This window comes from Sciurus vulgaris (genome assembly GCF_902686455.1).
Source record: "Sciurus vulgaris genome assembly, contig: HiC_scaffold_611_arrow_ctg1, whole genome shotgun sequence".
Lineage (NCBI taxonomy): Eukaryota > Metazoa > Chordata > Mammalia > Rodentia > Sciuridae > Sciurus > Sciurus vulgaris.
The window spans coordinates 76095-148183 of record NW_027632409.1 but is presented as its reverse complement, the minus strand read 5'-3'; positions in this window follow the sequence as shown (position 1 = coordinate 148183).

The window sequence follows — 72089 nt, the reverse complement described above, 5'->3', positions numbered from 1 at the left end:
AGCCATGCAGGGGACTGGGGAAGCAATGATCCCTTTGAGTGCAGCTGGGGATTGAAAGATGTCAATGGAAATTGCTTGAAGGTGAAACTAGTAGATCTTGAACAGTGTCAATTTCACTGAATAATAGAGGAGAACATGTAGTTTGAGATGATGAAAGTCCGGAACCCTCAGAAATGTTCTTTCTTATTTTTTTTAATCTCCCGAATTCCATGGTGCTGGGGATTTGAACCCCAGACTTACCACTTGCAAAGTCAGTGCCCTACAGGATGGGCTATATAGTCAGGACAGGAAGAGCTCCATTAAAGTACATGACTTGATCCCCTGAGGTTCTGTATCTGTGAAGTCCTATGCAGAGAATCAACCCTAGGCAAAGCCAATCAATGACTAAGAAATTCTTAATTCTCCTTTTCACAACAATCTTGCAAATAACCTTTATTGCATCTCAAGACCCACAATCTAGGGGTTTGTCCTGAGGGAAAGAAATATCCCATTTTTACTTAAGGAGAAAACTGGTTATAGATGATCCATGAGCAGAAATTTATATCAGTGATCCATGGAGGACAGAGCATGAGGAGAGGCAAATCTATGTGGGTGTTGGAATATGCTCAGGTTGTTAATATGAAAGGAGATTTTGGGGATCATTCACCGTTGAATCACCAGCCATTATATTCACAATCTACTGACACCATTTTTGATCTTATTTTTTTCTTTTCATTTTCCTTTTGGCATTTTACTTTGGAAAATTCTAAGCAGCATAGTGCTGTGAAAAGTGCACAAGTCACAGATGATCGTGGATCTTGCCTATCGTCTGAGGTAGGGGTGAGGTAGAAGAAGGCCTTTCTCCTGGGAAAGGAGTGTCCTTCAATGAGGGAATGTCTCATCAACTTTGTCAGAAGATGTCAGGAAATATAAACAGGCAAAGTCATTTGGTGATGGCTCTCGGGTTCTGGGTCCCCAGGACACATATTTGCTGGCAGAAAGGAAACATTCCTAATGCAATTTCAATCTTCTTCTCGGTATGTTTGTGGATTTTCTCTCAAGATTTGTTAGAGAAGGATAAGTGCTGAAATTCATATTCCTGATCTCTCAGGATTCAGTGGCATTCAGTTGCACTGAGGACAATTCCTAACTTGGTTACCAGTGCTCCTGTGACATGAAAACAAAAAAGGGAGAGCTCCTGTAATCCAGGTGGAAGGGGAAGGCATCGGGCAGGTTGGATAGGAATGGCTTGGGGATTCCAGACTCCAGTTGGATAACAGTTGGTTTCTCCCCCCAGAGGGTTTTTCTGGGCCTTGTGCAACATGGAGTTTGAGGAGTGGCTCCTGTGACCTGGCGCCCACACTATGGAATCTGCCTGATGTCACAGAGGAAAGGCCTGACAGCATGATGGCATCACGGTTCCCATGGCAACCAGAGAAGTTCCGCTCCTGGCCGCTTCATGTCAAGATTGAAAACAAGCACCAGCTCAGTTGTGATGGTCAGAGGCAAGAAGAAGGTAGTGAGTGCCAGGGAACTGAGATTTTCCAAAATGTGATTCTAACCTCTTCGGCCAGGAGAGAACAGCCCTGTGGTCCATGGATCCCTGCAGGACCAGGCAGGACAAGGTACTCCTCTGAAGCCTGAGAGATCACACTAAGCTGCAAGACCGCTAGATGACACAGCACTTGTTTGGCTGCACCAGGCCTCCTGACAGCAGGCAATTATCCCCACCAGTTCCAGTTTGCCTGGTTGGGTGGAGGTGTGCTAGGGGACACGTGGATCACCAAGCTGAGCACCGGATCCAGCGCTATTTCCTTCTGAACTCGCTCTTTCAGCACTGGGCACACCCAGAATATCCTAGTGGGGAAACTTGCCTATGGCACAAGCAACCACAAGGAATCATGGCTGGTGAGAACTTAGGGAAGTGGAGCATGCAGTGAGAATGGCGGCTTAGATAATCTTTGAACTGGGACACTTCACACCCAATCCTGATGGTGATTCCACTGTTTCATGGTGACGAGTTCTGCTCCTTCTCATGTTGAAGTTTGAATACTAGAGAGGCATGCCAAGGCAAGCATATTCAGCAGGTTTTATTTAAAGGTAATAATACAGACTCCTCCCGGCAGGAAAAAAGGGGCCATGGCTGATGTTCTAAAGTCCCAAGAAATGAGCTCACCCTACATCTTTCATAGGTTAAAGTCTCTTTTGTTCTCCAATTCTCTCCCCCTTATCTCTCCTTCCTGCCTAAGTGACAAGGCCTGGTTTTGCATTAAGTGAGAAGCCATGGGCAGGGGGAAGGCCAAGATGATTCAGAAAGCTAAGGGCCCAGAGGGCATTAGTTAGCAGCTCCATGCTTGCAGACCTTGATAAAGACAGGTAAATTTGGTGATCAATGGGCTCCAGAGATCCTTGACATTCCATTCTATCAGGGTCTGTCTCCAACTTCCAGAGGAATATGACTTCATGGCTTCATTTCCTGGATTTCACTGGATCCCCTATTTCTACACTATCTGTCCTTAATTCTGGCTTCAATGATTTCTTCTTCTTTTCCTAGAGAGTTCAGCCAGGTGACAATTGGAACCTGGGAAGTGAGTCTTCTAGGTGAAGGTGGGTGCCTCTTCTGAAGGCTAATATTCAGTCATGGGAGTCATTCACTCAGTATGTTGGATGGAGGATAGGATGGTGCTTATATACCAGGAGAGATATTCTGTGCTCACTACAGCTGCAAGGCCATACTTCTTTGGTTCTGGCCTTACAACTAGGCTGCACTCAGAAGTTTACCTGCTTGGAAATTCCAGGGCCACGTAAACTCACCTTGAGATGCAGAAATATCTGGCCTATCTGTGAATCACACATATGTTCATTCTCCCGAACAGCTAGAGCCTGCCTGGAACAAGGCCCTGTGGAATATTTCCAACAGTCCTCTTAGCAGACCCAGGAGGATGCCACCTACAAGCCAGTGTATCATATGAGAGCCTGCTGATGGCATGAAGAACTCAGCATCACATGACATAACTCCAGATAGGAACATGCACCATGCTGAAAGGGCTATGATAAAAAGCTTCCAGGATGAATACTTATAGAGGTAGTAAAAAGATATTTTATTGTCACTGAAAGCAGCAGGCTCTTGGTGCTGAAAGCCTTTTTCATTGAAGAGACATTCTAATATTAGTCAGCCAACATGGTCTACACTCAAATTCTATGACACATCTTCAGATTCAACATACTCTAAAAATAGAAGAAGTAGTACTTGTCGGTTCTTCCTGAGAGCAACCGTCATTACAGAACCAAACTCTGCTTGAAAGAACCTCAAAGCCCTTGCAAATTTGTGGCTCTTTCTTCTTGCTCTCAAGGGGCAACTGATTATACATATGCTGATTCATAGTTTATCTGGCACAAGAACCATTTGAAAAGCTTTTTATAAAATACAGCACTTACACCCATGAATTACAATTTAAATGAGTTGAATTTGGAATATGCAGCACTGAACCCAGCTCTCAAAATAAAGACTGCACCATAATAACACAAGTGTAAACAGAAAGAGCTCTGCTAAAAGACAAAACTGAAGACCCAACATGGGCAAAACCCATATCAAATATCAAATATTATACCATATCAAATATCATACCGTATCAAAAATCATACCATATCAAATATCAAAACAGGAGTAGTTCAAGATGATCCAAATGTGGGATCTGACTTACAGAGCAGGAATCTGGTACCACAGGTATTGGCAAAATGTCAAGTGCATTTTATTTCTGGAATAGCTTCTACCCACCACGAACCTGCAACATGCCTAATGTCACTGGTTTCTTCCTTCAGTGTGAGTTCTTGCAATGAATTTTATTTTTAAGCTTACCAAGTGCAATCCAATAATTCCCAGATCTGTAGTAAACATGAGAACAACATATGCTTTTCCCACTTCTACAGTGCATCTACTGAGGACATCCATCAAAATTAACAAGATTCTCCACATGTGCTCTGTTCTTTTTAACACTGGAGCTCCAGTGGTAGTGGTAGAGTAGGTGGTAAATTCCCCCATTTCTCCTGAATGCTATCAGCACTAACTAACATGGATTCAGCCCCAAATCTTACCATTGTGTTATCAAGTGATAATCAAGCCAACACACAGTAAAGCTGAGTAGAAAAATCAGGGCCATGACAGGCTGTCTTTTGCCTTCAAATGTTGGTTTTCCAGTTGACCTTGTGTTTCACATGGAAAATGCTCAGGTGTGAAAGTCACCTTCATTGGCAGTCTGGGATTGTGTCCAAAAACCTGGAAATTGGCAAAGGCCAGTGAGGTGTCATTTTGAATTTTCTGCCACTGCCATAAGCTTGGCAGGTCTCTGCGTGGGGATCAAATGTTAGCTCAGGAAGGCACAGTTAGTGGCCAAGTAAAATGGGACAGAAAGTGGCCAAAGCAAGCTTTATTGGAATTTGGCTCTCAGGTGAAATTCCAAGACCCCCAGGGGTATAGGGACCCGGAGAAAACCACACGTGGCTCTGGCTGTCCAGGGTTTTTATAGAATGGGATGTGAGAGGGTCCTGTTGAGTGACAGAAGGGTGTGAAGGTCAGTAGAACTTTCATCCACCTTGCTGCAAGCTTTCTTGTCTCCTTTGGTGTCCCAGTCTTTGTTCTGGTTGCTCAAATTTGCCCCCTACAGTCACCTAATTTCCGACCTAACATCCTGACCTTTTTGGTAATATAGGGTGTCAAGTCTGTCTGGCTACTTCCTGCATATTAGGGGACATCATGGGGAGAAAAAGGTTCCTGTTTTAGGTCAGTGGGAAGGTGCCTATAAAAGTGTAGGAGTATCTGGTTGTATGTCACCCTGGCAATCTCACTCATGCTGTTCCAGGCAAACCTGAGAGACAGGGAGCAATCATTAGCAGAAATCTTATCACAAATAGGGGGTTAAGGGTAGGGGTGAGCCAGGTGACAAGAGTGGAGTTCTGCAATCCTGGTCAGGGGTCATTTGATTCTTCTTCCTTCAGCCTTTTATTTAGACATCTGAGAGTATCGACATTGCTTTCATTGGACCAGTTTCATTGATGCAGTAACAACATTATTTTAGAAAGAGACTTGTTCCCCCTTTGTCTGCTGTCAGATCTAGTACTCAAAGGTTCTGCAAGGAAACTTAGCAATAAATGTTATTCATCTTTGCAGGGATGTCAGGGGCTGGAAGCAGATTCCTCTAGTGCCTTCTGGAATTGTTCTTCTAGCTTTTGGTTTTCAGTGACTGCATAATTAAGTCCTCTTGTTGGTATAACTTGTGTTTAGTAGAGATCCCTATATTCCTGTGACTTAGGGTTAGATAATCATACTAGCAAGCATAGATTAAGTCTACCTATGTAGTTTAGGAGGATCTGTAGGCCTTAAACTGATTAAAAGCTCCTGATTCTGGCAGTTTCTCTTGATAGTTATCAGGTACATCTGCCTAAAAATTTATCTCTTGTATCTTTCAGTCTTTATTCTATGGAGGTTAACACAAGTCTACATCTTAGGTTGCATTTAACTCTTTTTTCTCTTAAATGCCAAAGAATGGCTATGTTTCGGTTTTAACTGTTTTGTTAGGTGTCTAAGATCAAGCTGGTCAAATTGACCTGTTATTGACATTTTTATCCTCTGTATTTAATCTCAATTTTTAAATTCAATCTTAACAATTCAGCAAGTTAGTCTCACCAGTCATAAAGTAAGAGTGCTGGGATTTAACTTCAATGTCTATGACTTTACAGTTATTCACCCCCTTTATTTAATTGGGGTTTATGTTATCTGTCCTATCAGTCATGCCTTACTATTTTAAGTTAATTTACAGTGTTTGTTCTTGAAGCAATACTTCTGTAAATATTAATTAGGCAACAGAGTTCACAAATAAAATACAAAATGGAATCACCAACAGTAATATATTCCATTTGTGCAATAGGTATCTTGAATTCTGGCTGAGTAATTTATTATATCCCCTGTTTGAGAGCACAGTAATCTTTACAGCAAACATCAAACTTTTGAACACAAGTTTAAATGAATTAAAGTCTTGCTTATTTTGAAGCCTTTCTAACATGGAGCCAGGTGAGGCAGAACCTTATTTCAGATAAGGAGAGGCTTTTCACAAAACAGCTTTTGAAGATTAAGCAGAGATCAGATGGAACTCTATTCTCTGATGGAAATGCAGTTCTAAAGAGTTATGTCAGCAATCTTTATATATGTCTTATTATCAGGTTATAGAGTATGTAAGCATTTTTCTTGTTTTCAGAAAAGTTACAGAGACTAGGACATCTATGTAACTTTTTACAGCTGCAAAGTGTAATGTTGGCAGCTCTGTGTTGCTTTTATGGAAGTCCACTGTCCAAAGTTACTGCAAGGCAGGCAGGAAACAGAGAAGGGAACTGAGGAAACACTGGTTATCTGGCAAAGAAATTCCTTCCTGCCTGAGAGCTGTGTGCCTGAGATCAATGTCAGAGCTGATAGGATTCTTGCACAGGAATTAGACCATAGCCTGTCTCATGTACATACAACCAACTTAGTTATATGCAAACTTATTTAAATTTGCCCTTTACTGACACAGACTTTCTTAGCACTTACTTTGACCCTCATATATTGCATCACACAAGAACTTTTTTACCTAGAAACATTCTTTTACTTTCTACTGAATACATTCCCATACTTAGAACCTTCTCTTTTTCTTTCCTATCTGGTGAGCACTTTGTGGTGAAAAATTCACACTCCTTCCATATAGCTTAATTTGAGTGAGTAAGCAGAAAGGCATATTTGGAATTTGTGTAGATGTTGACCTGTTCACCTATGGATAAAATTAGAGCCCTGATCAGAGCAAAGAGTTCAGTCTTTTGAGAAATGGTCCCTTCTGGAAGGCAATTGGATTCCAGAACTGAGGTGGTGGTGACAACTGTGTAGGCAGCTTTACAGCATCCGTCGGGACCCAGCACAGAACTGACATCTACAAAAATGATTAGGTTAGGTGAGGGGAGGGTGTAATTGAGGAGGTCTTCATGAGGTGAATGTAGCATCTTTAGCACCTGTGGGTGTGGAAGGGGTTTATGGTTTAAGAAGTCCTGCAGTTGATGGGTGGAAAACACAGTTACTAGTTGAAGTAGGGTGAGTTTTGGAGCTTCCTTACTTAGTTCAGCTGCTGTTGCCAGTGATTGGAGACATGGTAGCCATCTGCAAGTCATGGAATCAAGCTGCCTGAAGAGATATGCCACTGGTCTGTAAGAAGGTCCTGTTGGCTGTGTGAGGAAGCCAGTAGCAACACCCTGTTTTTCATTTGTGAAGAGGTGGAAGAGATGGTTAGGGTTGGGGAGATTGAGCAGAGGAGGACGTAAGAGCATCCTTGAGCTTGTAAAAAGAGTTAGCTATTATCTTGGGGGTGGTAAGGGGCCCATGTAGAGTCTTCTTTGCTCCCTGATATAGGGGTTTGGCAAGAAGTGCAAAATTAGGGACCCAGTGACAAAAAAAAACAAAAAAAACAAAAAAAACAAAACAGCTAAACCCAGAAAGGAGACAATGGAATCTGCCGTTTCTGGCAGGTATAAGTTATGCAGGGCTTGGATTCTGTCTGTGAGACTCTTAGAGGTAGGAGTGAGGAATATGCCCAAATACGTGACTGAAGAGATTGTGAGTAGGGTTTTGGCTGGAGAGACTTGATAGCCTTGAGACCCTAGGGAGTTAAGGAGCTGGGCAGTGTGAGTTTGGGAGGCCTTGAAGGATGGACCTCATAGGAGAAGGTCATCCACATATTTAAGATTGTGCTACTTCCCAAGTCACAAATAGCCAAATTCTGAGCTAAGCCTCACCCAAAAAGGTGAGGACTGTCCCAGAAGATTTGGGGTAAAACTGTCCATGTCAGCTGTTGAGGCCTAAAGGATGTAGGATCCTCCCATGTGAAGACAAAGAGGTAATAGGAGTCAGGGTGAAGGGGAACTGCAAAGAACACATCTTTGACAAAAGATTCATCTCATAGAACAGACATCCAGAGACTAAAGGTGAAAGAATGGGAAAAAAAAACCACAAACATGGACTCAGTATAAAAGTGGGGGTTTCCATCCTTATATCAGACAAAGTGGACTTCAAGCCAAAGATAGTCAGAAGGGATAAAGAAGGATATTTCATACTGCTTAAGGGAACCATAAATCAGCAAGTCAAAATGATAGTAAATATTTACCAAACAATGGTGCATCCCTGTACATCAAAAAAATCCTTCTCAAATTCAGGAATCACATAGAACACAACACAATAATTCTGGGTGACTTTAATGCACTGCTGTCACCACTAGATAGATCTTCCAAACAAAAACCAACTGAAGAAACCATAGAACTCAATAACACAATCAATAACCTTGACTTAATAGACATATATAGAATATTCCATCCATCAACAAGTGGATTCACTTTCTTCTCAGCAGCGTATGGAACCTTCTAGAAAATAGACCATATGTTATGCCCCAAAACAGCCCTCAGGAAATGCAAAAAAAACAGAGGTACTGCCTTGTTTTCTAGCAGATCAAAATGGACTGAGAGTAGAAATCAATGACAAAATAAAAAACATAAATTTCTCCAACACCTGGAGACTAAATAAGATGCTATTGAATGAAACATGGATAACGGAAAACATCAAGGAGGAGATAAGAAAATTCTTAGAGGTCAATGAGAATGATGATACAACATATAAAAATCTCTGGGACACTATGAAAGCAGTACTAAGAGAAAAATTCATTGCATGGGGTTCATTACAGAAAAGAATGAAATGTCAACAACTACAACAACTAAATTACCTAATATTACAGCTTAAGCCCTAGGAAAAGAATAACAGAATAACAGCAAAAGTAGTAGAAGACAGGAAAAAATTAAAATCAGAACTGAAATCAATGAAATTGAAACAAAAGAAACAATTCAAAAAATTGATGAAACAAAAAGCTGGTTCTTTGAAAAAGTAAACAAAATAGATAAACCCTTAGCCACACTAACAAAGAGAAGGAGAAAGAAAACTCAAATTACTAAAATTTGTGATGACAAAGGAAATATCACAACAGACACCACTGAGATACAGAACATAATGAGAACCTACTTTGAAAATCTGTACTCCAAAAAAAAAGAAACTACAAAGAAAGACACTGACAAATTTCTAGAGACATATGCTCCTTCCAAACTGAACAAGGAAGACATAAACAATTTATACAGATTAATTTCAAGCAATGAAATAGAAGAAGCCATTAAAAACCTCCTATCCAAGGAAACCTCAGGACCAGATGGATTCTCAGCCGAGTTCTACAACACCTTCAAAGATCACATTTCAATACTTCACAAAGTTTTCCAGGAAATAAAAAAGGAGGGTACCCAACCAAACTCATTTTATGAAGCTAATATCACCCTCATACCCAAACCAGGCAGAGACATATGAAAGAAAAAAGATTTTAGACCAATATCCCTGATGAATATAGATGCAAATATCCTTAACAAAATATTGGCAAACTGTATCAAAAAACATATTAAGAAAACCATGCACCAGGATCAAGTGGGGTTCATCCCTGGAATGCAAGGATCTTTTAACATCCCTAAATCAATAAACATAATCCATCATGTCAATAGACTTAAAGATAAAAATCATATGGTTATTTCAATTGACGCAGAAAAAGCGTTCGACAAAATACAACACTCCTTTATGCTTAGAACAATAGAAAAAATAGGGATAGTAGATACATACCTGAACATTGTAAAGGCTATTTATGCTAATCCCATGGCCAACATCATTCTTAATGGAGAAAAACTGAAACCATTCTCTTTAAAAATGGGAACAAGACAGGGATGTCCTCTTTCACCACGTCTATTCAACATTGGCCTCAAAACTCTAGCCAGAGCAATTAGGCAGACTAAAGAAATTAAAGGGTTATGGACAGGAAAAGAGGAATTTAAGCTGTCACTATTTGCTGATGACATGATTCTATATTTAGAAGATCCAAAAAACTTCTCCAGAAAATTTCTAGACCTCATCAATAAATTCAGCAAAATAGCAGGCTATAAAATCAACAGGAATGAATCTAAAGCATTTGTATACAAAAGTGATGAAATATCTGAAAGGGAAATGAGGAAAACAACTCCATTTTCAATAGCCTCAAAAAAAAAAATACTTGGGTATCAATCTATCTAAAAGGTTAAAGATCTCTACAATGAAAATGACAAAACATTGAAGAAAGAAATTGAGGAAGACCACAGAAGATGGAACGATCTCTCATGTTCTTCGATAGGCAAAATTAATATTGTCAAAATGGCCATACTACCAAAAGTGCTATGCAGATTCAATGCAATTATAATTAAAATCTCAGTGATATACCTTACAGAAATAGAGCAAGCAATCATGAAATTCATCTGGAAGAATAAGAAACCAAGAATATGTAAAGCAATCCTTAGCAGGACAAATTAAACAGGGGGTATAACAATACCAGAACTTCAACTCTACTACAAAGCAATAGTAACAAAAACGGCATGGTATCGACACCAAAATAGACAGGTAGGTCAATGGTACAGAATAGAGGACACGGACACAAACCCAAATAATACAATTTTCTCATACTAGACTAAGGTGTCAAAAATATGCAATGGAGAAAAGATAGCCTCTTCAACAAAAGGTGCTGGGAAAACTGGAAATCCATATGCAGCAGAATGAAACTAAATCCCTATCTCTCACGCTGCACAAAAATCAACTCACAATAGATCAAGGACCTTGAAATCAGACCAGATACCCTGCATCTTATAGAAGAAAATGTAGGTACAAATCTTCAACTTGTTGGTTTAGAATCAGACTTCCTTAACAGGACTCCCATATCACAAGAAATAAAAGCAAGACTCAATAACTGGGATAGATTCAAACTAAATAGCTTTCTCTTAGCAAAAGAAACTATCTGCAATGTGAAGAGAGAGCCTACAGAGTGGGAGAATAACTTTGCCACTCATACTTCAGATAGGTCACTAATTTCCAGAATATATAAAGAACTCAAAAAACTCTACACGAAAAATACAAATAACCCAATCAAACAAATGAGCTAAGGATATGAACAGAGGCTTCACAGAAGAAGCTCTACAAGCAATCAAAAAACATATGAGAAAATGTTCAACATCTTTAGTAATAAGGGAAATGCAAATCAAAACTACCCTCAGATTCCATCTCACCCCACTTAGAATGATGATTATCAAGAATACAAGCAACAATAAGTGTTGGAGAGGATGTGGGGAAAAAGGTACACTTATACATTGCTGGTGGGGCTGCAAATTAGTGCAACCACTCTGGAAAGCAGTATGGAGATTCCTTACAAAACATGGAATGGACCCACCATTTGACCCAGCTATCCCACTCCTTGGCCTATACCCAAAGGACTTAAAATCAGTACACTACAGAGATACAGCCACATCAATGTTCATAGCTGCTCAATTCACAATAGACAGATTGTGCAACCAACCTAGATGTCCTTCAATTGATGAATGGGATAAAAAAACTGTGGTATATATATACAATGGAATATTACTCATCCATAAAGATAAAAAAAAAAAAAACTATGGGAATTGCAGGCAAATGGATAAAATTGGAACACATCATGCTAATTTTGATAAGCCAATCTCAAAAAACCAAAGGACGAATCATCTGGCTGATAAGGGGATGATGACATATAATAGGGAGTGGGAGGGGAGTAAGAATGGAGAAAGGAGGGAATGTATAGAGGGAAAAGAGGGGTTGGAAGGGTGGGGGGTAGGAAAAGATAACAGAATGAATCAAACATCAACCCTATGTAAATGTATGACTATGCAAATCGTATGCTGCTACACCATGTACACACAGAAACAACATATATCTCATTTGTTTCAATAAAAAAATCAAAATAAAAAAAGAATGCATCTTTGAGATCTGGGACTGTGAAGTGGGTGGTAGAAAGGGGGATGTGGTGAAGAAGGGTGTGAGGGTTAGGAACTACTGGGTGGATGCGGATAACTGCCTCGTTAATTAGATGGAGATCCTGGAGCAAGTGATAGGTTTCTGAGTGTTTATGTACTGGCATATAGGGGTGTTACAAGTGGAGTCAGTAGGGATAAGAAGTCCCTGAGTAAGCAACCGATCTATAATGGGTTTAAGTCGTTTCCTGTGAATACAGGAAATTGGAAATGGGACATGAAGGAAACATAGCTTGAGGTTTCAATTGGATAAGGACTGGCTTGTGGTGGGAGGCTATGACTGGCTTGGAGGTGTCCAAGACTTGGGGGCCAATGGTAGGGTAGGTGGTGTGGGGGCACTAGAGAATGTATGAAACAGAGGTAGAAGAAGGTGAGCATTAGCAGTGTGCCTGGGAAGGAGCTGTAGGGTGGTTTCCAAGGGTTGGAGAACATCTCTTCCTAGGAGGGGCCTGGACAGGAGTGAATAACTAGGAATGGTTATGTAAAAGGATGTCCCTGTAGTGCACAGGCTAATTTAGCTATTCTGCTTGGGAAGGAGGGTTTTTCATCAATTCCCATAACTGAAACCTGGGAAGGAAATAAAGGCTTAGAGTGGACAGAAAAGACAAAATAGGTGGCCCCCGTGTCCACAAGAAAATTTGTGGACTTACCATTTACCTGGAGCTTTCACTTTGGGCCTGGCTAGTGTTATAGAAGTCCTCAAATTTGGGCTCCTTCAGTCTTCTGTGAATCCCAAAATCTCATGGGAAGGAATTGCCTGGTTGGCCACACCTCTGCGTAGAGACTCTGGGGAGAGACTGGCCATAGGGCAGTCACTCTTCCAGTGTCCTGCTTGTTTGCATGTGGGACATGGCCTGGTGGGGGGCCATGGGTTTGGACACTGATGAACCCAGTGACCTTCACGTTTGCACTTGAAGCAGGCCCCTCGCGGAGAGGATTGCTGGCTCCCCTTTGGAGCTCTGACTGGAGTCACAGGCCGCAGGGCAGCTACCAAGGCTTGGGATTGGAGTGTCATCTTTTTCTGTAAATGAGATTGCCTGGCTAATTCGGCTAATTTTTTGGGTATTACAGACTTTAAAGGCCGTTTTCATTAGAACTCGGATAGGGGTTTCAGGGCCCTCCTCAGCTCACTTGAGCCTTTTTCTTATATTAGGGGCTGATTGAAAAATGAAGTAGGTTGCTAGCACTGTAGCCCCAAAGGGAGATTCAGGGTCCAGTTTAGTATATCCAGTAAGGGCCTCTGTAAGTCAGTGAAGAAACAGAGCTGGATTCTCATCTGGATTCTGGGTAATTTCCCTCAATTTATCAAAGTGTACCACCTTATTGGAGACTGCTTGCTATGAGGTATTGGACCATGTGAGCATAGTAACGGTGGCCTTGCTGGCCTTTCTGATAATTCCAGTTTGGTTCAGTTATTGGAACCTGCCCCTGTGGGTGAAGTTATGTCCATTAAATGGGCTTGGTTAGCATGGTCCTGTGCTGCCTGTTGGATACTGGGAGTGGAAGAAAGGATATGAAGACTATAAGTTTGGGAAAGATACTTAAATTTCTTAATATAAATAGAGGAATCAGCAGAGAAAGAACCTAAACGAGAATGGAACTTAGATTCACATAACCCTTTTGCACTAGCTATTTTCTGGAGAGAATAAAGAAGCTCTGGGTTAGGCAGTGGGAGAATCTGATAATGTTGCATGTTAGTGCTGACAGGGGAGGAGGGAACAGACTAGGCAGAGAGGTGTTCTGAAGGAGGAGGTGGAAGGGGTAGTGGGAGGGCTCCGAGAAGGAAGGGGGGCAGGTTTTTGGCTGGAGGAGGACAGGAAGAGGAGGTGGAGTTCTGGTTAGACCATGGAGGTGGTAGGGGTTTGGAACCGCTTGGGGAGGAGAATGTGGGTGGTGTAGCAGGCAGAAGAAGGGGTGGGGCAAGTGCCAAATTCAAAACGAAAGCTACTGAATTGTTGCAGGTGCCCTTTGGTGGCCATCTTGAGTTCTAAAACATACTGAGGCTTGAATGAAAATCTAGCCACTTACAGTTTAAGTCTTTGGAAAGTCCAGTAAAATTACAGTGGATACACCCCAAAGGGATTTTGGGGTCTAATGAGCTTCTGGTATTTCCCATTAGCCATCCAATTTTACCCAGAGAGATGTACAGAAGCAGAAGAGGCATCCCAGTTCTGGCTTTCATACACCAGGAAGATGGCGGGTGGGCCAAAATTTGAGATGTCTCTCAACTCTTGGGGACCTGAGACAGACACGGAGCCTAACTGGAAGCATCTCTATGGCGACCAGGGCTGAATGGACAGAGAGGGTCTATGGCATGCCAATGGAACGGAAACCTCCACAGAATGGAAGGGAAATTGGAGCGGCAAATGGGAAAAAAAGAAAACTAAGGGAACTTACCGTGCTTTGAAACAGGTTGGAGCAGAACAAAGTAGAGCTGAATGGGACAGGATGGAACCACCTGGTTCTTCTGAGGAGGGGGTGGATCTCAACTGCAAGACATGGGGAAGCCTGAAAGCACCCTCCTGGGATTTGGCATCAAATGTAAGCTTGGCGGGTCTAGGTGGCGGGACCAAATGTAAGCTCAGGCAGACACAGTTAGCGGCCAAATAAAATGAGACAGAAAGTGGCCAAAGCAAGCTTTATTGGAATTTGGCTCTCAGGCAAAATTCCCAGACCCCCAGGGGTATAGGGTTCTGGAGAAAATTGCACATGGCCCTGGCTGTCCAGGGTTTTTATAGACTGGGATGGGAAGGGGTCCTGTTGAGTGACAGATGGGTGTGAGGGTCAGTTGAACTTTCCATCCGCCTTGCTGTGAACTTTTTGGTCATATTTGGTGGACTGGTCTTTGTTCTGGCTGCTCAGGTTTACCTGTACAATTGCCTAATTTCCAACCTAACAACTGCAACCTGGTGCACAATGCCTATCTGGAGAAGTTGCTGGAAAAAGATGAGCATGTCATAGTCATGTGTGAGATGTAATCTCTGAACTAATGAGAGTTGAAAGATGATAAGGAACACATAATCTTAAGCTATGAAGGTGACTGGGGAAGCAGTGTTCCCCTTGACTGCAGCTGAGGGCTGAAATGTGTCAATGGAAATTGCTTGCAGGTGAAACTAGTAGATCTTGAACAGTGTCTATTTCACTGAATGACAGAGGAGAACAAACAAATAGTTTGAGAACATAGTGAAAGAATGGACTTTTTTTTAAGCTGTCTGTTTTATCTCAACTCCCTAAGGTCTCCCTCCCAGTGATGGGAACAAAGTCCTTAAAGCTGTTCCAGGATATAAGACTACCAGAAAATGTTGACCAGAATCTACACCCTATTTTAAAACATTGTGAAACATGTTGTATGTTATCAGCAAACTCAGACCCCCTTTGGAATTTCCCGGCAGCTTTGTTTCTCTTTTCCCCTTCCGTGTGTGACCCCTCCTGATGTATGGTTTCTGCTTTATTAAGTTGTAAGATTTTCTGCTAGGGACTCAACTCCTCAACTCCTGCATGAGTCACGAGTTGGGTCCCAGTGCGCTGGAATAAAAGCCTCTTGTGTTTTACATCAAGTGACGCCTCCTGTGGTTGATTGGGGTTGCTGTTGATCCATGGGACAGTGTTAGGGTCTCCTTTTTGTGGGTCTTATATTTGGGGGCTCGTCCGGGATCTTACAGCCCCCCTCATCCACGGAGTCGACCTTGAAGGTAAGAAGGGGTACCCCAAGGTTGTCTGTCTTTTTCTTGTGTTTTGTTAGTTGTTCTGGTTCTGTGAGCGCGCTTTCAGTTTCGTAGCCATTCAGTGACTCGTGAGAGTGGCCGAACAGCGGTCGGTAGATGTGCCTGGAGGGCCACAGGTTGCAGACCTGGGGGATGCCCCAAGGGTGGAGGAGAGCCAGGGATGCCTGGTAGTCTCCTATGGTAAGGGCGCTGATTGGGTTCAATTGTTGGATCAGAGATTTTCAAGATAGTGCCCATCTGATTCTGTTGCGTGTTTGTGGTGGAAATGGTGGGGTAAGTGGGTCCTCATGTCCGTAGCATTTTTGTTGTTTGTGTTTCTAATGATGTACGAACTGATGATGGAACAGACTGTGACAACCCCTCTTAGTCTGATATTAGACCATTGGGCTGAAGTTAAGGGAAGAGGTCATGACCTATCAGTTGAGATCAAGAAAGGCCCATGGCAGACCTTCTGCTCCTCAGAATGGCCTGCTTTTAATGTAGGATGGTCAGCAGAAGAGACCTTTAATCTATCTCATTCTTGCTGTTAAAGAGATTGTTTTTCAGAAGGAACCTGGAGCTCATCAGAATCAGCATTCCTACATCGTGGTCAGGCAGGATCTGGTGAAAATCCACCCCCCTGGATTCGACCTTGGGTTGCAAAATCCAAGCCCTGGCCAGCCGCACAAATCCTAGCCACCCAATCTCCCAGTTCTGGGGGGAAATCCAGTCACTCAGACCCCCCCAAGAAGAATTATCCCAAAACCCAGGCTGAACACCTTCTCTTTGACTCACCTCCCCCATACTCTTCCACCTCGGTCCCCATAGGGGGTCAGGAAGAGACAGAAGAACCACTGGCCCCTGCAGTTGCCCCCTCCGCTCCCACTAACGGGTCTCTGCTGGGACCCATGCAGGGCACCACGGGGCCTGCTTGGGGTACAAGGAGCTGCCGTGGAATAATTCCCGACACCACTGTTGTCCTTCCCCTAAGGGCTTATGGGCCCCCGCTGGTGGCAACGGTGATGGACTGGCTCCTCTTCAGCCCCTCCAGTACTGGCCTTTTTCCTCTGTAGACTTGTATAACTGGAAAACTAATCATCCTCCCTTTTCAGAGGATCCCCAGTGCTTAACCGGGCTGGTGGAGTCTTTAATGTTCTCTCATCAGCCCACATGGGATGATTGCCAGCAACTACTGCAGACCCTTCTCACTACTGCGGAGAGGGAGAGGATTTTATTGGAGGCAAGGAAGAATGTACCAGGAGCAGATGGACGACCCACCCAGCTCCCCAACATCATTGAGACTGCCTTCCCCCTCTCCAGGCCTGACTGGGATTTCAACATGGCAGAAGGTAGGGAGTGACTGACAGTCTATCGCCAGACTCTAGTGGCCGGCCTCCATGGGGCAGCGAGATGCCCCACTAATTTGGCTAAGGTAAGAGAGGTTATCCAAGGGGCCACAAAATCCCTGTCAGTATTTCTCGAGCACTTAATGGAAGCTTTCAGGCGCTACACCCCGTTTGACCCTACCTCTCAGTGGCAAAGGGCTTCCATAGCCATGGCTTTTATAGGGCAGTCAGAAATAGATATTAAGAGAAAGTTGCAGAGAATAGAAGGGTCACAAGTTTATACCCTACAGGATTTAGTTAAGGAGGCACAGAAAATATATCATAAGAGGGAAACTGAGGAAGAGAAGGAGCAAAGGAGAGAGAGGAAAGTGAAAACAAAAGGGATCATAAGCAGGAGAAGAACCTAACACAGATTTTGGCCACAATAGTAGGTGAGAAAGGCCAGGAACAAACACAAGGCAGCGCTAAAAAAAAGGATCAGGTAACCTGGGCAACTGCACTCCATTAGACAAGGATCAGTGTGCCTACTGCAAAGAGAGAGGTCACTGGGCTAGAGAGTGTCCTAAGAAGAAGACCGGGCCCTCCAAGAAAGTATTAGCCCTAGAAGAAGAAGAACGGGGCTCTGAACCCCTCCCCGAGCCTAGGGTAACACTAGAGGTGGAGGGGAAGCCAGTTGAGTTCTTAGTAGATACTGGGGCTCAACACTCAGTCCTACTTGAACCACCTGGGCCCGTCTCACACAAGAAATCGTGGGTCCTAGGAGCTATAGGGCACTAGGAGTACTCATAGAGTACCCAAAGAACAGTAAACTTAGGAATGGGACGGGTAACCCACTCGTTTCTATTCATTCCCGAGTGCCCTGCACCTCTACTTGGGAGAGATCTCCTAACCAAAATGGGAGCTCAGATTACCTTCACCCCTGATGGCCCAGAGGTGACCTGAAGCAAGAGAATAACTACTGCCCTGACTATGCACCTGGATGATGAATATAGACTTTTTGAGAGACAGGGAGCAAAAATATGTTACATAAATAACTAGTTGAACAGGTATCCAGGGGCATGGGCCGAAATGGCTGGAACAGGACTAGCCACAGAAAGGCCACCCAGAGTTATAGAGCTTAAGGCCACATCTACTCCTGTGGCTGTATATCAATACCCTATGACTAAAGAGGCCCGGGAAGGAATTAGGCCCCATATCCAGTGCCTCCTTCAGCAAGATATCCTAGTGAAGTGTCAGTCACCATGGAACACTCCCCTGTTCAAAAGCCTGGCACAGGAGACTATTGCCCGGTACAGGACTTAAGAGAAGTAAACAAGCAAGTACAGGACATCCACCCCACTGTACCTAACCCTTACAACTTGCTGAGCTCTCTTCCCCTGGATCATATTTGGTATACTGTCTTGGACTTAAAGGACACTTTCTTCTGCCTGCGACTATACCCTTCCAGCCAAAACATCTTTGCATTCGAGTGGAGGAACCCTGACTCTGGGACAACAGGACAATTGACTTGGACCTGATTACCCCACAGGTTCAAGAATTCCCCGACTCTCTTTGATGAAGCTCTCCACCAAAATTTAGCCCACTTCCGTGCCAGCCATCCCCAGGTAACACTTATGCAGTATGTAGATGACTTACTACTGGCCAGGGCCACAGAGGAGGAATGCCAACGGGGCACGGGACTACTGCTAGAAGACCTTGCCTGCTTAGGATATTGAGCCTCTGCCAAGAAGGCCCAGATCTGCCAAAAGGAGGTAACGTACCTGGGGTACACCCTCAAAGGGGGGCAGAGATGGCTGAAGGAGGCCAGAAAACAAACTGTGACTCAGATACCCATTTCTCGCTCATCCCGCCAGGTGCGAGAATTTTTAGGGACTGCGGGGTTTTGCCGCCTATGGATCCCTGGGTTTTCTACCCTGGCAGCTCCCCTCTATCCTCTGACTAGAGAGGGTGCCTCATTTGAGTGGGGTAGCGACCAGCAGCAGGCCTTTGATGACATCAAGAAGGCATTACTGTCTGCCCCAGCCCTGGCATTGCCTGACGTAGCAAAGCCCTTAGTCCTATTTGTGGATGAGAGGAAGGGAGTAACCCGAGGGGTGCTGATCCAGCCTCTAGGGCCATGGAAGAGGCCAGTAGCCTACCTCTCCAAGAAGCTAGACCCTGTTGCTAGTGGCTGGCCTGCCTGCCTGAGGTCCGTGGCAGCAATGGCAGTATTGGTGAAAGATGCTGACAAATGAACTATGGGACAAAAGCTAATGGTCATTGCCCCTCACTCCTTGGAGAGCTGCATCAGACAGCCCCCTGACCAGTGGCTGTCCAATGCCCGCATGACGCATTACCAGAGTCTCCTACTGAATGGAGACAGGATTCAGTTCGGGCCGCCTGCCATCCTCAACCCAGCTACCCTACTACCTGACACGTCCACCCAGGACAGTGTGCTGCATACCTGTCAAGAGATACTAGCAGAAGAAACGGGGACCCAAAGGGACCTCCAAGACCAGCCCTTACCAGATGCTCAGCTAACCTGGTTCACTGATGGAAGCAGCTACATAATAGAAGGTAAAATTGTAGCCGGGGCGGCGGTAGTGGATGATGAACAAACTATCTAGGCAAGCAGCCTACCTGAGGGGACATCAGCTCAGAAGGCTGAGTTACTAGCTCTGACTCAGGCCCTGCCATTGGCAGAAGAAAAAAAATTAACATCTACACTGACAGCAGGTATGCCTTCGCTACTGCCCATGTCCATGGAGCCATCTACCGGCAGCAGGGGCTGCTGACATCGGCAGGGGAGGAAATCAAAAATAAAGAAGAAATTCTAAGCCTGTAAGAGGCCATTCACCTTCCTAAGAAAGTAGCAATTATTCACTGCCCCAGACACCAAAAAGGGGGATCAAAAGTTGCTGGAGGGAACCAAAGGGCTGTCAGGGAAGCCAAGCGGGCGGCTCAAGGAGTTAATGTCCTATTCTTGTCGGGGGGGGGGAACCCAGGTCTCACCCTAAGGATGCGGTATACCCCTCTATTAGGAACTTTGAATATTCAGAGCTAGACCTTGAGGAAATGGACAGATTAAGATTTTGCCTGGAGACTCCAGAGGGGATCCGGGAAGCCTCAGAAGGAAAAAGAATTCTCCCTGGAAAACAGGCGATCATTTTTCTCAGACACCTTCACAAGTTAACTCATCTGGGCCCCAAACATTTAAAAACTCTTGTCCAGTCTTCACCGTATTACATCATGAAGCTCGGGGAGCTTGCAGATACAACTGTAAAAGAATGCATGTCTTGCCAGATGGTGAATGCCCAGCCCAGCAAGCTACCTCAAGGCAAACGGCTCTGAGGAGAACGTCCTGGGAGTTACTGGGAAGTGGACTTTACTGAGGTAAAACCAGCCAGGTATGGATACAGATACTTATTAGTATTCATAGATACATTTTCAGGATGGGTTGAAGCCTTTCCTACCAAGAAGGAGACTGCTCAGGTGGTGGTGAAAACAATACTAGAAGACATCTTCCCGAGGTTCGGGGTGCTCAAGGTTATAGGGTCAGACAATGGCCCTGCGTTTGTTGCCCAGGTAGGTCAGGGACTGGCCAAAATCCTGAGGCTTAATTGGAAATTACATTGTGCTTATAGGCCCCAAAGCTCAGGGCAGGTAGAAAGAATGAATAGAACTTTAAAAGAGGTCATGACTAAATTATCCTTAGAGACTGGCATAACAGACTGGACATTCCTCCTTCCCTTTGATTTGTTTTGGGTGCACAATACCCCTGGCTCCCTCAAGATAACTCCTTTTGAAATCCTTTATGGAACTCACCCCCGACTCATTACCATACAACACCTTCCTTCCCCAGAATCTTACCCCTCTCAATCTCTGTACACCAGATTAAAAGCCCTTGAGACTGTGCAGATGGAGGTGTGGAATCGGTTGGCCATGGCCTACAAGCCTGGGGACCTAATAAGTGCTGTACAGGTACTAATGCTCAGGCAACAATACCAGTCCCTCCGCCAAGGAAATAGCTTCGGAGAAGAGTATATAGAGACAGAAGTTCCATGATTAGAACTTACCAAAAAGCAAATGGGGGAATGAAATAATGGACATTTCTTTTAAGCTGTCTGTTTTATCTCAACTCCCTAAGGTCTCCCTCCCAGTGATGGGAACAAAGCCCTTAAAGCTGTTCCAGGATATAAGATTACCAGAAACTGTTGACCAGAATCTACACACTGTTGTAAAACATTGTGAAACATGTTGTATGTTATCAGCAAACTCAGACCCCCTTTGGAATTTCCCGTCGGCTTTGTTCCCCTCTTCCCCTTCTGTGTATGACCCCTCCCAATGGGTGGTTTCTGCCTTTATAAAGTTGTAAGATGTTCTGCTAGGGACTGGACTCCTCGAATCCTGCGTGAGTCACAAGTTGGGTCCCAGCGTGCTGGAATAAAAGCCTCTTGCGGTTTGCATCAAGTGACAACTCCTGTGGTTGTTTGGAGTTGCCATCGATCCATGGGACAGAGTTAGGGTCTCCTTTTTGGGGGTCTTACAATGGAAGTTTGGAACCCACAGAAGTATTTTTTCTTTTTTTTCCCCCATCCACATCCCATGGTGCTTGGGATTTGAACTCTGCCCTTTCCGCTTGCAAAGCCAGTGCCCAAGGGATAAGCTATATCTTCAGCACAGGAAGATTTCCTTTAAGGAACATGACTTGATCCCCTGAGATTCTGTGTCTGTGAAGTTCTATGCAGAGAAGCAACCCTAGACAAAGCCAATCCGTAACTAAGGAATTCTTAATTCTCCTTTTCACAACAATCTTGCAAATAACCTTTTTTGCATCTCAAGACCCACAGTTTAGGGGTTTGTCCTGAGGGAAAGAAATATCCCCTCTTTACTTAAGGAGGAAACCATTTATAGCTGATCCTTGAACAGAAATTTATGTAAGTGATCAGTGGAAGACAAGACCTTAGAAGAGGTAGGACTATGTGGGTATTAGAATATACTCAGGTTGTTATTATGAAAGGAGATTTTGGGGATCATTCGCCATTGCAACCCCAGCCATTATATTCACAATCTACAGAAAACTTCCAGGAATTTTTTTTTTTTTCCTTTTGGCATTTTACTTTGGAAAATTCTAATCAGCAGAGTGCAGTGCAAATAGCACAACCCATTTATGGTTGTGGATCTTGCCTATCATCTGAGTAGGAGTGAGGTAAAAGAAGGCGTTTCTTCTGGGTAAGGCCAGTTTCCTTCAATGAGGGATTTCCTCATCAACTTAGCCAGATGATGTTAGGAAAGATAACAGACAAACTCAAGTGGCGATGGTTCTCGGGTTCTTGGTCCCCAGGACCCATATTTGCTGGCAGAAGGAAACATTCCTCATCCAATTTCAATCTTCCTCTCGGCATGATAGTGGCTTTTACTGTCAACATTTGTTCGAGTAGGATAAGGGCTGAAATTCATATCCCTGATATGTCAATGATTCAGTTGCATTCAGTTGCAATGAGGACAATGCCTCACTTTTTAACCAATGTTCCTTTGACATGAGAGCAAAAATGGGAGAGCTCCTGCAACCCAGGTGGAAGGGGAAGGCATCAGGCTTGTAGGGTGGGAATCGCTCCGGGATTCCAGGCTCCAATTGGAGAACAGTTGGTTTCAAACCCAGAGGATTATTCCGGACCTTGTGCAGCATGGAGTTTGAGGATTGGCTCTGATTACCTGGTGTCCAAACCATGGAATCCACCTGAGGTCACAGAGGAAAGGCCTGACAGCATGATGGCATCATGGTTCCCATGGCAACCAGAGACGTTTCCACTCCTGGACCCTTCAGACCAAGATTGAAAACAAGCACGAGCTCAGTTATGATGGTCAGAGGCAAGAAGAAGGGAGGGAGTGCCAGGAACTGAGGTTTTCCAAAATATGATTGTAACCTCTTCGGCCAGGAGAGCACAGCCCCGTGGTCCATGGATCCCTGCAGGACTAGGCAGGCAAAGGTACTCCTCTGAAGCCTGACAACTCACACTAAGCTGCAATACCGATAGTTGTCACTACATTTGTTTGGCCGCACTGGGCATCATGACAGCAGACAATTATCCCCTACAAGTTCCAGGGGGCCTGGATGGGTGGAGATGTGCTTGGGGACATATGGATCATCAGGCTGAACACCTGCTCCAGTGCTATTTCCTTCCAAAATCGTTCCTCCAGTACTGGGCACACCTGGAATATCCAAGTCAGAAAAATAGCCTTGGGCAATTGCAAACACATGGAGTCATGGCTAGTGAGAGTTTAAGTCAGTGGATCATGCAGTGAGCATGGTGTCTTAGGTAATCTTTGAATTGGGATACTTGACATCCAATCCTGTGTGTTTCTCCTCTTTTCCTAGAAATTTCAGCCAGGTGACAGCTGAAAACTGGGAAGTGGGTCTTGTAGGTGAAGGTTAGTGCATCTTCTGAAGGCTAATTTGTAGTTCTGGGAGCATGTGGTACTGAGGATAGGATGGTGCTGACTGGCCAGCAGAGACATTCTCTGCTCACTACAGCTTCGAGGCCAAACCTCCTTGGCTCTGGCCTTACAACTAGGCTGCACTCAGAAATTTACCTGCTTGGAAATTCCAGGGCCACCTACACTCACCTTGAGATGCAAAAATGTCTGGCCGATCTGTGATCACACATGTGTTCATTATATTGAGCAGACTAGAGCGTGCTTGGCACAAGACTCTGTGGAGAATTTTTATGGGTCCTCTTAGCAGCCCCAGGAGGATGCCACCTACAAGTCAGTGGATCATATAAGAGCCTGCTGATGGCATGAGTACACAGCCTCACATGGCCTAACTACAGATAGGAACATGCACCGTGCTGAAAGGGCTATGAAGAAAAGCATCAAAGATGAATATTCATAGAGGGAGGCCAAGCACATTTTGTTGGTACACAAAGCAGAAGGATGTTGGTGCTGAAAGCCTTCTTCAATTAATACACATTCTAATACATGTTCTACATGTGCTCTGTTCTTTTTAACACTGGAGCTCCAGTGATAGTGGAAGAGTAGGTGGTAAATTCCCCCGTTTCTCCTGAATGCTATCAGCACTAACTAACATGGATTCAGACCCAAATCCTACCACTTTTTATCAAGTCATAATCAAGCCAATGCATAGTAAAACTGACTAGATAAATCAGGGCCAGGGGCAGCTGTCTTATGCCTTCACATGTTGGGTTTCCAGTAGACCTTGTGTTTCACATGGAAAGTGCTCAGGTGTGGAAGTCTCCTTCCTTGGTAGTATGGGATTGTGTCCAAAAATCCTGGAAATTGGCAAGGGCCAGTGAGGTGTCATTTTTAATTTCCTTCCACTGCAACCTGGTGCACATTACTTTTCTGGAGAAGTTGCTGGAATAGATGGGCATAGCATAATCATGTTGGAGATGCCACCTCTGAACTAATGAGAGTTGAATTATGTGAAGGAATACATACCCTTAAGCCATGCAGGTGACTGGGTAATCAGTGCCCTCTTTGAGAGCAGCTGGGGCCTGAAAGGTTTCAATGGAAATTGCTTGCAGGTGAAACTAGTAGATCTAGAACAGTGTCAATTTCGCTGAATAACAGAGGAAAACAAACAAATAGTTTGAGAGGACAGAAGTTTGGAACCTTCAGAAGTGTTTTTCTTGTTTTTTTTTTTTTTTTCCTCAATCCCAAGGTGCTGGGGATTTGACCCTGGCATTTCCTCTTGGAAAGAGAGGGCCCTAGGGGAAGAGCTATTTCATCAGGACAGGAAGAGCTCCTTAAAGTACATGACTTGATCCCCTGAGGTTCTGTGTCATGAAGTTCTATGCAGAGAAGCATCCCGAGACAAAGCCAATCAATAATGAAGGAATTCTCAATTCTCCTTTCACAACAATCTTGCAAATAACTTTTTTGCATCTCAAGACCCACAATCTAAGGGTTTGTCGTGAGAGAAAGAAATATCCCGCTTTTTTACTTAAGGAGGAAACCGGTTATATATGATCCTTGAGCAGAAAAATTTATCAGTTTTCCATGGATTACACAGCAGGAGGAGAGGCAGGACTAAGTGGGTATTAGAATATGCTTAGGTTGTTAGTATGAAAAAAGATTTTGGTGATCATTCGCTGTTGCATCCCAAGCCATTGCATTCACAGTCCACTGACACTTTCCTTGATTTTTTTTCTTCATATTCCTTATGGCATTTTACTTTGGCAAATTCTGAGCAGCAGAGTGCTGTGCAAAACGCACAAGCCAGTGATGGTTTCAGTACTTGCCTATCATCTGAGATAGGGGTGAGGCAGAGGAAGTTGTTTCTCCTGGGAAAGGCCAGTTTCCTTCAATGAGGAAATACCTCATCCACTTAGCCAGAGGATGTCATGAATTATAAACAGGTAAATCACGTGGTGATGTCTCCTGGGTTTTGGGTTTCTGGGACCCATATTTGCTGGCAGAAGGAAAACATTCCTCAACCAATTTCAATCTTTCTCTCGCTATTGCTGTATCTTTTACTCTCAAGATTTGTTAGAGCCTCCTCAACAAATGGTGCTGGGAAAACTGGAAAACCATATACAACAGAATGAAATTAAACCCCTATCTCTCACCCTACACACAACTCAACTCAAAATGGATCAAGGACCTTAGAATCAGACCAGAGACCCAACATCTTATAGAAGAAAAAGTAGGTCCAAACCTTCAACTTGTTGGCTTAGGATCAGACTTCCTTAACAGAACTCCAATAGCACAAGAAATAAAAGCAAGAATCAACAACTGGGATAGATTCAAACTAAAAAGCTTTCTCTCAGCAAAGGAAACTATCAGTAAAGTGAAGAGAGAGCCTACAGAGTGGGAGAATATCTTTGCCACTCATATTTCAGATACAGCACTAATTTCCAGAATATATAAAGAACTCAAAAAACTCTACACCAAAAATACAAATAATACAATCAACAAATGGGCTAAGGAAATGAACAGACACTTCACAGAAGAAGATGTACAAGCAATCAACAGATATATGAATAAATGTTCAACATCTCTAGTAAAAGGAGAAATGCAAATCAAAACTACCCTAAGATTTCATCTCACCCCAATTAGAATGGCGATTATCAAGAATACAAGCAACAATAGGTGTTGGAGAGGATGTGGGGAAAAAGGTATACTCATACATTGCTGGTGGGGTTGCAAATTAGTGCAGCCACTCTGGAAAGCAGTATGGGGATTCCTCAGAAAGCTTAGAATGGAACCACCATTTGATTCAGCTATCCCACTCCTTGGCCTATACCAAAAGGACTTAAAATCAGCATACTACAGAGATACAGCCACATCAACGTTCATAGCTGCTCAATTCACCATAGCCAGATTGTGGAACCAACCTAGATGCCCTCCAGTTGATGAATGGATAAAGAAACTGTGGCATACATACACAATGGAATATTACTCAGCCATGAAGAATGATAAAATTATGGCATTTGCAGGCAAATGGATGAAATTGGAGAATATCATGCTAAGTGAGATAAGCCAATCTCAAAAAACTAAAGGACAAATGATCTCGCTGATAAGTGAATGAGAACATATAATGGGGGGTAGGAGGGGTTAGCGTTAGGGTTAGGGTTAGGTTTAGGGTTAGGGATAAGGAGGGTGGTAAGAATGGAGGAAGGAAGGACTGTATAGAGGGAAAAGAGTGGTGGGAGGGTGGGGGTAAGGGAAAAAAATAACAGTGAATCAAACAACATTGCCCTATGTAAATTTATGATTTTTCATTATAAAAATAAAGTAAAAAAAAAAAAAGATTTGTTAGAGTAGTTTAAGTGCTGAAATTCATATCCCTGAACTTTCAATGATTCTGTTGCATTCAGTTGAACTGAGGACAATGCCTCACTTGTTTACCAGTGCTCCTGTTACATAAGTGCAAAAATGGGAGAGCTTCTGTATTCTAGGTGGAAGGGGCAGGCATCTGGCAGGTCAGCTGAGAATGGCTCAGGGATTCCAGTCTCCAGTTGAAGAACTGTTGGTTTCTCCCCCCAGAGTTTTTTTCTGAGACTTCTGCAACATGGAGTTTGAGGAGTGGCTCCCATGACCTGGTGCCCAAAGTGCAGATTCTGCCTGAGGTCACAGAGGAAAGGCTGGACAGCACATGGCATTACGGTTCCCATGGAAACCAGAGAATCTTTTGTTCCTGGCCACTTCATATCAAGATTCACAACAAGTACCAGCTGAATTGTGATAATCAGAGGCAAGAAGGGAGTGAGTGTCAGGAAACTGAGGTTTTCCAATATGTGATTCTAACCTCTTCAGCCAGGAAAGCACACCCCCTATGTTCGTGGGTCCCTGCAGGATGAGGCAGGCCAAGGTACTCTTCTGAAGCCTGACAGCACACACTAAGCTGTAAGACTGATAGGTGTCACTGCACTCGTTTGGCCAAATTGGGCATCATGACAGCAGGCATCATGACAGCAGGCAATCATCCCACTCCAATTTCTCTGCACCTGGTTGGGTGGAGGTGTGCTTGGGGACATGTGGATCACCAAGCTGAGCACCTGCTCCAACACTATTTCATTCTAAACCCACTGCTCCAGCCCTGGGCACACCCAGAATATCCTCCTCAGTAAACTAGCCTAGGGCCCTAGCAACCAAACTGAATCATGGCTGGTGAGAGCTTAGGGTAGTGGAGCATGAAGTGAGCATGGTGGTTTATATCTTTGAATTGGGACACCTGACACCCAATCTTGAGGGTTGCTTCTTTTTTCCTAGAAAGTTCAGCCAGGTGACATCTGGAACCATGGAAGTGGATCTTCTAGGTCAAGGTAGGTACCTGTTCTGAAGGTTAATATGCAGTCATGGGAGTCATTCACTCAGCATGTTGGATGGAATATAGGATGGTGTTGACTCTCTAGGAGAGACATTCTGTGTTCACTACAGCTGCAAGGCCATACCTCCTTGGCTCTGGCCTTACAAATAGGCTGCACTCAGAAATTTACCTGCTTGGAAATTCCAGGGCCACCTACACTCACCTCGAGATGCAGAAATGTCTGGCCTATCTGTGTTCACACATGGGTTCATTCTTTTGTGCAGAGTAGAGCCTGCCTGGCACAAGGCCCTGTGGAAAATTTTTATGGGTCCTTTTAGCAGCCCCACGAGTATGCCACCTACAAGCCAGTGGATCATATGAGAGCCTGCTGATGGAATGAGGAACACAGCCTCACATGGCATAACTCCAGATAGGAACATACACCGTGCTGAAAGGGCTATGATGAAAAGCTTCCAAGATGATAATTCATAGATGGAGGGCAAGCACATTCTGTTGGCAAAAAAAGCAGAAGGATGTTGGTGCTGAAAACATTCTTCAATGAAAACACATTCTCACACTAGTTAGCCAACATGGTCTACCCTCCATTTCCACAACACGTGTTCAGTTTCAACATACTCTATAAATATAGAAAGTAGTACTTGTCATTTCATCATGTAAGCAACCATCATTACAGACCCTAATTCTCCTTGCAAGGGCCTGAAAGCCATTGCAAATTTGTGACACTTTCTTGTTTCTCTGAAGGGGTAGCTGATTATACATATGCTGATTCATAGTTTTTCTGGCACAAGAACCATGAGAAAAGGCTTTCTTTAAAACACAGCACTTACACCCATGGACTACAACTTTAAAGAGTTGAATTTGAAATTTGTAGCATTAAACCCAGCTCTCAAAGTAAAGACTGCACTGCAATATCACAGATGTAAACAGAAACTGCTAAAAGGCAAAAGTGAAGACTCAACATGGGCAAACCTGAATATCAAAACAGGAGTGGTTCAGGACTATCAAAATGTGGGATCAGATTACTGAGCAAGAAACTTGTACCACAGGCATTGGCAAATTGTCAAGTGCATTGTTTTTCTGAACTTGCTTCTGCCCACCACCAACCAGCAACATGCCTAATGTCACTTGTTTCTTCTTTGGGTGTGATTTCTTGCAATGATTTTTTTTTTCTTTTACCTTATGAAATGCAATCCAATAATCCCCAGGTCCATGGTAAACATGAGAACAACATATAATTTTCCCACTTCTACAGTGCATCTATTGAGGTCATTCATCAAAATTAACAAGAGTCTCTACATGTGCTGTGTTCCTTTGAACTCTGGAGCTCCAGTGATAGTAGGAGAGTAGGTGGTAAATTCCCCTGTATCTCCTGAATGCTATCAGCACGAATTAACATGGATTCAGCCCCAAATCCTACCACTATTCATCAAGTCATAAAGAAACAATGCAAAGTAAAACTGACTAGGAAAATCAGGGATGGGGTGACTGTCTTTTGCCTTCACATGTTGGTTTTCCAGTACACCTTGTGTTTCTCATGGAAAGTGCTCAGGTGTGGAAGTCTTCTACATTGGTAGTATGAGATTGTGTCCAAAAAGCCTGGAAATTGGCAAGGGCCAGTGAGGTGTCATTTTGAATTTCCTTCCACTGCAACCTGGTGCACATTGTCTATCTGGAGAAGTTGCTGGAGATAGATGGGCATAGCATAGTCATGTGTGAGATATAATGTCTGAACTAATGAGAGTTTAAAGATGTGAAGGAACAAGTACCCTTATGCAATGCAGGTGAATGGGGATGCAGTGTTCCCTTTGAGTGCAGTTCTGGACTAAAAGGGGTCGATGAAAATTGCTTGCAGGTGAAACTAGTAGATCTTGATCATTGGAAAATTCACTGAATAACAGAGGAGAACAAACAAATAGTTTGAGAGAATGGAAGTTTGGAACATTCAGAAGTGATTTTCTTGTTTTACTTTTTTCCACCCAATTTCACGGTGCTCGGGATTTGAACCCCTGCATTTCCACTTGCAAAGACAATGCCCTAGGGGATGGGCTATATCATCAGCACAGGAAGAGCTCCTTTCAGTTACATGACTTGATTCTCTGAGGTTCTGTGTCTGTGAAATTCTATGCAGAGAATCAACCCTAGAAAAGGCCAATCAATGACTAAGGAATTCTTAATTCTCCTTTTCACAAAAATCTTGCACATAATTTTTTTTCATCTCAAGAACAACGATCTAACGGTTTGTCATGAGGGAAAAAAATATCCATTTTACTTAATGAGGAAACCATTTGTAACTGATCCCTGAGCAGAAAATTATATCAGTGATCCATGGAGGACATGGCAGGAGGAGAGGCAGGAGTATGTGGATATTAGAATATGTTCAGGTTTAGTATGAAAAAAGATTTTGGCGATCATTCACCATTGCATCCCCCGCTATTCAATTCACAGTTCACTGACAACTTCTTAGATTTTTTTTTTCATTTCATTTTCCTTTTGGCATTTTCCTTTGGAATATTCTAAGCAGCAGAGTGCTATGCAAAATGCACAAGCCAGTGATGGTTGTGGATCTTGCCTCTCCTCTGAGGTAGGAGTGAGGTAGAGAAAATCAGTGGGAAAGTCCAGTTTCCTTCAATGAGGGAATGCCTCATCAACTTAGCCAGATGATGTCAGGAAATATAAACAGGCAACATGACGTGGTGATGGCTCTGGGGTTCTGGGTTTCTAGGACCCATATTTGCTGGCAGAAAGGAAACATTCCTCATCCAATTTCAATCTTCCTCTCGGTATGGTTGTAGCTTTTACTCTCCAGATTTGTTAGAGTATTTTAAGCTCTGAAATTCATATCCCTGAGCTCTCAATGATTCAGTTGCATTCAGTTGCGCTGAGGATAGTACCTCAATTGGTTACCAGTGCTCCTGTGACATGAGAGCAAAAATAGGAGCGCTCCTGTAATCCAGGTTTAAGGGGCAGGTATGGGACAGGTTGGGTTGGAATGGCTCAGGGATTCCAGGCTCTAGTTCGAGAACAGTTGGTTTCTCCCCCAAGAGGGTTTATCCTGAGCCTTGTTCAACATGAGTTTGAGGAGTGGCTCACATGACCTGGTGCCCACACTGCAGATTCCACCTGAGGTCACAGAGGAAAGGCCTGACAGCATGATGGCATCACGGTTCTCATGGCAACCAGAGAAGCTTTTGTTCCTGGCCACTTCAGACCAAGATTGAAAACAAGGACCAGCTGAGTTGTGATGGTCACATGTGAGAAGAAGGGAGTGAGTGCCAGGGAACTGAGGTTTTCCAAAATGTAATTCTAACCTCTTCGGCCAGGAGAGCACAGCCCTGTGGTCTGTTGTTCCCTGATTACCAGGCAAGACAAGGTACTCCTCTGAAGCCTGACAGCTCACACTAAGCTGCAAGACTCCTAGGTGTCACTGCACTCTTTTGGCCACACTAGGCATCATGACAGCAGATAATTATCCCCCACCAGTTCCAGTGAGCCTGGTTGGGTGGATGTGTGCTTGGGGATACGTGGTTAACCAAGCCGAGCACCAGCTCAACTAGGCTGCACTCAAAAATTCACCTGCTTGGAAATTCCAGGGCCACATACACTCACCTCAAGATGCAGAAATGTCTGGCCTATCTGTGTTCACACATGGGTTCATTCTCTTGAACACAATAGAGCCTGCCTGGCACAAGACCCTGTGGAAAATTTCTAACAGTCCTCTTAGCAGCCCAAAGATGATTCCAACTACAAGCAAGCGGATCATGTAAGAGCCTGATGGTGGCATGAGGAACACAGCATCACATGGCATAACTCCAGATAGGAACATGCACCATGCTGAAAGGGCTTTGATGAAAAGCTTCCAAGATGAATATTCAAAGGGGGAAGAAGGACATTTTGAGGGCACAGAAAGCAGAAAGTTTTGTTGCTGAATGCCTTCTTCAATTAAGGGACATTCTAATACTAGTCGGTCATCATGGTCTACCCTCAAATTCCATAACATGTCTTCGAGTTCAACATACTCTACAAATACAGAAAGTAGTACTTGCCAATTCACTCTGTAAACAACCATAATTAAAGAACCTAATTCCGCTTGCATGTACCACAAAGCCCTTGCAGTGGTGGGGATTGACCAATGACATGGCATGTGCTAATAAGCACATAGTACCACTGAGCTACATCTGCAGCCCTGTTGTTTATAAATAGCCATAAGTGTATGTGTATTGTTACCTCTTTGTGATTACAATATGTCGCTTGCCTACTTAATTTTTTGTTTTGTTTTATTTTATTTATGTTGAGACAGGGTCTTGCTAAGTTGCTAGGTCTGGCCTCTAACTTGTTATCACCTTGCCTCATCCTCAAAAGTTGCTGAGAGGGGCTGGGGATATAGCTCAGTTGGTAGAGTGCTTGCCTTCCAAGCACAAGGTCCTGGGTTCAATCCCCAGTAGTGCAAAAAAAAAAAAAGTTGCTGAAATTACAGGTATGTTCCACTGTGCATAGGTCATTTTAATTGGGCTGTTCTTAATTATTGAATTATGGGTATTCTTTATGGGTTTTGAATGCAAATCTTGTGAGCTGCACTCACAATCTTAATACTTAAATTGGCAGGTTGCCTACATCTTATTTCTTCTTCAATGATTACAAGATTTCTATTGAGCCTATCCCAACTTAATTATTTTCCTGTCACGTACATAAGAAAAAAAAATTGTACAAACTTTTTCTTCCTGTGTTTCCTTTCTTTGTGAAAGGTATTTTTTTCTTTCCACATTACTCAATGCAGAAAATTGAATGTCAGTTTTCTTCTCTCTGTACTTTTATATATGCTCATTTGCATGGCTTACATGTCCAAAAGAATCAAAATCATACTTTGTAATATTTTTTTTCTCTCCTTTTTCTTTCTAACAGTTTACCTACTTGCCTCTCCAATTCTTTAGTACCTTGATTTTTCATAATATGCACTGGATGTTTGTAGGGATGACAGTTGTCATAAAGTCAGAAGGAAAAACTTTAGGAAAAAAAGAAAAAAATATATTAATTGCATTCTACAAGATTATCCAACAGCTAAAAATAAAAAAAAAATTAATTTAAAATGTATTTATCTCAGACTTATTTTTGTGGAATGCTTTAATCCCTAGAATCAGATAAAATACTTTTGACGTGCATACAACAGCTGTAATATACATACTATGTGCCACTATGCTTTATTTAAAAATTGAAAGCATGAAGAATAAGCCTTTTATGCTTTGTATGTAGTGTTTACCTCAATCTTAGTTGCAAAACTCTTTAATTTGTGACCGTAGCTAAACTTATCTATTTCCTCATTCCTTAGAGATACATTTATTATTCTAGACCCTGCACCAGCTCCTGAGGATATGGCAATGCATAAGATCCATTCCTTAATGGTTAAATTGATTTAAAATTAAATCAAATTTTCTGACTCCCTCAATCTCCCAAGTTGCTGGTAGAACAGGTACACAACAGTGCAACTGCTGACAGTGGGTGACTATAATACTCACTCTTCCCAATCATCCACAAACAAAAAAAATAATAAAATCAACAAGGAAACAGCATTACATTTGCACTTAACCTATACAAAGTACTCTCACCAACAGCAACACAATACAGTCTTTTAATCAGCACAGGAAATATCCTCCAAAACAAATTATACATAGGACACAAAGCAAGACTTAATATTTTTGGGGGGGTACTGTGGAATGAACGCAGGGACACTCAACCACTGAGCCACATGTCCAGTACACTTTGTGTGTTATTTAGAGATAGAATCTCACTGAATTGCCTAGTGCCTCAACATTGCTGAGGCTGGTTTTAAACTCATGATCCCCCTGCTTCAGACTCCTGAGTTAAAGGGATTACAAGCTCATGGCACCCCACTCAGCAAGTGGTAGTATATTTTCAAAAGTGAACAAATTCTTGCATGTGATAAGATAGTGGAATAAAAGTAGAAGGCAACTGCAAGAGTAACTACAAAAATTCTACAAACACATGGAGACTGAACAATACTCTGTAAAGAGCAATGGGTGTCAGTGAAGAAATCAAACAGGGAATTAAAAAATTCTAAAATCAAATAAAAATTAAAGATCCCACACCAGAACTTAAAAATACAAGAAAACCAGTACTAAGAGAAAAGCTCACATCTATGAGTTTCTACATTTATAAAATCAGAGAGCTCAATAAAATTTAAGAGAAAAAAGAATAATGTAGTGATGCACACATTAAAGTCTTCGAAAAACATAAACAAAATTTAAAATCAGTAGAATTAAAGAAATAATAAACGATCATGGCAGAAATAAACAAAGTGGAAACTAAAGAACAATATGCAAATCAATGGAACAAGAAACTGGTTATTTGAAAATGTAAAGAAAATTGATAGATCTTTAGCTAAATAAGGATGAAAACCCCAAATAAATAAAATTAGAGTAAGGATCTATAATAACAATACTTGGGTTGATTATTAGGTCCTCAAGAGTTAAAGAAGTCATGATGATTGTTTCATATTTGATTCAATAGATTTTTTTTCCAGACAATGAAATCCCTGTAATTATGGTAAAAGTTAAAAAGCAATGAAGACTACAATAGATACATCTTGTACAGGGCCATTATCTCTAATTTATCATCTCTAACACATTATTAAGAATTTAAATTCATCTATAAGTAGTCATACATTAATCAAGTCCAGAAAAATACATATTAAAAGAAGTTTAAATTATGTGAAAACTAAGTACACACAATATATCTATCAGTAATCACATTTTACTCACATGTTCTGTCACCCATCTGCCTCTGAGCAAATTAAACAAAATTCAAAAACCTGTCTGCATCTGAACAATCATAATCACAAAACAGACAACTACATAGCTTATTTAAGGCAGAAAGACATTCCAAGTTTTTAAAAAAGCAAAAAAATTAATTACAAAGGACAGACTGAGGACTACATAAAAATGAAATATTCCATTTCCAAAGCACATGATTAAACAGGAACATGATAAAGTATCATAATACACACAAATGGGGAAAAAATTACAACATGTGGCAGAGGTTATCCTAATGTATAAGTAGTATTTACAAATAAACTTTTTTTTTAAAGCAGAGGACATGTTCATCAACAGAAATTTGGAAAAATTTTTACAAAACCATTAATAGACATAAAATATCTTAAATCATGTAGTTACAAATATAAAAAATTAGAGAACTTTTGTACTTGTGAGATTGATGATTTTTTAAAAGTATTTGTCAAAAACACATTTGTCATTTTATTTACTAAATTAGTAGTAAACTCCTAAATTCCAATTCTGATGTACCAATTCTTCCTCCTTCACTTGGACTTCCAGCAATTCTACCAGTCTTCTTTGCTCCTCAACTTTTACCATCATCATAGGATTCTTCAATGTCTATGAAACAACCTGTCCCATGCCCAAAGGAGTCACTTTCCTGACTCCTTTAACTCTTGATGCTCTATTGCTTACACATCTGTCCTGTCTCTGAATCTTTACTTTCCTCCTCTCATCTGATCTTACTAGTTTACTCATTTTTTGGTAATTGAATTCAATGTTGCTAATATTCTAGCATAAGAATTAGTAAACTCTTCCTACAAAAAGTCAGATGCTGATAATTTAGAATTTGCAGACAATAGCTTTTGTGTCACAATTACTGAACCAACCACTGCTTTAAGGCAAAAGTAGACATGGACAATATGTAAATGAAAGAGCAATGCTGTAGTTCAATGAAATTTTATTTATGGATACTGAAATTGGAAGTCAATGTAATTACCATATCATAGAATATCTTTATATTGATGTTATTTCCAACCACTGAAAAACACAACTACCATCCTTAGTTCACATGCTATACAAAAACAGGCACCAGGCCATGTGTGGCCTGTGGGTCATAACTGGCAGACACTTGCTGACATCACTTTCTCCCCAAACCAAACAGATCCCATGAATACTGATTTCAGCTACCAACTCTTGCATTAGTCTCAACTTCTCATTCTTTCTATCTCACTCAATCTTCCAAACTCCTGATCCTGGACCAAGGCAATAATCTCTCCTCTCTGTGAAGTGTTAGTAAGAAAAATATCTATTGTTTAGATTGCACTCCTCAAGATTCATGGTCCTCATTGTTTCCTATTTTTCTCTCTTTTGATGCTGGGGACTGAACCCAGATATGCTTTGCACTGAGCTACATTCCCAGTTATTTTAAGACAGGATCTAAGATGTATAGCCTGACTTTGACCTTGAGATCTTAGTTGGCTGTGGCCAACTAATTTGCTGGGATTTCAGGTGTGTGCCAATATGCTCAGCCATCTGTGTGCCCTTATTCATTTCTGGCTCCCTTCTCTAAAGCAAACTCATTACCACCTTCTCCACTCTCTCAAGGTGGATCTCTCCCATTCAGCAAAGGTCCTGCTTTATCCTCCAGAGATACATGAGTAAACAAAGACAACTACCTAGATTGCCACCCTAACCCCACCTGAGAACAATGTACAACTAATCTGCATTCACCTCCACAAGCAGAGTGTAATGAGTTAAACTTTGGTTAGATTCCAAAATACCTTAATTTTTTATCTTTTACAGCTATATTTATTAGATGCCTTGTATGCAACCATGTATTTCACTAAAATGTATAAATTATTCATAAAAAATCCACAAGGCAGCTGGGGAATATAGCTCAGTGTTGAGGGTTTGCCCTCCCTTCACCAGATCTTGCATTTGCTAATCAGCACTGCAAAAGAAAAAGTGAACAAAAAAACTAATCCTCATTTCATGAAGAAATTCAGATCTTGGCTTAAAATTTTGGTTCATGTCCAAAGTCACACAACTGTATGCATATATGAGCTCCATTATTGCACATTTCCAGCAGTGCATTGTCTGATGTGACCCTGCATCCCATTTCAAAACACCTCCAAACATCTCTTCACTGAGGTTCCCTTATCCTCTTTTCCGCACACTTCCTCATACTTCCATGACTTTTCATCCACTAAACCTCCACCTGGAAGTCCCTTGTTAACACAGATACCATTAATAAGTCCCTTTCTGCTAGGAAATTTTTCTAGAACCAACTCCAGAATACTTATAAACCTGTCTTAGTCTACTTGGACTGACATAACAAAATATCACAGACTGGGGTTTGGGGCTTAACTAATGTATTTTCTTACAGTACTGACAGAAGTCCAAATTAAGGAGCCAACAGGATCAGTTTCTGGTGAGGTCTTCCTCCACAGCTTGAAAATGACCACTATCTTGCTGGGTCCTCAACTGACCTTGTTTGTACACATGTACTTCAAAGCATGACTGAACTCTCTGATATCTCTTTATGAAAGGGCACTTAACTATACCATTGGATCATGGCCCCAGGTTTCTGATGTTATTTTACTTTTCTCTTTCTTCAGAGAAACTCCAAAATCTGTCAAATGAGGAGTCAGTGTTTTAAAATATAATTTGAGTCTGCTGAAGTGTCATAAACATTTTGAGTTTATTTTCTATCACCTGTTCAAAAAGTGATTTTTCAGGTTCCCACTCAGTGTCCTTTTAAAGGTATGTATGTGATGACACAAGCCTATAATCCTAGTACCTTAGGAGCCTGAGGCAGGAGGAACAAGTTTGAGGCCAGTCTCAGCAACTTAGTGAGACTCTGTCTTAAAATTTAAAAAAATTAAATGGGCTAGGTATGTGTGTTTTTGAAGCAGCTACTTCTGCAAAACATTAACAGGTAACAGTTTTACTAAATGAAATTAGCAAGATAAAATATATTTTGATTGTATAATAGCTATCATGAATTTTGACTGAGAACCACATTATATCCCCTATTTGAGATCACAGTTAAGAGTAAATTAGTGTTTCAAATCCTTGTCATTTTACCATGTCATTCTACCATATAGATTAAACTTTGGTTTATATCAGAACATTAGTATTTCACCTTAGGAAAAACCTTAGTTTTAGCTGTCTCACATACATATAACCAACTTAGTAACACACAAACTTGTTGAAACTTGCCCTTTACTTACACCGACTTTCTTAGCACTTACTTAGACCCTCATGTATTTCATCACACAAGCACTTTCTTACCCAGAAACATTTCCTTTTTCCTTTTACTAAATATATTTTCATACCCAGAACCTTTTATTTTCTTTTCCTATTTGTTGACCCCTTTTTGTTCACATTCTGAAACAACTCTTATGAAATTTCTGAATTTAGATACATTATTCTATTTTAATAAGATTAAATATTTTGTTGTTATAGTACTCTAACTGAAACACTGTGAGAGGGGAGATGGTAACATTAAAACCACATCTAAGGGCTCCTTGGAGCTTAGCAGATGGAACACTCACCCTCCAGGTTGGGGTTTTACCTGTTAGGACATTACTCTTAATAACCTAGTTTTTAGTAATGACACAAAGCAATTTTAAACACTTTTATTTACCAACCTATGAAAACTCCAATAATGTTTAAGTATGATACCCCATGGAATTTAAGGAGTTAAAAGTACTCGATGTTATTTAACAATTAGCATTTTAACTTTGTAAATTAATCAGATGTCTCTACAAACACATTAGAGTAATCCCATACACGTTAACTCTAATTCACTTATTCTGTAAAAACCAAGATATCAGACAAGTGTCCTGCACAGTATTTGCTGTCTCTTTCCTGTTGAAGAAAAGTCCTAGAAACAATTGATATTAGACACTTTATTAACATCAATATTTTATTAGCTTGACCACCTAGAGACTTGTGAGTTATTTTCAAAGACATTTGCTTTTATTAGTTTACCCAATTTGAACCTTTTTAAATCATGTGAATTAAAGGTATCTGGATCCATTTTAAATCTTAATTTTAGGAGTGCTCAGTTTTGATACAGACAAAACATGACATTAGACAGCACGACATGCAAATAACACAAAATCAAGGCCTTGTAACTTTATAGGTGAATCTCCATTGCAATGTAACAGATGTTCAAAAACTCTAGTTGAATAAAAAAATAGAACTGATCAAAAAATCATGAGCTCAAAAAAACATATAATTAAAAAAAAACAAGAGTCCTGGAAAAATGGCACAGCCGTTAATTACTTTAGTAAAGTACCATAGCATTTACTTTGTTGGAGTTTTAAAGACTCTTTTTACCTTTTCTTTCCCTGGGTTTGAGACCAATCTCCTACTGAGCCTTTAGGCTTCTTTTATTTATATTTCAATGTAAGCCTTGACTGAGATCTGGAAGGATCTAACAGGTTTTAACAGAAACTTTGTGTCTAAGGCATTTTAACCATCTCCTTCAGGAAGGTTGGATGTTAAAGAAAATTACGAGACCTTATTTTTCATTACTTTTGAGACTGAAGCTACTTTGCTAAGTTAACCTTCAGGGCTGTCGGGAGGGGGAGTCCAGAGAAGGAAACTTGGGGTCCACCCAAGAGTAGCCCGGGCCAAGAACCCCACAGTTGTTCCATCCCTTCCTCCACCTCCGCCACAAACACACAACAGAACCAGATACAGACGGGCGCCAATCTCTGATCCACCAATTGAACCCAATCAGCGCCCTTACCGATGGAGACTACCAGGCATCCCTGGCTCTCCTCCACCCTTAGGGCGTCCCCCAGGGCTGCAACCTGTGGCTCTCCAGGCACGTCTACCGACCACTGTTCAGCCACTCTCACGAGTCACCGAAGGGCTGCCACCGAAACCTAAAGCGCACTCACAGAACCAGACCAACTAACAAAACACAAGTCGAAGACAGACAACTTTGGGGTACCCCTTCTTACTTCCAAGGTTGACTCCGCGGATGCGGGGGGGCAGTTTTATCCCGGACGAGCCCCCAAATGTAAGGCCCCAAAAAGGAAACCCCAACTCTGTCCCATGGATATACGGCAACCCCAATCAACCACAGGAGGCGTCACTTGATGCGAACCACAAGAGGTGTTTATTCCAGCGTGCTGGGACCCAACTCGAGGAGTCGAGTCCCTAGCAGAAAATCTTGTAGGTTTATAAAGGCAGAGACCATACATCGGGAGGGGTCCACATGAAAGGGAAAAGGGGGGACAAAGCTGCCGGAAATTTCAAAGGGGGTCTGGGTTTGCTGATAACATACAACATGTTTCACAATATTTTACAGCAGGGTGTAGATTCTGGTGTCTTTACTGCCTGAATACTATCTTGCTCCAATTACTCTTTTACTCTCTGTTTGGGGCTGTTTCCTGGAAAAGCTTTAAGGGTTTTGTTCCCATTACTGGGAGGGAAACCTTAGGGAGTTGAGATAAAACAGACAGCTTAAAAATATGTCCATTCTTTCACTATAAATATTAAACATTTTTAAATGAGTTTTATATTTTATTTATATTGTTTTTTTCCTGTATATGTACATAGTAATGAATATTTTCCATAGTTAATGTAATAGATATAATCCAGGGGTACTCTATTAATGGGCTACACCCCAACCCCTCTCTATCTCATGAAGTTTTGATAGTGGCCTTGAGATTATAAATTTCCTGCTTTCATAATTACACTTATAATTCTGGATTATATGCAGATTTTATGCATGCCCTTTATCTATATATTTATGAATTTGTTCTTATTTACCGGATAAAGACCATAGCATTTTAAATTTAGCTTTCAAGCATTTTACTACTGTTTTTATTTTTATGTGTTTCTGAAATTTTATTTGTGATCAAAACCAAAAAACAGTGCTTGATCTCCCCAATATGTCACATGTACTGTTCAACAACGTTAATTCAAATTGTGATATAATATATCTGTAGAAGGTTTACATCCCAAAAGTCAATAAATCAATTTCCATGTAAACAAGCACTCATTTCTGCCTTCCCTCATCAATAATGTCCTTCTCATTTCTGTTCAGTAGGATTTCTTCTTTGTTTGTTTTTTGGTGTCTTATTTAAGTATAGCTCTGCTATATTTTTCTTTGTCGTAGTGACATTTTAGTTATCAAAATGTACTGAGGATTTATCCTGATTATAGATTTTGCAAAAATGTACTACTTTTTTAACTTGAAAAATATTATGTAGTTTCTATATTCCAAATTCCTCCATTCACTCATTTTAAGGGGTATTTGATTTGTTTCCCCATTACAGCTCTGGTGAATAATATTATAACAAACATTGGTGTTCAACTGTCTTATCTGCTATATGTTCAAGAAATTTTAAAGTCAGAATTCACTATATCCTTCTGTCTTAATTGATGTTACTAGTGCCAATTGAATATTGTAGTGTTTAATGTTTTTAATCATGAAACAAATTTCTCCCAATTTTGTTTCTATTTTGAATATTTTTCATATACCATAAAATTTTGAGATTCCATAAAATTTCAAAAATAAGTTGTTTTCTGTCTCTGCAAAAAATAACAGATTTATATGGAGTCTCCAGGTATCTTTGAGCAGTACAAAGGCATTTTAATTTAATCTCTCCATTCTGGAGAATGATCATATTCAACCTTCTTCAATCAATTGCCACATATGTGTGGATTTTTGAATCTCCTTTCCACATTTTGATTTTTAACTTTATTATAATCACAAAATATTTTTAATATTTACATACCTATTAATCTTTAGTCTTTTCCTTTCCTACTTGTTGATTGAATTTAATATTTCATATGCTATTGAGAACAATTAGCATATAAGTCAAATATATTTAAATTATTTTCAAAGTCTCCTGTATTTTGATTACCATTTTGTTTGACTACCTTTACAGCAAGTATGGATTGATGTATCCTAGCATTAAAGTGTTGCTTTCTATTTCTTTATTTAATTTGTCAATCTTAACTTTTTTATTTCTTGGAAGTACAATGTGAGTTGAAACTATATTTACTTTTATTACAGTATTCTAGGAAAAGCTCTTTTTTATCTTCATATTATATTCTACTTTGCCTCTTTTTGGAGCTTTTTTGTTAAATTTAAAATATATTTTATCTTATGTAACTTCTTGCTTTAAATTTTTGTATATCATAATTTGGCCATGCAAGCTTTCATTTGGCCAGATTTTTATGTAATGCTCTTCTAATCTTCTGCTTTCATTGTACATGTTTCCTTAGATTAGATATAGAGTTCCAAGTAGATTGCATATATTTTTATTTCTTTTAGATTTATTATTTTCCGTTTTTAAATATTAATTTGTTCTTTTTTATACATGAAGTATAAGTTACACTTGGAGTATAATTTCCCATGTTTGAGGTTGTATGCAATGTGAAGTTACACTGCTCATGTATTCATAGATGAACATGGAAAAGTTATGTCTGTTTCAGTCTACTGCCTTTCTTAAACCCACCACCACTTCCTTCCTTTAATTCCACCTTATTTAATCCAATTAAGCTTTATTCTACACTCCCATAACTTATTGTCTTAGCCTCACATATCAGAAAGAACATACAGATTTATGAATTGATATTTTACTACCTCTACTTTTAACATACACCAGGACTTCTAAACATCTAGACAGACTAGAGGTTTCTATTAAAAAACTCAATTTTTCCACTGTGTTCATTCAGTATTGAAGAAAGTGCAAACATTTAACAATAGTTCTAATTTAAAGATGTCTTTAAAATATAAGCATTCTTGTCTTTCAGCAACCCAGTCTGCTATAATGCTCCAATTCTGAGAATAAAATCCTTCCTAAAAATTTTAACGAAACATACAAAATTTTGTTTACTGATTCTACTTTTGTCATCAATGGCAACCTCTTTAACATCTAAAAAAGGTGCATGTAGACAAGGACTGATTTGTCCTTTATATATTCTATATAAAGTGCAATATGAAACAAAGCCCATACAAGTAGTAACAATAGTTACTTTGGCCTCATTGTAAGCACACTGCCATGGTGTTCCAGAGAACCAGCATACAATGCTTACTACTCAACAGAGATTTTGGTTATTACCCTCCAAAAAACATTTCAATGAATTTTTTAAATTAATTTAAAAAATGTTTCATATTTTACTGCTTCTACTTTTAATTAGTTTATCTAAAATGTTGATATTTCTAAAAAAAAAAAAACCCAGCATTTTCAAATATATATACAGGAATGAGGAGTAAAATGCACACACCAAGAAATGTGTATAATGTGAAAAATGTCTTTTACACATAACCAGTCTTGCTCAGGATCCTCCCTTCTCATGCTCAAGTTTTCTTCATGTCCTCTTACCTCTGAATAAATGTGGACAATATCACTGCTAGAGATGGTCTAACAATTCCTTTCAAAATCATTTCCAGAGGATCTTTCTGACTTTTTAAAACAAATGGTATTTACATAACCTTATATTTTAACTGCAACCTATATAAGCAACCTCTTTAAAATTTAGAATGTGCTGATATAGCAAAAGTTTTAATAGGTTGGTGGGCAAGATTACAGCTGCTTTTTCACAATATATATACAGGTCTTCTATAAATGCCCAGTAAATCTTCCTGAAGGGTATTGGGCATTTCCAAAATGTCAAATAGTTTCTTACCTTGCAGTTTCTTTCTTTGGTAGAACAAACCACAACTGTCCAAAGGTGTTCACTGTTCCACAAATCATTCTCCACAGCTTTGCTCACCTTCTGGGATGGATAAGATTTTTGTTTGCCTTCTCTGGACAAGGTGTCATCAAATGGAACCTGCACATAGTGGACACAGAGGGCCCTAGTCTGTGCTGATTGCACAAACTTTATGTCATTAATTTGTCCCCCTTCTGGACTCATCTCTGTTACTACTTGACCACAATTATTCTTGAAATACGATGCCCCCACCATCCAATGGTGCCATTCTTTCAGTGCTAGCATTGGCTGGGATGGACAGTATTGGGCCAGGAGACTTGACACCCAAGGATTTCTGGGTCTAGGTTCAGAAAGGACAGTGCAACTATCAGATCATGCAGGCAAAGCTCCCACTCCTTTTCACAGCCTAGGTCAACCCTTGGGAAGTCACAGCAGGAGTTCTGGGACTCTGCAGGGCAGAGACTGATCTTTCCCTGGCACCTGCTTCTTACCCAGCAGCCTGGTCTGGAGGACCACAGAAGGCTCCTAGAGCAGGTCATGCTTCATTTCTGGCCCACTCTTTTTCTGCTACAACTTATATGACAGTTTCTTCTTTTAGATTTAATTTTGTTAGCCAAGTTGTTTTTATTTGTTTCATAAAAATGTATTAGTAATCAATAGAATTTGAAAAGAGAAGAACTAACTACTCTTATTTTGTAAGTTGCTTTCTTTATTTTTTATATTTTTTCCTAATTTGCTCAATGTTTTAATGTATGATTCATTGCTTTTCATAGTGGCATACTTTGATTTATCTCACACTTCCCTTTATATATTTTTATTGTCACTTCCCTTTATATATTATACAGGTTTTTATTTTCACAGGATCTCAATAAAGTGCTAAGACTGGGTTTGAACTGAAGGTCCTCCTTACTCATCCTCCCTTATGTTGCTAGTATTAGAGATTTACACACAATTCCTGGCTCTCTCATACAATTTTTCTTAAGGATTTCTTCACATACAGAATTTCTCATTATTTGTGTTAGCAATTTTTCTCTGAATTTGACTCACCAAACTTTCTTGAAATCATTATTCAGCATTCTTTGGGTAATTTATAACTCACTTATCTAATGTTCCATTCCTAATATTTTGGTTCAGTACTTTATTTTAGACCTGATTTCCTTTGTCTTTATGAGCTGTATTATTTTTAATTGATTTGTACATTTCAAAAAGCAGTCAACAGTAAATTATAGAGTCATTTTGGAAATAGTACAAAGACATAAAATAAATTTAAAAAGTCAAGTCTGGTTTCAAACTACATATTTGAAATCTCAGCTAATTTTGTGGCCATGCAAAAGTTTGAGGCAAGTCACAGAAATTTAGAACCAATGTGTCCCAAGCAATTTTAAAATGCCTTTTGTTGTAATTCTGTGGTGTGGCTCCTTGGACTTTATCTCAAATATCACATGTAAAAAAAAATAAAAGTAGAATGAATTCATGATCAAGAAATATCAGTCTAAATATATATCCATAGGAGATTAAATTAGAATGTTGAAGACATAGCCTCAGTATTGTGTTCAGTGCAAAAAGCATGGCTCTCAATATTCAAGTTATAAAATAAACTTATGCTCATCAATGATTATAGAATTAAAAATGTGGTATTTATGTGCTATTACTATTTTGTTATAAAATAAAATATATAGTCATTTAATGTGATATAGGATTAATATGCTGGACTTTGCTTTATGTGAATTACAGAAGATACAAAAAGTAAGTTGCCAGGAGCATCTGATTCACATGTGAAAGAAATTCAGAGTATAATTGTGGTAACCAGGTACTGTATTTTGTGAAGGGTTTCTATATTGTTACTCAGAATCTACAAATCGCTATTTCAATGGGAAAAATGTAATCAAGAGTTTTGCTGTAACATATGGTGACTATTATGTAATATGTTCTTGATAAATACTAATAGAATAAATGTAATATTTTTAAACATGAAACATAACTATACAAAATAATACTTATATTACTAATATTACATGTGCTATTTCATCTTGTATAAATACATTACAATACAATGATATCATTAGTAAATATACAAAGTTGAATTTGTCAATAAAAAATCAGTGAATAATAAAAATATAAAAAAGCATTTTATTAGTCTTGATTTCCATGTGTTGGCTTCATCCAAGTAATATTAACATAGGTTCTGCAAGCCTTTAATTGCCTCTTCAACTTCTTTTTTAGCATAATCTTCTAGACATGTATATGTTTTTCTCATTAAATTTTTTCTATGTTTTTTCTTGAGATTTCCTACCCTCTTTAAACTTGTTGAATATCCATTTTTTTAGCATCCAAAAGCTACGTATTACCCCAAGTCTCTGTATCTTGGGAGACAGAAACCCAATTATCACACAGTCTTATTTCATTATCTAACTGAGAGTGATGGTAGCTTATAGATTTTTCCCCGTATTGCCCAATACTAGATTAGAGAAGAGGAAATACTATGGTAGTTAAAAGACAAATTTATTTCCTCTACCATATTGGTATTTCTACTAATATACTTATCTTGATACACTGCTTTCTACAATAATTTGGGTAATTTTAACAGTATAATTGTGTATGTGCATTTTTATGTAACATGTTTCTGTAGTAATGATGGCCTTGGATTTACTAATCTACTACACTTCTGATGTTCTAATATTGCTAACATTGCTATAATTTCCTGCAAATATAAATATAATTTATTCATAAAAAATATATTTATCCAAGTCTACTAAGTAATTTTTGTAAAATTTTCATTCATTTCAGCAATGACTTGTTAGGATACCCAAGAATTTTCACCAGACGCCAACACAAGACATGTATTTCAAAAAGTGATTAATGAAAAATATGTGAATTGTGACTTTGACAATTTACAACAGAGGACAATATGGAAAACCTTAAATGAGAGTGAATATCAGAAATCATATTATCAGAAAGCAGGCCTAATTCACTGGAAGAGAATTTATACTGAAGACAAGCCCTACAAGGTATAGCATATGACAAAGATTTTAATGCAAATCACACCTCATTTGCCATGAGAGTGTTCATATGGGAGAGAAACTCTACCAATGTAAAACATGTGGCAAAAGTTTTAATTGGAGATCACACCTTATTCAACACCTGAGAATTCATACTGGAGAGAAGCCCTATGAATGTAAAGAATGTGGCAAAGCTTTTATTCAGAAGGTAAACCTTATTCAACACCAGAGAATTCACACTGGAGAGAAGCCCTATGAATGTAAAGAATGTGGCAAAGCTTTTATTCAGAAGGCACCACCTTATTCAACACCAGGGAATTCATACTGGAGAGAAGTCATACAAGTGTAAAATGTGGCAAAGCCTTTAATGCGCAATCAAGCCTTATTCAACAGCATGGAATTCATAGGGGAGAGAAAACCTACAAATGTACAGAATATGACAAAGCTTTTATTTGAGCATCATACCTTATTCAACATCAGTAAATTCATACCGGTGAGAAGTCTTAAGAATGTGTAGACTGTTACATAAGTTTTAATAGAAAAAGGATACCAAATCCACCACCAGAAAACGCATACTGTAGAGATGCCATACAATGCAAAAATGTGACAAATCCTTTAATGGAAAAGTGTTCATTTCTCACTAGCAGAGAAATCATACTGGAAAGAAGTCCTATTAAATAAAAAGAATGTGGCAATCAACTATTTGTTAAAAATTAGTTTTATTGTTTCCAATTAGTTACATATGACAGTAGAATGCATTCAGACTGAAAGAATGGACTTTTTTAAGCTGTCTATTTTATCTCAACTCCCTAAGGTTTCCTTCCCAGTGACAGGAACAAAGCCCTTAAAACTGTTTCCAGGAAACAGCCCAAACAGAGAGTAAAAGAGTAATTGGAGCAAGATAGTATTCAGGCAGTTAAGACACCAGAATCTACACCCTGTTGTAAAACATTGTAAAATATGTTGTATGTTATCAGCAAACCCAGACCCCCTTTGAAATTTCCTGGCAGCTTTGTCCCCCTTTTCCCTTTCATGTGCGACCCCTCCCGATGTATGGCCTCTGCCTTTACAAACCTACAAGATTTTCTGCTAGGGACTCGACTCCTGGACTCCTGTGTGAGTCATGAGTCGGGTCCCAGCGCGCTAGAATAAACACCTCTTGCGGTTTGCATCAAGTGACGCCTCCTGCGGTTGATTGGGGTTGCCATGGATCCATGGGACAGAGTTGGGGTTTCCTTTCTGGGGGCCTTACAAGACAAATTGTACAGAAAAGCATCAATTTTCCTTGCATGGGCTAAAAATGTTGCACACAATGGGAGTGTAACTGTGCATACATACAGGGTAAAAATATTTAAATCATTTCACTGTCTGTCCCTTCTTTAGAGTGATCTTTTCCCTCACTCCCTTATGCACAGCCAGAGGACTTCATTCCCCCCACATTATGGATCAACATTTGCCTATCAGAAAAAAAAAAAAAAATTTGTCCTTTTATGGTGGTTTTTGCTCATTTCACTTATTGTGGTATTCTCTACCTCCATCTATTTAATAAAAAAATACCATAATTTCAATTTTCTTTATGTCTGAATAACATTCCTTTGTCTAACATATACTAAATTTTCTTTATCCATGCATCTTTTTGAAGGGTATTTAGGTTAGCTATTGTAATCTGAGCTGCTATAAAAATTGATGTGGCTCAGTAGTGGGGTATGCTCATTTTAAGTCCTTGGAGTGTAAATGGAGGAGTGGGATAACTGGGTCAAATGTTGGATTCATTCAAAATTTTCTTAGAAATTTCAATAAAATTTCCAGAATGATTAAATCAACTTGCAGTCCCACGAGCAATTTATGAGTGTTCTTTTTTCCTGCATCATCGCCAAAACTTATTGTTGCTTTTATTCTTGCTAATTCTCATTTTAATAGAAGTGGGATATAATCTTTGAATAGTTTTGAGCTATAATTTCTCTAATAGCTAGAGATGATGAACATTTTTTTCATATGTTAGCTGATCATTTGTATTTTTTTTTCTGTGTATTGTTGCTTCAGTTCATTACACATTTTTTGATTGGAATATTTGCTTTTTTGCTATTAAGTATTTGAGTTCTTTATATATCTGGTAGATTGCTGCTTTATCTAAGGTTTATATGGAAAATATTTTCTTTCATTCTGTAGGTCCTCTGTTCATGTTATTAATTGTTTCCCTTACTGAGGTTTTATTTTGAGTCCATCCAATTTATTGTCTCTTGGTTCTGAAAAGTATTGTTAATTAGGTCAGTTTCTAAGCTGACATGGTCCAACATGTCAACTTAGACATGGCCTGACATGGTAGATTTGGTCCACCTTTTTCTTCTATTCAGTGCAGGGTCTCTGTTGTAGGGTCTACATCTTTAATCACCTTTAAGTTGATTTTTCCACAGGGTTAGAGGTAGAGTTTTGGTTTTATTTTTCTACGTATGAATTTCCATTTTTTTCCAGCACCATTTTTTTAATAGGCTATCTTTTTTAATGTGTGTTTTTGGTGCCTTTGTTTAGTATGAGATAAACCTATTTATTTGTTTTGTATCTGTGACTTCTGTACCTATTCTATGTCTATTTTGGTGCCAATACCATAGCATTTTTGTTACCATTACTCTGTAGATCTGCATTGGGTGCCCTCCTGTTTTATTCTTCTAGGTAAGGATTACCTTGGTTATTCTGGATCTCTTGTTTTCCAAATAAATTTTATGATTGCTTTTTCTAATTCTGTGAAATGTGTCATTGGAATTTAAGTAGGAATTGCATTAAATATGTAACAGTTTTGGTATATGGCCCTTTTGACAATATTGATTCTGCCTATCCAAGTGCATGAGTGATCTTTTCATTTTCTATGGATTACCTCAATTTTCTTATTTAACATTCTGTACCTTCCCTTGTAGAGGTCTTTTCTCTCTTTTATTAAGTTGATTCTCAATCTTTAATTTTTTGCAACTATTGTGAATGTTGATTCATCACTGATGTATAGAAATGTATTTATGTATACTGATTATATATCCTGCTATTTTTTTCTGAATTTCTTTTTTAGGTCTAGAAGTTTTCTGATGGAGTTTTTGTGTCTTTTGAATGTATAATCATGTCTTTGGCAAATAGTGATATACTGACTTTTTATTTCCTATTCATGTCTTTTTAATTTCTTTTATCTTTTCATTAACTCTGATTCAAGTTTTAAGGACTATGTCAAATAGAAGTGTTAAAAGAGAGCATTTATATCCTCTTCCAGTTTACATGGGTAAGGCTTCATTTTTTGTGTATCTAGAATGATGCTATCCTTTGCCTTAGCATAGATGGCTTTCATTATGTTGAGGTATGTTCCTACTCTCCCTAGATTTTCTAATGTTGTAAACAGAAATGAATGCTGTATTTTGTCAAATGAAATCTCTCTGTGTATTGAGATGACCACATGATTGTCTTCTTCACATCTATTGATGTGATGAATTATGTTTATTGATATCCATATGTTGAAATAGTCTTGTAACTCTGGGATGAACTCCATTGAATTGTGGTGCACCATCTTTTTTGTTATAATTATGTTTTATTTTTACAGACGGTATTTTAATTCATTGTACAGAAATGGGGTACATCTTTTCGTTTCTATGGCTGTGCACAATAAAGATTCATACCATTCATATAATCATACATGTACATAGGGTAATGACATCTGTCTCATTCCACAATTTTTAACACATCCCTCCTCCCTCTCATTTTTCTTTATATAACCTAAAGTTCCTCCATTCTTCTCTTAACCCTCCCACCATGTACCCCCATTATATAACATCATCCACTTATCAGGGAATATATTTTGGCCTTTTGTTTCTGGAATTGGCTCATTTCACTTAGTATGATATTACTCAATACCATCCATTTATCTGCAAATGCCATGATGTTATTCTTCTTTATGGATGAATAATACAGAATTGTATGTATACACCACAGTTTCTTTATGCATTCATTTGTCAAAGGGTATCTATGTTTGTTCCACAATCAACATCTCTAGTTATTATAGAAATGCAAATTAATACAACTCTAATATTACATCTTATTCCAATTATAATGTATATTATCAAGAACACAAGCAATAATAGATGTTGGCCTAGATGTTGGAAAAAGACACACTTTTACATTGCTATTGTAGTTGCAAATTTGTGCAGACACTCTGGAAAGGAGTGTGGAGATTCCTTAGGAAACTTGGAATGGACCCACTCTTTGATACACTTTTTCCACTCCTTGGTTTATACACAAAGGCCTTAAAATTAGCATACTACACTAATACAGTCACATCAATCTTTCTAGCAAAACCATTTTATTAATGTGTCTTTGTGATTTGACAGAATTTTATTAACACATTCTGGGTCTGATTCATCAGTGATATTTATGTGAATTTTTCATTCCTTCATGTGTCTTAGTCTGTTTTTTGTATTAACATGATACTAGTCTCATGGAGTGAATTAGGAAGGGTTCTCTCTTTTTCTATTTCATGATACAATTTGAGAAGTATTGGCGTTAATTCCTCTTTGAAGGCCTTGTGGAACTCAACTGAGAATTCATCTCTGGTACATGGTTTCTCTTGGTTGGTAGACTTTTGATAATGTGTTCAATTTTATTGCTTATAATTGGTTTGTTTACATTGTACATATTCTCTTGATTCAGTTTGGGTAGTTTATTTTTCTTTTGAAATTTGTCAACATATACAAGATTTTCTATTTCATTAAAGTAAAAATTTTGAAAATAATTTCTAACTTTCTTCTGTATTTAAGTAGTGTTCATCTTGATATTTCCATATTTATCCTAAATTTTAATAATTTGGGTTTTCTTTCTCTTTCATTTCAATAGTCCAGCTAAAGGTTTATCAATTTAATTTATTTTCTCAAAGAACCAATTTTCAATTTTCTCATTATTTTAAAATTGATTCCTTTGTTATAATTTCCTTGATTTCAAATCTAGTTTTAATTGTTCCCTGTCTTTTACTAGTTTTGGTGTTGATTTGTCCTACCTTTTCTAGGACTTTGAGATATAAAGTTATGATATTTGTTTGTTGGCCTTTAATTCTTTTAATGATGAACTCAATGCAATGAACTTTTCTTTTAGTACTTTCTTCATATTGTCCCAGATAATTTGACATGTTCTATAAGTGTTGTCACTTACCTCTAAGTAAATTTGTATTTCCCTCCAATTTCTACTATTGTCCATTTGTCATTCAGCAGCATGTTATTTAGTCTCCACATGTTGGACTACCTTTTATTTTTATTTTATAATGCATTTCTAATTTCATTATATTATGGTCTGATAGAATGCAACGTAGTATTTCTTTTTTGTATTGGCTAATTGTGATTTTGTGGCATAATATATGGTTTGTTTTAGAAAAAAATTATGTGCTGTTGAGAATGAGAAGATAGTGTATTTGCTTGATGATGGATAAAATATGCTATATATGTCAGTTAAGTCTAAATTATTGATTGTATTATTTAATACTATAGTTTCTTTGCTTAGGTTTTGTTTGGAAGATCTATTCAGTGAAGTTAAAGTTGTGTTAAAGTAAGCCAGTATTACTGTTTTGTAGTCTATTTGATTCTTGAAGTTGAGAAGGATTTGTTTAATGTAGGTAGATGCTCCATTTTGGGGGGCATATGTATTTACAAATGTTATGTCTTCTTGATATATGATTTCCTTAGCAGTATGAATGTCCTTTTTCATCCCTTCTAACTTTGACTTGAGGTTCACTTTGTCTGATATGATGGAAGCCCCAACTTGTTTATGAAGTACCTGTAAATGATGTTTTATCCAACACTTCACCTTCAGTCTTTGAGTGTCTTTGAGGGCTGCATTAAAAAAAACATACAGCTGAAATCCAAATTGGCCTTCTCCTACATGTAATTTGTTTTTTTCTCTCACAACTTTAAATTTCTATCTTTATTTTGTATGTCAGGCATTTTCATAATGCACATTGGTTATGTTCTGTTGTAATTTCGTACACTTGTGGTTCTTTAAGCCTGTTGTATTTGATTTCCCATACCATTCTTTAGATTTGGGAAATTTTCTATTAGGTCATTGAAAACATTGTGCATTCCTTAGGTTTTTATCTCCTTGCCTTTGTCTATTCTGATAAATCGTAAATTTGCTCTTTTTATGTTTTCCAATATTTCTTGGAAGTTCTGCTCATGGTTTCTAACATCTTGTCTGTGTGGTTGACTTTGTTTTCAAGAGTATATATTTTGTCTTCTTTGAGGGTCTGTGTTCCAAGTGGTCTAGGTAGTTGGTGATGTGTTCTATTGAATTCGTGATTTGGTTTATTGATTCCTTCATTTTACAAATTTCTACTTGGTATTTTTTCACAATTTCTAATTCTTTATTGAAGTGATCTTTCATTTCCTGTATTTTTTCTTGGATTTCACTCCTTATACTATACTTTACTTCACAGGGCATTTTAAATATATACATTTTAACCCCTTTTCTGGCATTTCTTCTAATGTGTCAATTGGTTCAACATATATTGTGCAGCCTGCTGACTCAGTTGCCTGTCCTGTGCTTTTCACATTTCTTCTAATGTGTCAATTGGTTCAACATATATTTTGCAGCCTGCTGACTCAGTTGCCTGTCCTGTGCATACTGAAAGCCTCAGTGACCAAGATTATTATAAGAACTGCATATTTTCTTAGACATTATCAGGGGGTATGAGAAATTCTGTCTCACAGGCAGTGTTAGATCAGGTCATGGGCACTGCCTGGCTGTATATGGATGAGTAAGTTTGTGGTCTGCATTATTCACTGGTGCATTTGGAGTGATTAAGGTCTTTAGTATCTTCTCTTGGTGTCTTCAGGTAACTGATGCTGCGCTGCTACTGAAGGTGTGTGTCAGGTAAGGAAAAGTTTCTGTACAAAATGAACAGCCATAGAAGGGTTGACTCTTAGAATGACTTGGTTCCATTTTAGTTGACAATGTAGTGTTTAATGACAGCAGTTCAATAATCTGTGTATGAATTTTCTTTTGAATTAAAATGCCACTTCATGTTACATGCACAGATCTAGTGACAATTAGACATTTTTAAATAAATATTAGCCTATTATATATCTTCAGTCAGTTGCTCTTAATTACAACTTAATGCTTTAATTAAACTAAACTAGGATAAGAGTAGAGTTTACAGAACAATAAATTCTAAGTTGCCAATCCTGGAATTTGTTAATTGAATCATACCTCTGTTGTTCTGAACTCGTTAAATTTGTGTCCTATATAATGTTTTGAAATGGCAACAATCATAAACAAGATACATTTTAAGTGCATATATTATGTACTATAAAATAATTATTCTTTATGGCTTTATCTGTGTATACCCATTGCATTCCTAGGTTAGTTGCATAACTGTAATACCTGGAGGCAAAGAAAGGATCCAGCAACTTAACCCCAGTGATTGCCATGGTAAGCAGTGAATATTTGTCATATGAGTAAATAAGTATTTCCTGAATAAATAAATAAATATATGAGATAGCATATGGCTTTAGAAAGGTGATGTTGGATAAAGTACACTGAACAAAAATCTTTACTCTCAGTCCTGAAATAGTGGCTCTGTGAACTTGGACAAGTCAGATAACTATCCTCAAAAAAGCTGAGATAATGTGATACCTCAAATGAAGGCAGTAATAGCTGCCCTCCTATGTTCTTGGAGATATGACTGCAAGCATTTATTTTTTGAATAAAGTCATAGGATTGGAAAACATTTTAAAATAAACATCGTGTAGTGAGATTATTATTTTTATGCCCACTTCTGATTACACTCTAATTAGACACGAGTGTACAAAATTCATTGTCACCTGCTCCTTATCTGTTTCAGAACTTTGTTGTTATGTGGGTTTTGCAAAATAAATTTTTATCATTTGCTTAGTGCTGCCTAGCTCTGGAGAGTGTTAGGAACTGCCCCATTTGCCCTTCCCTACACTTCTTCACAGTGACAATGTACTTGGGAGACTCAAACCATTCTAATATTGACTGGGTAATTAGTGATGCATCACAAGTGTGCATCTCATGTGCAATTCATTACCCAGTAAAATATGAGTGAGTTTTTAGCACCTTATGTTTGTATTTTCAGCATCACATAGAGGTCATTTCATTATTTGTTCATTCACTTATCACTTTTTTAAGAAGTAACTAATTATGCTCATGTAATCTATGAAACTTAACTATTAAAACCCAAATTACCATAAAGGCAAATGTGTTTTGATCCTGGCCAGAGACATGTTGTACCAGGGATTTGGGTAGACTTTGAAAGTTTATGTATTTTGATGTAGACCTAGGCATGACCCTTAAGCACAAGTTCTGATAATGCTTCAGGATGCCTGTCACATCTAAGAAAAAGTCAAGGATCCCTAGGCTTCAGTCTGCACTGGCACTTAGAATACTTCATCATGGTGATCTGGTCTTATCACTTCTTATCCCAGGAGTTCAGGGAGAAATATTGTCCACCAAATTTATTCTCATACATAAAGAAGGTGAAGAGAGGCTGTTCTCTCATTGCTAGAAAAGGAACCCAAGTTAAGAGCTATAATTAGAGTTCAAGGTGATGTGTGTCCCTTGCCAGGGCATTGGAACTCTTCATGGTCAATCCTGCTAGAAGTTTATAGACTGGAAAGAAGAAATAATTTGGTCATGGGCAGGGTCAAGTATGTTAAAGACATAAAGATAGGCCACTCAAAGTTGAATAACAGTTGATGTATTTGGAAGCTCATATACAGAATGGGTGCTCACGGAGGTAGAACCGTTGGAAGTGGATGAGGCACATCACTTTCTCAGAGTGAAGGGAAGTGTGTTGGAACTGAATGAATATGGAAAGAATACTGGGTTACAGTGATAAGAGTGACCTTGAGACCCAGTGGTTCGCCTCACTCATTTTCTGATTCTAGAAAATCTTAATTTAATGTTTTGGGGATTCCACTTTTTACATTTGAAGTGAGTGCACAGCAGTCTTGTGACTGTCTAACATAAAAACATTTTTGTTTGATAGGGGCACTGATAAGGACTGGATGGGGCTGGCGGTTCCTTAGGGGAATGGAATCCCGAAGTAGGGGTGGGAGACATGCAACCCATGCAAATAATGTGGAGTCACATTTCTTAGCTGTCTGCATGATCACTCTCTTTCTTTATGGCATAATATGAAGGAAAATAGAGAAAGCTTATCAAACAGATGCTGTTGATAACTGGATAGGGATAGAAAATGACCAGGTGATTTAAAGCCAAAGTATAATAGAAGTGGATCTTGGGATAAACCTCAGACCTTGAATGGGACCTTCTGGTCAGTTTTGTGAATGCTTGTTACATGGTTCATCTCCACTTTCCTACAAGGATGGCAATATGGCAAAGGGTAATTTGTGCCTGGTCTCCGGTGTTGTGATGCCATTTGCAGCCTGATTCCAGGACAAACTTCTAAGTTCTAGAAATTTTCTTTTCTGCTCATGTGAACTTCAGGGATAGTGAGCTAGCCTGCCCACCTCATAGAACTTTTATATGTGTGTATAATTATCAAATAACTGGGACAGATATGTGAGTTTTTGTGAATTACCAAATTTCATACCTGTGAAATCATTTCTAATGTGGGCTCATACTTCACTGTAATCAGAGCTGACAAAAGCCTAGCTAGTTCTAATGGCTTCAGTGTTTGCTTCAAAGACCATTCACAGTGTGCACTCTATTCGGTCTGTAAGTCTCACCCCTATGATAGACTCTGCAGATAAAAAAACAATAAAAAGGCATCACTCTGTAGGCCATGTGGTCTAGTGAGTGGGCTATAGCTGCCTCACAGCAGTTCATCTCATGTACTCTTTTTTGTTGTTGTTTATGAGAGCTTTGTTGAGTTGTAATCTATCCACTATGAAATTTATTTGTGAAGTGTGCAGTTCCACTTCTAGGGAATTAGCTTATCCACAGTGTTGTGCACCTATATCAATGTCTATAAATTTTTTCTCTACTCTGAAAGAAAACCCTGTACCCATTTGTAGTCATTCCAATTTATAACTGTTCTCTAGCTCCAGAAAACATGGAACTTTGTTTCAATAATTTAGTCATTCTGAACATTTAATAGAGAAGTAATATACAGTGCCTGGTCTTTTGACAATATCCATGGCCTTACTCTTTATGAATTTGAATAAATGTTGTATGCTCTGAGAACAGTTTATTCATATCTTGGTCTTGTGCAGAAACCAATAATTATGGCACTCATACAATTTTTGAATAGCATCTTGAGATTAAATTTAAAGTAAAAATACTATTTCTTAATTGTTCATGGAAAATGTCCCTGATTTAGCACAATTTTGTTCTATTACTACATTTCTTAATATATAATAATATATAATAAGTAAACATTGAAAAGAGGTAATGATCAAAATGGTAGCTTAGAATGGAAACTTGAACATCAGAGTGCATGGGTTCAAATCCTGACTATGACACATCACAGCATGAGGCCTTGATCACATGACAGCCTCTCAGGAAGAAATCTTCCATCCCTCTGAGAACATGAATCATATTTTCGTCTGGTGTCTCCATACTGTACATGTTTCCTTTATGTTATCAGATTGCTTCAGTATCTCATGTTGGTGTTCAAATAAGCCTGTTTTACTTAAAAATGGTCCCAAACATATGGGGAGCAATGAAAAAGAGGTATCAGGGCATAAAACTTGAAGGATGATTTAGCTCCAGTACTCTGTGTCTAACTAGTAAAAATCACTGTAGGGGGTTTGGTAGTGTTCATGCTTTCAGATATCCATTGAAGGTCTTGGAATATATCCCCTGGGGATCAGGGGGAGGGCATGCTCTATTATTACTCTTTTGAGTTTTTACAACAAAGGTAGGGGCAATGGTGGAAATATTCTCTTGTTAGTTCAAGCAACTCTAAGAAAGCAAACTTTTATTTTGTGTATTTGATTACCCTCAGGATCTGTAGGTGTAAAATTTATTGCCTTAATTCTTCATAATGGTATATTGAAATTAAACTGATGAATTAGTACTAAAATGAATGATGTGAGATGAGTTGTAACTTATGCTAGTTTTAAAGGTATTATCTGAGCCAGGCTTGGTGGCACATATCTGTAATCCCAGTCACTTGGGGGAATGAAGCATGAGAATCACAAGTTTACCAAAAATTCCTGCTATATTTCTTGGTTAGGAACTGGGAGTGAGAAGCACACCTTCTTGCTTCTTTTCCTTGCCTGATACATTAACCTTGAAAGTAAAATCTATTTTTGTTGACAATGCCCCTAGATGTTGTTGGTCCATATAAAGGCCCTGTTTTAGCAGACAAAATAAGTACTGGTAATCCAGACTATCTTTCTTGTGCTCATCAGATATGATGGTGTTGATGATGTCTGCTGAAGGAAGGGTTCTACACTCACAGTCTCCATACACAGCAGCAACAAAAAAATGTTTTGTTCTCTCTTTCCTCCACATGTGTCTCATGCTAATATGTTAAATCTATGCAATCTACTTGCAAGTGTGTGTAACTACGTGGATGCAAGTGTATGCATCAATTAGTACACACATTGATTTTACTTCAGATTTTGACAATTAGATGTGACAGCTTTAATTTGATAATTAAATAATTAGATTATGTTGCTCCAATATTTTAAAACTTATTAGAGGGTTAAAAGTCTTTGACCCTTGTGTGAGTCTCAAGTAAAATGGTACTGATTTTAGAGTATGATTTGTAATGAAAATAAAATATCTCACATCAGAGAAATGAACTTCCATGTTTTTGTCTCCAAGTGTAGAAGTTTAGTTAGAGAATAGAGCTGAAACTTGTTTCATACATACCTTTCTTCCTTTTAACATTTTTAATTAAAGAAAATGTTTAAGAATAGGATTTATGCTTGGGACTTGTCCCTTTTTTATTTTTTTACATTTTGCTTTATTGTGAAATTATTCTATTAGAAATTTCTGATGTATTGAGGGATTCATATACCACCAAAAAGGATATGTGGAAGAAAGACTGTTGAGACCATATGTCTAGGGGTTGTGTGTGTGAGTGTATTGTAACCAGCTCAGTTTAGTTTGTCCTAGATTTTCTCACTTAGCAGTGAATATTTTCTTGATCCCTGGGCAAACTAAAGTGTTTCACCACCCTGCCTTTTTATAGCTCCTGGGCATTATAAAGCTTGTTCTGTTGTGTCTTTTCTTCACTATTTCCAAAGGTTCTGCATCTAAAATGAAGTATGGGAAGTAAAAAAAAAAATCTAAGATTCGCTAACTATCCTAAAAATGCTAAGCAAGGCTGAAATATTGTGTGAAGGGAACTCAATTTCTTTTCAAAGCATTTCTCTTTGTAATGTATCATTATCACTACTGAAAGAACTTGCTTTTGATTCCATTTATAGAACATTATTGAAATAAGCAAATGATAGGTTACTTGAGATTAGTGAAGAAGGGGAGTGCCAAAATTGAGTGGATTGTAGAAAGGTAGATCAAGTGTGACTTGAAGCCATGAAAATTCTCTGCCTTGACTTTTTTCAGTGTAGCCTTCTCATTAGGTGTCCAGTGGTGATTTTACAGACTGTTATCATTTCAGAAGATTGTATCAAGGGAACACAGGATCTGTGAATTATTATTACTTAAAACTGTTTGTGAATCTGCAGTTATTCAAGAGCTTAGAAGGAATGGAGGAGAAACATGAAACCTGCTAACACTATGAGAATACATTTTATTCCCAAAGGTTAGATGGTTGTGAAAGGCAAACTTCTCTAGAAACTATGTGTAGCTTTTCCTGGGGTAGGCAGTGTATTAAGAACCTTAAGACCTTAGATGTTCATTATGGTAACAACACAGTCACTGCTTATTTCCTCTTTGATGCTGTGCATGCCAAGTTCAGCATATGAATATTTTAAAACTTCAGAGACTTCTGAGTATTCCCTAGAGATCTGATATACCTACATCATGCCCTAAAGCACAGTGAAATAAACAGGAATATATTGTCACTACAGTCTGGTGGTGCAGAGCCTAGGCTCAGACAACAGACCAGTGTTCACATCTCAGTTATACCTCCTCTTGTTTGTATGATCTTTTGCAAATCACTTATTGTTTGTACTTTATTTCTTTTTTTTTTTAGAAAGGTGCCCTTTTATTATCAATTTACAAATGCCTGACATGAGGTTTGAAGATTTGAAAAGACGCAATCCCAATGACCCACATTCACACCCAATCACAAATGGGATCAACAACTCACTATCTTTGGACTCTTCTCAGCCCTGCCTGGGGGTTCGCTTGTGCACACAAGCACCCCAAAATCTGGGCTCTTCCCCATCGCTTCGTAGGTCGATCAGGGCTTCACCCTCACCCTCTGCGCTGTGCGAAGCGAGGTCTGGGCTTGGACCTCATCCCTTCTGCAGTGTGAGGGCGAGCCAGCAACTCCAGAAGTGTCTTACAACCACTATTTTTGGGGTGTGTGTGGTGGTGGGGGATGAACCCCGGCCTTGTGTATGCACGACACTCTACTACTCAACTATATCCCCAGCCCGCCAGACGTCTCTTGGGCGCAGTCAGTGACTACATGGGCCAAGCCCGGGCTCCAAGCGCAGAGGGATCATTCCCTTGGCGCTGGCTGTGTCTTCGGCCTGGGACTACATTTCCCATAGGTCCTGAGTTTCGAAGCTACTTGCGCCGCGAACCGGTGTTACGTCGTCCTGCGGTAGTCCTGCGGTCGTCCTAGGGCAACGCAGCTGCCTGGAATGAGTAGCACCATAGCGGCAGGTGCGCTCCACCTCCGATCCGCTTGTCGCCGGGCTCCGCGGAGACGCGGTAAATGAGAGCAAGCCCCGCTTTGGTCCTGAGAGGACTAGGAGGGCCTGCGGTAGGGCTCTGGACTACATTTCCCTGAGAACCTGAAGGTCGACCCCACGTGCTGCGGGATTTCAGGTTCCTCTTTATGGTTTGGCGGGACATTTGGCTTAACTGTCAGCTGCTGAAAAGCTTTTGGAATCCAGTGAACTTGGCCAGTTTGTACCCGATCGGAAGTAAGGAGAGCCTAGAGTGAGGAGTGTGGCTCTGGTCCTTTTGTGTTTGGAGCGAGCTGGCATGTGTGAAGCTCTGGGTTCTGTCCCCAGCACTGCAGGGGCCAGAGGGGAAGAAGTTTCTTAACACAGCAGCCATCCTGATCCTTCCAAAATATGTCAGTTTATGCCACTCCTTAACTTAAAACTTTCCGTGGCTTCCCTCCTCCTCCAGAATAAAAACCAATCTCGGCTCCTGCGTCCAGATGCCACGCACATTGGTTCTGGAGGGGCGGCGCGGGGCGGACCAGCGCGGCGCCTGGGACTCGAGCGCCTGGCCCGCGGGGCGTGGCAGGCCGCACGCAGCTGTCGCTCGCTCCGCCCTACTCCGCGACCGCGGAGAGCTAGCGCGCGCCCTAGCCCTTAGGACTGCGAGCCAGGAGGGAAGGCAGGCTGCCAGGAACGTGTGCCCGCGTTCCCGGCTCACGGGTAGGTCCCAGCCAGCACGGGAGCCCTCGGCCTGGGGTGTCCCCGCGCGTTCCGCGAGACGATGTGGGAAGTCCCCAGCCCATTTGAGAACACGCTCCCCGCGCGCCTGGCCCTCGGGACACAGGCTGTCCCCGTGCGCCCGGCCCTCGGTGTGGCGGGGTCCCGCGCGCCCGAGCCCTCAATGGGGAGGTCCGTGCGCCCGAGCAGGGGCGGGCGCGGTGGCGGTTGGGCCCGGGCGGCGCGGGCGCAGGTGGCGGGGGCCGCGGCGCACGCGTCGGGCGCGCACGCTGGGGCCTGTACTTTATTTCTTACATATAATATGAGATCAGAGAAGTCAATACTGTATTTATCATAGGGGTGCTCTGAAGAATAATGAGATAATGTAAGCAATTCATAAGTGCCCTGCAGATGCCAAATCTGCTACTCTTATTACTGTAAGCATGTATATGGTGGTGCACAGAAACTCAGTGATAGATTTCATCTTTGCGTTCCACAACTGTGATTTTTAGAAAGTCTTAGCCTTCCAAAACTTGGTCTCTTTCTATGGAATCTCAGCATGTATGAGTAGATTACATGTCAAAAATTTTCCATATCCCATCTTCCTGGATATAGAGGTAATTTTTTTTTTTTTTTGTGGTGTTGGGGATCGAACCCAGAGCCTTGTGTTTGTGAGGTAAGCACTGTACCGACTGAGCTATCTCCCAAGCCTGAAGGTAAACTTTTTAGAGGCAATAAGGACATGTTGAAAGCACAGGCTCAATTCTCAAAGGCTTCAATTTAATTTGTGCCTCTGATTCAGTTCTGAGCTATGCATTGCTAACTGCCCATCCATATCTTTTTCTTTCTGCTTTCCTACAAGAATGGGGTTTTGTTCTAAACAGAACAAGCAAATCACAATTACTAGTACTTTTCCACTTCTTTTTTTTACTACTACTACTATTCAAACTACTGCCCAAGAAATATATCTACCAGTGTCCCTACCCTCTGTCTGCCTTGTGTTTATTCAGTTAAAATTTTATTGAAATACTTCACTGATTTATTTAAATCTTGGCTGAGATTCCTTTCTAGCTCTATGGGCAGAGTTGAAGAGTTGTGAAAGAGACCAGGGAACCTGAAAACCTTAGCAGTTTGCTATCTGGTTCATTGAGAAACATGTTTGCTGACACATCAACTAAGAACATTGTAACAGCTGTGTCCTTCAGTTTCCTGGTTTCCCTCCTACCTGTCAGCATCGTCTGGCCTGTGTTTCCCTCCTCCATTTTCCTGCTAGTTGTATTCAGCACTTTATATGTGGGATGCTTCTAGATGTGGTAGCTCTCCTGATATACACTACAAACTGAATGAACCATCAAATAATTACATTATTTTTTAAATCAGTAAAGATTACATAGTGCATTTCTATTATTAAAACATTCTTGAAATGATAAATTCATAAAAATGGAAATGACTTAATGGTGACCATGAGTAGTGGGTAGATCACCAGGGGAAAATAGGTGTGATTCAGAGGTCTGCATGAGGTGCCCTTGTGATGGAAATTGTCTTTGCTTCAGCTATATCATCTTTAATGTCACAATGTGACCTGCTGGGGGTTCTATAAAAAGTGGGCAGATATTGTCTCTCTTTTTTTTAACAGAACTCTACATAAATCTACAGATGTCTCTTAATAAAAATTTCTTAATTGAGTAAATAAAAATTTAAATGTTTGAACCATAAAAGTCATTATCATCCTAAAGTTATCCCAGTTTTCCTTATAAGTCTAGTAAAACAAATATGGAAAGTTAAAAAGTATAAACAATAATCACAAAACTTATCATCTAGATGGTTCATGAAAATATCTTCCAGGAAGAAATCTGGTTGTACATCTACATAATTCTCAGCAAATTTTGTTTTCTTATTAATTATATATTTCAATAAAACTTCATTGTAAAAAATGTTCATAGGCAAAATAAATGAAAATATATTTTCTGTAAGTTAATGAATTAGAAACCATGTGATCTTCAGAAGTTTAGGAGGAAAACAATAAATTAACTTGAAAATATTTAACCCTTAATATTTTAATGGAGATTGTAATGGTACAGAAAAATATGAAAAAATATGTTTATATGTTTCTTTAACTTTGGTGAATAGAAATATAACTGAACAATTTAATCCACAAATTCCAATTTACAAAATTACTGAATTCTTTTCCCACAGACTAAATCATTGAGTAAAAATTACAGATAAGTGAAATAAAATTTTTACAAGTAATAGAAGAGTTAACCAGAAATACAGCAATTTGTTTTCATGTAGTAAAACATGAAAGAAGGCATTTGTGAAAGACTGAGAGAGATAAGGCTCAGAAAATATTAAATAAGTATTAATTTAAAATTTATGTTTTCAAGCTATGTGATCATAATTGAGTTCAGACCTTTAAAATATTATCACATTGAAATCACTGGCACACCTAAATTAACTTCACCTGACAACAGACACAGCCATTGCTGGTGACTTCCATCAAACCCAGAGTACACAGTTTCTTAGTGTGATGGTATTTTAGAATAGAGGTAATGAATATTACAATTAATATTCCTAAAGTAGCTAGCAGCAAAACACGTTCACTAATGTGTTTTAAAGACCCCACCAGGAGGGGTCTTCTATAAAACATGCTACCTAGCAGGTTTAGTATATGTTTAGTTAGGAAATTCAGATTTAATTGGGCAAGCTCTTGCACAAGAGATTGCATCTCCATTTTCAAAAGGTCATTTGAAATCAGCAGATCCTCCTTTCCTATTTTAGAGCTCACCACTGAATTCTAAATAGTAGTAAATAGAAGGAGAATCAGCAGAATTTCAAAGCTGTGGACTCTGAATATTTTGCTTCAGTGATTGTGCAACACATACTTGGGGTTGCGAACCAGGCCTTGTGAACATGGAGGTGACGGGCAGGCCAGAGGACTGAGAGAGTGGGTTAGGTGACTGGCACTTGACATCTAATGGGTGTCACTTATCAGTTAAGAAGAAGGCTGTGCAAAGACTCAGACACTAATCAACACATGCTTAATCAGAGTAATGGGACTGGTTCTTTTAAGGACTGGAGGGAGGAGGTCACAACTTATTAAAGGTTTTACATGTCTTTACTGAAGAAAATAAAAAGCTTCAGCACAATACACTCTAGCTAGCTCAGTTTTTCTCTCCTGGATTCCACATGAATTATAGGTGCACTGGGTCATCCATCCACTGCCTCCAGACCTAGCGACAGGCACTCATCAACTACCAGGTGACTTTGAGGAAAAGGGGGGGACCCAGAAGCCTGTGCTCACCAAGTTTGCAATGCTGCATCCCCACCACAGGGTCCACAAGTCCACTCCAGGCAAGAGTCCTCCCAGCTTGCCCCCACACTAGGCCTCCCAGGCTGCACCACAACCTGTGACCCCCGCACCCATCCATTACTCTTGGCCCATAAAGAGGCCCATACACCCAGCATCCACATATCTTCTGTAGGCACCAGGAACAATAGCACTTGCAGCCCCAGCACCCACCTTCCACCACAGTCAGGGCCAAATTTTGCTGCACACTACTGTTGGAAGAAATCCTAGGTCCTGGCTGGCAGCAGTGAACATCTCAAGGAAAACTTGTGGGGAGGAGCGTTCCACTTCAGTTACCTGGGAAAGTAAACAACTGCCCCAAGTTGATTCAGTGTTACCAAGAGAACTCATATAGGAAACTGGAGGTCTGATCCCCTGTGGAACATTTTGATTGGACAAGAAACCTATAAAATGTATACCTTTTCCCACAATAAACAAGTTTGCAGGCTGCTCACCACAAGCCTGCTTCCACTCAACTCCCGGAATCTGGGTATTGAATCCGCACCCTTACCCTGAGTATAAGCTAGCCAGGCACAAGTGAAACTGCACAGACCAACATCAATATAAATGGAAAAATTTCAACACTTTGACAAGTGAAACTACATTTGGTGTCTCACATGCACCTCGGGATATTCAAAACAGCTGAAGAATTAAAGGAGTATATTATTGGGCCCTTAGAATGATTTGAAACCTGGCATTCAAGACAGCATTGAGAAGACTGGAATTATGCTAGTTGAAGGTCAAATACTGTGTAATACCACTTACATTAGGTATTTAATATTCTTCATTCATTGAAAGGAAGGAAGGAGGGATGGCGAGAATAAGAGAAAGAGGAGGAGGAAGAAAAGGAGGAGGTAGAAGGCAGGCAAAGGAGGACTAACCCCATAGTGTTCCATCCACACAATCAGGATCCCTGCTCAAAGTAGCCCTGTTCATGCTTAATAGCCTGCTACTGCTAATATAATTTTTAATTGTATCTTCGTGCTTATGTTTTATGAGTGAATTCCAAAACAATAGACCAGACCACATGAATGAACATAACACATACATGTAACCACATGTGAACGATTATGGAAAGTAACATTGCTATAAAACAACTCCCCCAAAAAAATGGAGATATGGTGTGACTTGGAATGAGGGGGGAGAAAATTGTTCAGATATTGAACATCTCCCAGTATATTCTTTCCTGATAACAATGCGTCCTGGGGAAAAGGACAGACACTCAATGCTGGGCCCTAAACCTTCACCTTCCCACATGGCCAATGAGTCCTAAATGACAAGGGACAAGATGTAAGTTCTTATCCCTCGGGGTCTGGTTTTAACCAATACAACTAGCCCCTGAGAGTCAAAACTGCACATACGTGATTTCCAATGATTGCATCATCCTCATTTTACCCTATAAAACCCAAATCCCCTCTGTAACTGATGGCCATTTTTTTCTCACCTGGAAAGTGGGCCCTGACAGCACCCGAGTCTATGAAGGATAAAGCCTTCTCTGAATCCATTGAGGTCTGCTTCTTGTCCTTTGGAACTTATGGCACGTTTTCTGCATCTGACCTCCTCATGCATATTAAGGAGTTTTAATTTCCATAAGCACAGAAGTCCAGTGGGTCAAAACTATGGGAGCAGAGAGGATATGGGGTATAAGATAAGTGTATTCCATCTTGCAGTTAATACACGCAGGGAGATTACTGAATCCCAGGAAGACCATACTGGGGGGGGGGGTGTTCAATGAGAACTAGATTCAAATGAAGAAGTATAGCAGTGTATTCTTCACCAAGACCGAGGAACCCTGTCTTCTCCTTTGGCATTCATAGTACTTCATTGTGACAGCCCACCTCTCCAGTTGAGGATGTGAATAGAAAGGGAAAGCAGGGCAATCTTCAGTCAGGTTCCTTTGAGTTCTTTCCAACTCACTAACATATCAATCGTAGAAATTGTGAGCAGTCACCAAAGTGTATTGAAAACTATTGCATTTGTTTGTGATTCATTTTAAGTTTTCAGGAATGAATAAACTAAAAATGGGTGCGTGATCTATAAAATATGTCTTCTTGTAATTTTCCATTTTCAATTGACATTGAATAATAAGTGATGTTAAAAGTCTTGCTAAAAAAGTATAATGCTGTTATTTCTGTAATGATAAATTCAATTAAGAAAAATAAAATGCATCATTACATATAAAAAGATCTCAGAATCCTTCTGTAAACTGGGGGGTCATCTTCATACCCAGAAAATTGGTGCTCCTATGCTTGATCAATGGACCTCGCTTCAGAATAGTGGAAAGCTTGCTGATCCAAGCTTTCTTTACTGTCCTGCCTCTGTCATTATGGATCATGAGCTTATAGTAATGACAGTTATTTTCTTAGCTGGAGAATAATTTTATTAATAAAATTGATTAAGTGTTTAAAGAAAGTATAGACTTCTTGCAAAACTAGTACTGAAGGGCTCTCTAATTTTGAAAACTTCCATTAACCCAACCAGCAGACAGATGTGCATATACTTTTGGACTCTAGAAAAAGTTTTAAGTACAGTTCCACCATGCTCTAGCATCTAATTAGGAATTAGAACTTCTTTCAAGGGAAAAACACACTTCAAGCATAGTTATGTACTGGTGGAGTGAGAGAGGTGCCCTGGAAATATCTGAGATAAATGGAGAGAGGCAACTGGAGAAGAAAGTGAGGGCAAGTTTCTGAAGGAGGCCTTTATCTCAGGTAGGAATGGACTGGGGGAAGGTAAGTGCCATGATGAGGGGTATGTTTTAGAAAAACTGAGCAGGTTAAACATTGCTATGGATGGTAGCATGATGTCAGATACCTAAAGGAATCACTGAAGCAAGCATTCAATATAGGCAGTCAGTGTAGATAGGTAATGAGGTCCTATCCTGAAAGTGAATGTCAGTTTGGATCTGGGATATTGAAGTCACTCTCAGAGTTATTGAATTGTCAATGCCTCCAGAGTCCTTCCCCCACCCTTACCAAGATAACCTGCCCCTTCTCAACCTGTTGCTAAGGTAACCTGTCCCAAGAATTGTCCCTTATTGCAGGGAATTGCAAAAATTGCTAATTAATGCCTCCAGGACAGCTATTTCCTAGGTTACTACACCTTGGCCCTTCAAACCCACCTGCTTCTCAGCTTTTGACCATGGCACCTGCATTTCCTGAATCTACAGAGGAAGAAAAGAGATAAGGAAAAAGAAAGCTGAAAACCAAAACATAAAAGCAAAAAGATGCTCTCACTTCTGGGGATACCAGGACATCAGCTATGTCCCACTTTCGCCACTCGGGAGAAGTCTATGTTACTATAATTTAAATCAACTTTATTTCTCACACATGCCTTGGTGAGCTTCACTAATGTTCAAACTTGAACATTTGAAGAAGCACAACAGCTCACTGATAACTGGGGCTTCATCAATGCTCCATGCCTTTTAGTATCTTAATTCTTATGTCACACCAGTGGAACAAGAGTCACCACAAGGATTGAAGCAGGAATTCTTAGCATTTTTATTCACATCTATGTCCTCTATTTCTAGAACAGTCCCATCCAGAAGAGTTTTATTTTAAAATACAAAAGCAGTACATTTCCATACAGAAAAATAAATTTTAAGAGTCATAATGCAGATCACCTACCTACCTATTCCATACTGTCTTTTAGAGAATTACAAAACTGGTGCTTGGTCTTACACTAGCCTCAGAGACAGGCATTGTTCCTTGTACTACTTTACAGATGCAGTGAGACCACCAATGTCGCTCCTGGCAATTGTCATGGTCACCTCCCTCAATCTATGCTTATCTCACTGCCCAGGCACCAGGAAGCCCCTGCACCATGGGTGAGTGAGATGAGCTTTGGCATCTGACCTAGGCTTCAGTGGCATCCACACCACATGTTTATCACCTTTGGACCACCAGATTACACCATCTACACAGCAAATACCAGGAGAAGACTCTGTGAGCACACATCCAACAATGGTTGCTTCCATGAAGCAAAATTTCTATGCAAACATTCACCAAGACCCTTCCCAGAAATCCCATGGATACCAAGTCACCTGAATACACAGAAAGTAGACAGCAACTAGTGAGAGGAAAGAACTCAGGAAGGCTTTACCATGGCATCTACTTCCTCACTCCATTCCCTAATTGTAAAAGTGAGAAACAGAGGCTACAACAGGAAAGACTCTGAGCTTGTATGTAAAGCAGGAAAAGATGAAGTGCCCTGATTTCTTATTTGGACGACAGCAATATTCTACATGATTTTCAAAGCTTATGTGCCCCTTTGGGCTCCCTGGGCATCCTTTGCCTGCTGCAAATGCACCCACCACTGTCTACTTAACTCCTGTCCTCCTTGTTTCCAGACTGAGTTCACCTGAGCTGCCCTGAACCAGCTGCTCACCCAAATTTTTTTGAGCCTGGAGACTAGGCTTTAGGGGTCCAATGAGGTCCATGCTGCTGGCTCCAACCATTTTCTGGACTGCACTGAGCAACACTTGATTCTACAGGACTCCATCACTTCAGGTCCACTCAATTTTATAGGCTACTCCCAAAAGTTGGGCTCCACTTGGCTGTGATTTGCAGAACCATACCTACTTCATATCCTTGCTTCACTGCATTCTAAACACTTGGCTCCTCCTCTTCTGACCTATTTAACATACTGGAGTCTCATGGTTCCCTTCTAGCCCTGGAAACTTCTGATGTCTGGCTTGATCCACTTCTGCCCACATCTAATAGCATCCCAATGACTCTGCCCTTCTTTATCCCACAGGCTCTTCAGTCAATCTCACTTGTACACCTACCATCCCTTCCCAACTGGCTGCTCAAAAACTCCTGTAGAACTCTATCTGAATGGAATGGAAGGGGTCTTGCAGAGTTGCTTATTGGTATCATACACTGATTAGGTCCAGGGACAAATTAACTTGGAGTCTGGTCTTATCAGCAACCCATATCATCAATGAATGATCTTGAATCACTTTGCTCATCTGAGTCAGTCTCACCATTTAAACAGTACAGCTGATGATAATACTTTATTAGCATAAAGATGAGCACAATTTGATTGCTATCTGTGTGTCAGGCAGAGTATGGAAGTAGAGGAGATACAGGTGAGCAAATAACAAGGTCCCTGCCCTGCTTGTGGAGTAGTCTAGCCTGTATTAAAAATGTGTATGTTTGCACAGGACCTGCCCTTTGCTTTTCTGTAGCCCTGTGGCATTCAGCTTCTTCCTTAGCCTTCCAGCACAGGATGGGCATGGCTTCTTGGCAAAAAAAAGTATCATCTGTGTTTTCCTAACCAACTAGTCCAGGACTTCTAAGACTGAGGCATGATGTGTTTCTGACCATGACCTTCTTTCTCAAAGTTGGGTCTCAGAAGGAGAGACTCTAAAACAACCTCTGTGTAACTACTGTTTATTCTGTAATACTGACTCAATTCAGGGGAGACAGAACAGCAGTTGTGGATATACGCTACAAGTTGTAGAAACAAATATGGGTGCTTTAAACAAAAACAATATGTTAGAGGACAGTGGAGGGATAACAGGAATCTGAGGGTAAAGTTCAAGAAAGGAGGTGCTTGGCTGTGCCAGGTGAGCTCAAAGTCCCAAACACCTGCATCAATCTCCATAGATGCTGCTGGTTCATGACAAAACTCTGAGTGTTTCTGCTGTCCCCTTATCAGTGTTCAGGTTCTAAATTTCCAGAGAAATTTTCTGATGGACTGGGTGTAAGTATTAGGAAATTCTTCCCATTCAACTAGGAATTGAAGGATGAGTAGAAGTTTTCTAAATGGCAAAAGAAAGGAGATTCTAGGTAAGAACAATATGTAAGCTCCTACAAAGAAACTGGGGGCCTCTCAGAATCTCAGTCACACTATTCCAGGTGCTTTCTTTGTAATGTCATTCAATACTCAAATCCCTTCAAAAGCAGTGCTAATATTTTGGAAACAAATTGCATTGTATTATAAAAGTCCCAAAGGCTCTTACAAAGAATTCAATGTATGTAGCAGAATACTGGAAAACTGGTCAGGGGATGGGAACCACAAAAAATCCAGTACCCCAAGTGCCAGATTAAAGGTGATATCATTACTGTTGACCTTCAGTTCACGTATATGGAGAAATGAAAAAGGGAGGGGGGCAGAAAAATATTTGATTAAAATTAGATAGCATATGTATGATAATTTTTACTTATTGTTTTAGTTGTTGAAGGACCATTATTTTATATTTTATATTAGTGCTGAGAATCAAACCCAGTACCAAACACATGCTAGGTAAGCATGCTACAACTAAGCCACAACAACATAACTATGGTAATTTTTAAATAGAGTGATTTCACAAATTCAGATGAAAGAGAAATAGTTGCTAACTTTATATATTTCTTTTGTGACAAAAACTACTATATGATACAGAATCATCTCGATGGTGTCATTAAATTTTTAATATAAAAGTACACTTTAACAAGAGCATTTTCAAAAAGACTGGTCTCAATGTTGCAATCTTCCTGCCTCAGTCACCTAAGCCCCTTGGATTAGAGGCATGTGCCAGTGTGCCTGGCTATTTTAATTTTTTATTGTTCTAGGTGCTGCGGATGGAATCCAGAGCCACACACATGATAAGCGCTTGTTCTGTGATTGAGCCACACATCCAGTCCCAAATCTGTCATTTTGAAGTACTAGCAACAGATAATTTTTTTTTTCAATGTAAGGTCTCCATGGAACAATTGAGTGTGTTCTTAGTTAGGCCAGAGCAACCAGTTCTGCTGGGGTGTCTGTGCAGATGAAATTCCACATGGTTTCAGGGGGCATGGTTGGATGGGAAGCAAGCAAGGATAGAACCAGGATTCTGATCTGAGTGAACCCAGATGGGTTGTTTTGGGAGGTCAGGCAGTAATGGTCAGGTTGAGACAATGTTCTGTCATGTGTGCAAAGGAAGAGTGCATTTGGGAGCTTAAGCACTGAGTCACATCCCACTCCCATTTATGAGGAAGGGTCCAGCTAAATTTTTCAGGACCTTGCTAAGTTACTGAGGATGATTTTGAACTCCCAAAAATCCTGCCTCAGCCTCCCAAACCATTATAATTGCACGCACGCACCAGTGTGCCAAGCCTAAAGCAAATTTTAAAGTTATTTTTCCATGCAAATGTGGATTTACTTAAACTTGTAATATAAAAATATACATATAATATTTTGAATAATGTGAAAGAAATTTAAAAGAATGGGCATATGTCATTTATATGTACAGAAATACCACAAACTAAGAGAACTGTACTTTAGTGAACAATAGTGACTGATAAAAGTTTGGATACTTATGGACATTTGATTTATATATTTCCTCTTACATCTTTTGTCTGGACTTATCATGGCAGCCTGTTCTGTCCAGTGGAACAGGCACAGAAAAAGGAGACACCACCAATCTTTAGTTGACGAGATTTATTGCATCGTCCCTGTTTTTCTGCCTCCTTTGTTCTTCACTATCCCTCTTCTTCTACCCTCTCCCTCTCTCCTCCCTCCTCCCCCAGGCTCCTAGTTTATCGGCCAATTATAGCAAAGCTTCCTCTCACGCAGGAGAGCATGCAGAGGAATGTCAGCAAAGCACTATATGAATCACAAGCTGTCCACACGCTGCATGATATTAGGTAGCCAATCCTAGAGCCTGGCGTTAACACGTCATAAGTCTCCAAGGAACTAGTAAGCAAGCAACCTATTTGGTTACTTCCTTATTTTGGTAGCCAGTGCCCTTTGGCTCACTGCCAGGTGTCATCTTGTCCATCATGGCCCTCAACAGGCTCCCACCTTTTGTTATAAAAAGAAAAGGACAGTGACTGTGCCTGTCTTAGGTGCCAGAGTCAGACTTTATCCTTACCAGTCATTGGGAGTCAAAGAGCTGTTGGCATGCTTTGATCCCTGTTTTAGGTTGATATAAAGTCCACCATGTGCTTACCCATATTTGACTACCAGTCCTGTAATTGGGAGAGACAAATCTGTGGATCAGAGCCTTGGTCCATGGCCATAAGGGCTTGCTGTACCACTAAGGCTTGCATCTTTGATGACTCCTTAGAGAC